At 44.8% G+C, this 69,479-nt stretch overlaps 4 protein-coding genes across 13 annotated transcripts; 1 reads left to right on the top strand and 3 right to left on the bottom strand.

The window, feature by feature from the left end:
- Positions 1-1,339: 1,339 nt before the first annotated feature.
- CCKBR (cholecystokinin B receptor) lies at positions 1,340-17,343 on the bottom strand. The gene is made up of 5 exons (XM_074305031.1): positions 17,183-17,343; positions 5,541-5,792; positions 5,065-5,314; positions 4,335-4,522; positions 1,340-3,634 (listed from the first exon to the last, which is right to left on the bottom strand). Exons 1-5 carry the CDS (start codon positions 17,331-17,333, stop codon positions 3,069-3,071), a joined length of 1,407 nt encoding a protein of 468 aa, XP_074161132.1. The 5' UTR covers positions 17,334-17,343; the 3' UTR covers positions 1,340-3,068.
- Positions 17,344-28,012: 10,669 nt separating this feature from the next.
- Positions 28,013-39,867, bottom strand: CNGA4 (cyclic nucleotide gated channel subunit alpha 4). 5 transcript variants are annotated; one of them, XM_074305024.1, is made up of 7 exons: positions 39,764-39,867; positions 36,067-36,159; positions 35,727-35,828; positions 35,444-35,550; positions 32,142-32,787; positions 29,374-29,723; positions 28,013-28,912 (listed from the first exon to the last, which is right to left on the bottom strand). In XM_074305024.1, exons 2-7 carry the CDS (start codon positions 36,126-36,128, stop codon positions 28,494-28,496), a joined length of 1,686 nt encoding a protein of 561 aa, XP_074161125.1. In that variant the 5' UTR covers positions 36,129-36,159; positions 39,764-39,867; the 3' UTR covers positions 28,013-28,493. The 5 variants fall into 5 exon arrangements, with proteins under 5 accessions (XP_074161125.1, XP_074161127.1, XP_074161126.1 ...); XM_074305026.1 differs by lacking the exon at positions 39,764-39,867 and adding an exon at positions 39,584-39,688; XM_074305025.1 differs by lacking the exon at positions 39,764-39,867 and adding an exon at positions 38,883-39,639.
- On the top strand, positions 39,775-60,790 carry FHIP1B (FHF complex subunit HOOK interacting protein 1B). 6 transcript variants are annotated; one of them, XM_074305021.1, is made up of 12 exons: positions 39,775-39,922; positions 44,721-45,005; positions 45,370-46,004; positions 46,238-46,396; positions 46,768-46,854; positions 47,125-47,292; positions 51,731-51,810; positions 52,136-52,302; positions 52,775-53,590; positions 57,529-57,707; positions 58,098-58,260; positions 60,238-60,790. In XM_074305021.1, exons 3-12 carry the CDS (start codon positions 45,444-45,446, stop codon positions 60,606-60,608), a joined length of 2,751 nt encoding a protein of 916 aa, XP_074161122.1. In that variant the 5' UTR covers positions 39,775-39,922; positions 44,721-45,005; positions 45,370-45,443; the 3' UTR covers positions 60,609-60,790. The 6 variants fall into 6 exon arrangements, with proteins under 6 accessions (XP_074161122.1, XP_074161119.1, XP_074161118.1 ...); XM_074305018.1 differs by having other exon boundaries at positions 39,781-39,922; positions 45,366-46,004; XM_074305017.1 differs by having other exon boundaries at positions 39,798-39,927; positions 45,366-46,004.
- Positions 60,791-61,011: 221 nt separating this feature from the next.
- Positions 61,012-63,453, bottom strand: C3H11orf42 (chromosome 3 C11orf42 homolog). Its single transcript, XM_074305030.1, has 3 exons — positions 62,726-63,453; positions 61,775-62,636; positions 61,012-61,238 (listed from the first exon to the last, which is right to left on the bottom strand). Exons 1-3 carry the CDS (start codon positions 62,795-62,797, stop codon positions 61,108-61,110), a joined length of 1,065 nt encoding a protein of 354 aa, XP_074161131.1. The 5' UTR covers positions 62,798-63,453; the 3' UTR covers positions 61,012-61,107.
- Positions 63,454-69,479: the final 6,026 nt, after the last annotated feature.

The raw sequence follows: 69,479 nt of genomic DNA, 5'->3' as shown, positions 1-69,479 counted from the left end.
TACATAAAATGAAGAATTTTTCTAAGAATTCTTTCAACTATAAAATCTTTTGTTCCAGTGATATAGTTGCTTTCACTATTCCAAAGCACCAGGGTTACAGCAGCATCCAGAAGGTCCTTATGTGTGATTAATTATGCAATGATATTCTTGCTGTTGATCAGAATAAATAAATTCAAGACATTTACTGGAGACTAGCCTTGAAAACCTTCTCACCCCTGGAGCAAGACCTTCCCTGACCAAATGCCCAGTGAATGAAGATAGTCTTCTTTATATTCTTACTCTGATATCACTGTATTCTCTCCCATTTTCTTGCTTGTTACCTTTGTTTCTCCTCCTTACCCATCATTGCATAATGGTACTGGACTTGTAGGCAAGAAGACTTGGCTTCAAAACCTACCTTAGACAATTACTACCTGTGTGATCTGGGGGGAAATCACTTGCCCTTTCTGGGCTTCTATCATTCTCCTCTGTAAAAGGAAAGAATAGGATCTGATGGCCTCATCAGACATTGATAGTTCAAAGTCTAAGATTTATATTTTTTTTATTTCTTCCACCCTCCAAAGTGCCACATTTTTATTTCCACCCCCTCTTCCTTTTTCCTAGTCTTCCTATCCTTTCTTACAGTTTTATCTCAACCCCTTCCTCAACCTCCCTAGCCTACCAATTTTATTTCCTTCATTCCTACTTCTATTTATCTTGTCATATCTTTTTTTCCCCCATTTTATCCTCTCTTACTTACCTTGATCAGCCACAATCTGTACCCTTTCCTTTATTATTCCTTCTTCTGTTTCCCCCCTCCCCTTGGTCTTTCTTCCTTTTCCTGTGTGCCTCCTGAGAAAATACCATCCATGAGCATGATTCATAATACAACAATAGGTTGTCAAAGCTATAAAGTGTTAGCTGGTGAGCAGCTAGTCCAACCCCCTCATTTTAGACAGGAAAACTTGAATTCCAGAGAGGAAGAGATCTAAGATTATACAAGGAACTGAAGGATAAGATAGAACCTAAACTCAGATCCCTTGTCTCACAAGTTCAGAAGCCTTTCCCCTTGCACCAAGCTGTCTCCACGAGACTGACAACAGGACAAATCTAGTTCCCAGAAACCAGAGGACCAGCATCCTCTCCCTTTTCTCCACTAATGTAGATCCCTGTAGGAAGCTTTCTTCACTTCTCAGCAGCTGGACACTGACCAGCCTTGGAAACTGGGCTCCAAGAGAAGCCCTCCCCTTTCCCTATCCAGGCCCTACCTGTCCCTTGATCCCAAGGACAGAAAGTCCAGATTTGGAGTCAGACAAGTTTCTAACAGCAAGGCAAATCAGTCTGAGCATAGAAGCTGGTACATAGTAAACACTTAATAAAGGGTCTTTAATTCATTCTGAACCTGAGACCTGTAGCACACACTTCACACAGACTTCCTAAACATGTTGGAAATGCTAAATTATGATATGGTCATGAGCTCAGACCCCTTTGTCTGATATTTGAGTTTCTTCATAATCTGGTCAGAGCATGCCTTTCCAAACTGATTTTCTTCTGTTTTCCTCCATGCCCTGTTACTGGAGGTATCCCTCTGTTTTTGGTTCTGCAAGGTGCAAAGGTAAGGATACTTTCTCATGGAGAGAGTGGCCGTGAGCCCAGATGAGCTTGCCCTGGAACACCATGAACTCTGCTCAGAGTATACAGTAAATTTTATCCTAGTGCCTAGTCTCCTGGCAACTCAAACCACTGCCACCCTCTGCTATGCCATGGAAGTTTTTAAGCAATAACAATTTATTGGGGAAAGAGGAATGCTGGTCATGTTTGTAAGAGACAGCCAAGAAAAGCTAACATCTTCTTAATGGGCAAAAGTCCAAAGCAAGGAAGATTACAGTTCCATTGTTGGACTCTGCCTCTCTCAGACCCTCTCTCTGGGGTATTATAGTGCCTTGTAGGGGCAGTTTTTAAGGGCACTGGCAAACTGGACAATGTTCACAAGAAGGCAATCAGTGTGTGGGGGACTAAAGACCATACGATTCAGAATAGATGAAGGAATGAAGGGAACAGATGCACTTTGTAAATCTTAAAAGTGCTACACAAATGACAGCTCAATTTAAATATTGAAGGACTGGGGATGTTTAGTCTGCAAAGGACTTAAGAGAGAGAGTGGGCACAGGCTTACTATATCCAAGTGCTTGAAAGGCTGTCATGTGGATAAGGAATGTGTATAGTGGGAGAGCTAGCAGGTGTGCACTGGGGAAGGTGAGGAGAGTGCATGGAGAAGACATTTGGAATTATAGAGATGGGGAGCAGGCAAGGGGTCTGGGGGCAGATCCCTGCCTAGAGCCCCTTTCCACAAGGACTCGTTTGGGGCTGTTCTCTTCATACTCTAGTCTTGAGCCTGCCTGTAGCTTCTGACCCCACAAGGACACAGGAACAGAGGCTAAACTAATTCCTATAGCTTCCTTGACATTCACATGTCTTATTTATCCTCTTGGATTCTGCGGTATATATGAGCAGGGTGGTAGTGAATTGTGGTCTACCAGAAACAGGGTTAAATTCAGGGCCAGGATGCTCAGTGCAGACTGGGGGCCCATTCCCAGGGGGAGTGCGGGGTCTGTCCTGCACATCCAGGATTCAGTGCTGATTGGGAATTTCAGTGCAGGGGTAGGTGAGGTTCATTTCCCTGGCCAGAGGAGCTCCTAGTAGGTCAGGGGTCACCTGTGCTACCTTTAGGACCTCCTCAGGTAGGACTTTGCCATGGCGTCTGTCATCTCTCTTTGTCAGGGAAGTCTTTCTGCTCTGGGGGTATGCGATTTCTAGGAGTGTTTTCATGCCAAGACTGTTGGTCCTGGGTATCCAGTGGCAGTTTACTGTCTGGGTTCAGTGTCAGATTAGGCTTTCCTATGGTCCCTGGGGGGTGCCTGGGCACCCTGGGGCAGGAGTTGGGGGAGGGGAATCAGGCTTCCTATAGTAAGATACCCATTTTCCCTAAGGCAGAAAGAACTCATTCCCTAGGGCAGAAGAGGCAGTGTATCTCTGCATTGGTTCCACATCTTCCAAAACAAGACGTGGACGCCTGTCTTGGGACGCCCTCAGCCAGGACCCAGTGTGCTGACAGTTGTATAGCTGAGACGAGACAGAGAGGTAGTGGGATGGTCAAGTTCGTGGTCATCCCCCAACCGGGGCCCAGCCCGGGCAACTCGGGCCCGGGGTGGGCGGGGCCGGCATCTCGCACAGGTGGCCACGCAGGCCTGCCGGAAGCGCCGATGCATGAAGCAGTAGACCAGAGGATTGACACAGGCGGAGGCATAGCTGAGCAGATGGATGAAGGAGATAGGGGCTCCCGAGAGGGCGCGATGGGCGGTTTCCTTGTCAAAGGCCCGCCACGTGTTGGCGCTGTACAGTGGCAGCCAGCACAGGAAAAACAGCCCCACGATCACCAGCAGCATCCGCACTACCCGCTTCTTGGCCTGCAGCTGAGCCTGAGCCTGAGGCGGCCACGAGCTCACGCCAGGTCCGGGGCCGCGGGTGTCCTTTCTAGAGGTAGCGGAGGTCAGTGCTGAGAGCTCCATCCCCGACTGTTCTGAGAGGAGATTCACGTAGCAGCCATCCCCCTCCTGGCCAGCCGATGCCCGGGGACTTGGCCCATTGGAAAGTGCTAAGCGGAGGGGGAAGGAATAAAATCAAGGTGGATCTGGGAATTCAGAACCCCGTCCAGCCGCCTAGTCTCCAGCTCCGGATAGTTAGCTGCCCCTGACACCGAGACCTCCCCATCCTAACTATGACTTCTGAGCCCTCTGAGCTGCCCTGGAGTTAGAGGACCCGGTGACTCTGGCTCTGAAACTTACTCCCTGTAGGCTCTTGGGGACTCATTTAGTCTCCGTTTCTTTATATGGGTGATTTCTAAGGGTTGGAGCTCATGTCCCAGTTCTGCGACACTGAGTGACCTGGGCACCTATCTCTCTGAGCTTCTTTCCCCATCTGTAAATGTCACTCAGTGTCCCCTAAAGTCCCTTTCTGAGTCACCTGTGCACCTGCCTCTCTGACCTTCTTATCTCCTATGTAAAATGTCACTCAGTGTCCCCTAAAGTCCTTTCTTGAGTGACCTGGCACTTGCTTCTTTAAGACTCAGTTTCCCCATCTGTAAATGTCACTCAGTGTCCCCTAAAGTCCCTTCCTGAGTGACCTGGGCATCTGCCTCTTTGACACACTTTTACCATCTGTAAAATGTCACTCAATGACCCCTAGTCTCTTCCAACTCTAGATCTGTGATCCAGTGACAGCTCTGACACCTGCCCCAAAGCTACTTGTGTTCCTCCCCGAGTCCCGCCCCCTGCCCAGCGGCACCTCCCACTAACCTGGGCTTGGCCCACCAGGTAATCCACTGTGTCTGTGGTCGCCATTGTGGCCCTGCTGCCCATGCCCGTGGCTCTGGCTCTGGCTCTGGAAGCGGATCCCCAAGTAGAGCTCTCGGGAGATGAGGCCGTAAGCCACAGCCATGACGACGCCAGGTACAAAGAACAGGAACAGCAGGAGAAACACAGACCTGCGGAGTGGGAGGGGCCAGGCCATCCAGATCATCCTATGAAAGAGCGGTTGACCTCGCCCAGAGCCCCTCCCGCTCATCCTCTCCAGGCCAAGCTGCGTGCAGGGGTACCCGTCTACGGTAGCATCCTTGCCCACTCTCCATCCTAACCAATCACGCAGCAGCTGGGGACAACTGCCTCCAGCATCTGGGACCCACCCACACGCAGGGAATTACTACGAGTTAGGAAACGGTCAGGGGATTGAAACTTGAGGGGCGGAACATCCCTGACCACGCCCTCAGCGAGGTCCGCTGCTTGAATTTATTTACCTAAGGCGATCCGACTCCAAGTATCCGAAGCGGGAGTGCAATCTGGAGTGGGGGAGGGGGGTTCAAAGTTGCCTCTGCCGTGGCAGCTGAGTTTTTTGGGCCAGGTAATGAGACAGCCTCGGGACAGTCACAGGGGTCCGGGTAAACTAGAGGTCTTATGGGATGTTGCAAGGACCAGGGAAGGGGCACTCATGGATGAAGGGTGCTGTGGGAGCCAGAGACTTGAAGCTTACCAGGCCTGGCGCGCTCGAGTGCTGGGCCAGTTGTGCGTGCACTGCTGGATGCGGGGGTTCAATGGCTTTACCACGGAGTACACGGGATAGGGCAGCATGAGCAGCCCGGACAGCAGCCATGTGGCCACGATGACCCGCACCGCGTGCGAGCGAGTCTGCCAAACGCGCGCCTGCAAAGGCCGGCAGATGGCACTGTAGCGTTCCAGGGCGATGGCCACTAGGCTTAGGGTGGACACACTCACAGAGACTCCTGGGGAAGAGATGTAGGCAGGACACACGTGATCACCATGCCAACTGACTCCAGAGGCAACTTCGTATGGCCTCAAACTCTCCCTGCACCCCGATCCCCAACCTGGGATCCCAGACAGGATGCTGACACTGACCCACCCTCAGAACCCAGAAGTTACTCCATCACCTCCTACACATCCCTCTGCTCCCCGTGGGATCCAGGATGCAGGAAAAGCCTGGGAGCTCACCCATGATGTAGGTGACAGCCTTGCAGACCACAGTGCCGAAGACGAAGGTGCCCATGAGGTTGGGCAGGAGGGTGAAGGGCATGCAGGCCACAGCCAGGAGGAGGTCACTGACGGCCAGCGAGAGCAGGAAGGCATTGGTGACCGTGCGCAGGCGGCGGCTCAGCCCCAGCACGGTGATTATCAGCATGTTTCCACCCACGCTCAGCAGGAAAATCACCACGTAGAGTGTCACCCTCACTGCCAACTCCAGCTCTAGGACCGGGAGAGAGGGCAACAGAGGTGGGTCAGGACCTGCTGGATGGGAGGTCCCTCCAGCCGGGGAGCCCTTCTCTCCAGCTCTAGGGCCCCGCTCTAACCCTCTTCGTTTTGAGAAAATTCCCCTTTATTTCGCCTGAAGTCTCATTCTAGTCAGCTGAAGATTAAAGTATTCTGGAAGAAAATTCTAGTCAGCTGAGGTGGCGCAGTGGATAGAGCACTAGCCCTGAAGTCAAATCTGGTCTCTGGCACTTCCTAGCTGTGGGACCCTGGGCAAGTCACTTAACCCCAGCCTCATAAAAAGAAGAAGAAGAAGAAGAAGAAGAAGAAGAAGAAGAAGAAGAAGAAGAAGAAGAAGAAGAAGAAGAAGAAGAAGAAGAAGAAGAAGAAGAAGAAGAAGAAGAAGAAGAAGAAGAAGAAGAAGAAGAAGAAGAAGAAGAAGAAGAAGAAGAAGAAGAAGAAGAAGAAGAAGAAGAAGAAGAAGAAGAAGAAAGAAGAAGAAGCAGCATTTGTGGCTGTGGGTGAAACTTAGCCAAGAGACACCTTTCTTGGGAAATTAGTCACTAATAATAATAATACCATTCCTATAGAGCTTAAAGTCTGCCAAGGACTTTACATGTGTCATTTCATTTGACCCTTACCACTTTTCTTTTTTATTTTTATGAATCCCATTTTATTTTTGTTATAAGTCCCATTTTATTTTTTCATACATAAAGCTTTTTGTTTTCGAAACACAGGCATAGTTTTCAACATTCACCTTTGCAAAACCTTATGTTCCAAATTTTTTTCTCATTCCGCCCACCCCTTTCTTTAGATGGCAAGTAATCCAATATGTTAAGCATGTGTAATTCTTCCATACACATTTCCACAATGATCATGCTGCACAAGAAAAATCAGATCAAAAAGGAAAAAGAATGAGAAAGAAAACAAAATATAAGCAAACAACCACAAAAAAGTGAAAATACTATGTTGTGGTTCACACTCAGTCTCCACAGTCCTCTCTTTGGGTCCAGATGGGTTTCTCCATCACAAAACCATTGGAACTGGCCAGAATCACCTCATTGTTGAAAAGTGCCACACCCAACAGAATTGATCATCAGAAAATCTTGTTGCTGTGTACAATGTTCTCTTAGTTCCATCAGTTCATGTCTTACCAACTTTCTAAGTGGCAGAACCTATAATTATTCCAGTTTTACAGTGGGGGAAAAAAGGTTAAATGAATTGCTCAGAGCCATGCAGCTAGATAACTGAAGCAGGATTTGAATCGAGTTCTTCCCAGATTCCAGTTCTAGTACTCTATCCAGTGTACTACCTCATTACTTCACAGATAAGGTCTTATTTGAGAGACTCAAAAGCCTAACTATGAAAGAACTTTCAGGACTGGCAAGGAGTAGTGACTCCATTACATTTTTCTCTTTTACATCTGTCATTTGTGGAACCTCAAGCGAGAAGGGAATGTTCTGAAACCAAGTCCTCCAGGAGAGTGAAACACAGATAAAAAAGCATTTTTCCCTTGGGAAGAAATGTGCAGAGAGGCACAGCTCTTTCTTTCAGAGCTAAAGAGCAGAGGTGAGAAGGAAAATTATCCCCCTAGTGAATTTTAAGTAGATAGTTAATAGCTGGAAGAACTAGAAATAAGGCTTTTCTCCACCAGAGGCGCTAAAGATGATGTGTGATCTGTTTACCTTACCTCATAATAAATACTTCATGTTCTCTTATATGCTCATTTTCTACACATAGAGAACAAGACCAAAAATTGAAAGGAAGCTTTGACATCACCTATTTAAATGTTATCCTTGAGTAAATTGAAGCTGAGGGACAAGAATTAACTTCCCATCATCACAAAGGTAGAAAGTAGCATGAAGAGGGGATTCTCATAAGCTTCTCTAGCCAAAGTTATTTATACTCTTTCCACTCAATAATTTATATTGTAATTAATCATTTTTACTTTGTTTCCCCAATTAATGACATGGAAGGCACTGACTACCTCTACTTGACCATATCTCCTCCAGTATCTATCCTACATAAAAGCAGATACCTATTTTAAAAAATGTTTGTTAAATGAAGAGAATTTGTTTATCTCTGAGCTTTGAGAAGAAAAGGATACTAAAGACTTCATCTAAGTATCAGAACTTCCTTGGTTTTGCTTTAAATTTTAGCCATTAGAGATTAGCAAATTATTTATCCTATAAACTTAAGTATTTGTTATTGTTGTTCAGTTATGTCTGAACCTGACCACATTTGGAATTTTCTTGGCAAAGATAGTAGAGTGGTTTGTCATTTCCTTCTTCAGCTCTTTTTACAGTTGGGAAATTGAGGTAAACAGGGTTGAGACTTGCCCATGGTCACACAGCTAGTAAGTGTCTGAGGCTGAATTTTAACTCTTCTCGATTCCAAGCCCAGTGCTCTATCTATTGTGCCACCTAGCTGCCCCCCAAATTTAAGTAAAGAATTTTCTAAATAGGAAAAACATACAGATTATGTATTATACCTTGCTCTCCTTCAGGTTACTTTTCACAGAGTATGGGGTAAGCCAAGATGACTGACCTAATGCTGGGAAGCATGAGAAACCCACTTCAAAATGGTAACAGCAGCTTGGGTAGATTGCAGACATGGGTTCATTCTAAAGGAATGCCCATACAAATACTATACTTTCCTTAGAGCTCTTTCATGGATCTGAGTCAGGGCTTTGGATCTGCATGCTTTAAAGTGCAAGCCTGGGCAATCTTTCTGTTTATACACTTTCCCTAAGCCACATACTATCCCAATTAAATAGTTTTAACTAAGTGCAGATCTCTTTGGGGATTCTTTATGGACTATCCAAAGACAGGTCCATATTTCACTCCTCAGACAACAAGGGAGCTAATAGTATTTCTGGAGGACTTTGCTGTTGGATTGAGTACGTATGCTGATACTCATCCACATTGTAGGGACGGAGAGAAGTAAGAAGTCAGCATATATGGCAGAAAATGAAGAAAGAATAATACTTGACTGAAAGAATAGCCAGAAGAGACAAAACAAAGAAAAAAATCATCAAAGTGGGGATACTCAGGAAAGCTTGGAGTGAGGAAGCTAAAGCATGAAAAGACTCACAATTAGAAATAGCTCCCAGTGACATGCTGTAGAGAGGCTTAGGAAGACTAATAAATCTAGGCAAGGAAGCAGTATCTAGATGCTGGAAGTAAAGTATGAGATAGTGTTCTTTCTTTTCCTCATTCCTCACCTTCCATTCTCAATCCCACAAATCATGTGGGGTGGATGCTCTGGAGAATGAGAAAGATGTGAGAATGAGAAAAGGAAGAAGAAGAATGAGGTGGACAGATCTTTGCCTGGACCACACCAAGAAGGGGCTTAGGTGAACATTTCAGCAAATCCTGAAGCAGCAGTTCTACCCCAGAGTGGTGACAGACTACTGCATTCATTCATTCAGCCAGCCAGAAAAGCTAAAGAGCAAATAGGGTAGTAGGACTGTCATTAAGAAGAATATAGGACTTTAACATGTTTAACACGTGTGAGACTGCCTGCCATCTAGGGGAGGGGGTGAAGGGAGGGAAGGGAAATTTGGAACAGAAGTGAGTGGAAGGGACAATGTTGAAAAACTACCCATGCATATGTTCTGTCAATAAAAAGCTATAATTATTTAAAAAAAAAAAAAAGAAGAAGAAGAAGAATATAGGGCCCACTGAAAGGTCAGAGAGAGAGAGGGTTTTCCAGCTTCAGAATCACAACTGATTTTAGGTTTCTTGGGAGCAAGGGCTGTGTAGTCTCTCTCACTATATCCATAGCAATGAATCCATAGTAAGCATTTAATAAATGCTTGTTGAATTAAAATAACAGACCTGAAAAAGGTCTTGGAGGAGTAAGTTCTTGACCTTTCTCTCCTCTGGGAGTTTAGTGAGCATATTATGAAAGTCTTGATTTCTCTGAATGTTTTTAAGTGCATTAAAATACAATTACAAAGGAAACTAATTACATCAAAATACTAAAAGTTCCAAGTTCTCAGAATCCCTGAAATCTATCCATGGATCTCTTGGTTAAGGTTAAGAACCCCTGCATTGGAGAATATCTAAATCAGTGTTTTTGAAATTGTTCCTCAGGAACCCATTGGTTTTGTGAAAAATGAATGAGATACTGTTAAAAAAATGTGAATTGGTATTTTCCCCTCTACAATATGAATATGAAATGATATGTCAAAATGATAATAGCTCCCATATTTTTAGTACTTTAAAAGGGTTTATAAAGCATTTTTTTTCACAACACTCTTGGTAGATTTGGATTTATGGACTACAGCTGAAAACACAGGAATGGTAGGCTCTTGGCTGGGGATAAAGTACACCTAATGAGGACTGCTCAAAGTATATTTGCCTGGAGTCTTGTAAATCTAATCAAGATGGTTTTAAATTGAAAAAGGAAAGGGAGAGAGAAAATGGCATGCTTGCTTGAGCATGGGCTTGTGCGCGCTCGAGCACACACACACACACACACACACACACACACACACACACACACCTGCCTTGATCCAAAAACACTCCAAAGAGGGAGGTCTAGCGCAAAATAGCAAGAAACATATCAATAGAAAGGACCAGTAATTCACAAAAAAACAATATTCAAGAAGAGAATAAAAAAAATTCATGACCTCAGATGTTTATACACAAATTCACAAAGTATGGGAAATAAACTGAGAGTGAATGAAACATTCTAATGCAAGGAGGCAAGTCTGATGTCATAGTTATCACTAAGAATTGATGAGGATGGAACTCTTGGCTGAATTAGAGCTATGGCAAGGTATATTTATCTAATACAAAATGAATAGGATGAATCAAACAGGATTATATATTAAGAGGATACATTTAGGTGAAGAAATCCAGGACTCGAGAGAAAAAAGTCAACAACGTGAAAAGGAGAGCATTTGGGTAAGAATCAGTGAAAGAAAAGACAGAAATCACATTATCGTGAGCGTTGTATAGACCATCTGGACAGAAAGAAGAGAGAAAATGTTTGGAAAATACATAACAAACCTGGGATGACAGCGTAGTATTGTAGTGATAGGAAGACTTTAATTATTCTAACATTCACTGAAGCGCTTTCTCTACCATGACAGAATGGTTGATAAATGGTTGATTTGCCTTAATGAGAAAAATCATTCCACAACTGGCTAAGGAAATGATAAGGGAAGCCATTGTTTTGAGGCTAATACGGACCAACAAGGAGAAAGTAGTTGCTTGAAGTAGGAATGATAGTACTCTTTGGAGCAAGTGCCCCCTCTACCTATTGTCTGAGTTGCAGCTGAGATTATGGAAGAACAAAGTCTTATTAAGAGCAAGATCTACCACACTAAAAGCATTTTCTTTCTTTCTTTTTTTTTAATAGAATTCCTAGGATATCAAGAGATTGTTGGGGACACAATATATCTAGATTTAAGCAAAACATTTGACAAAGTTTCTTAAATTATATTTTTGAACAAGAGGGAATTGTATCATTTTAAATGTTTATTTATGTTATGATTTATATATATTAATAATAGCTTTTTATTTTCAAAATACATACAAAGATGGTTTTCAGCATTCACCCTTTGCAAAACCTGTGTTCCAAATTTTTCTTCCTCTCTTCCCTTGATCCCCTTCCTATACAGCATAAATGACAATTTAGTTAGGTGAATTCAGGAAATTTGTTGAACAATGAGACCTGTAAAGTATTATTATTATTGATGGCTTTATGTTAGGGTGAGAAGAAGGTCATTAAAAAGAAAAATAAGTGTTTATTAAATGCCTACTATGTGCCAGGGAGTGTATTAAATGCTTTACAAATATTATATCATTTTATTCTCAGAACAACAATTTTGGGAGGTAGGCACTATTATTATCTCCATTTTATAATTGAGGAAACTGAGGCAAAGTTAACTAACCTGCCCAGGTCAAACAGCTTGTAAGTGTCTGAGATTGGATTTGAACTCCTGTATTTTTTACTAGACCGAGAACTCTATCCATCGTACTATATTATATTCTTGTCTCTATGCTATTTAACATTTTTATCAATAAAACACAGATGAAGGTTAGAATGATTATCAGATTTACAAATGACAAAAACATATTAGATAACAGAGTAAGGACTTAAAAAGATCTCAACAGGTTAGAATGATGAGTCAACTCTTAAGAAGGGGAAATCTTATAGGCACAAATATAATGCCCTGTTTTTGAGTTTAAAAAAAAATCAACTTAATGGGTACAGGATTAGAAAAGGTATGGCTAGATATTGGTTTGTCTGAAAATGATTCTGGAGATTTTGGTGGATTCCAAGGTCGATATCAGTCAACAGAGGGACATGGCGGCCAAAAAAATCTAAAGTGAGCTGAGACTGAATTCAGAGGAATATAATGCCCAGGACAAGGGACATATTGTTCTGCAAGGATAGATCCATGTCTACAGTATTGTACTCAGTTTTGTGTGCCACATTTTAGGAAGAATATTGATAAGTTAAAACAGTTGAGAAACACAAGGCCTGCAGATCTATAATACTTATGAGTGTTATCTGAGTAATATTAAAATGTAAATGGGAAAAATTTAATTAAATACATAAAAATACAATAAAACATAGATAATGTTTATATGTGATTTTCTAAGTCAGTATGTGCCCACAGAGATTCTTATGTATGGTTTAGTGATTCTCATTTCTAATTGAGCTTGACACTACTGAGTCAGTGTCCTAAAGAAATTAAATAGAATGGTATGGTCATTGGAAATCATTCTATTACATAATTGGTTGAATCAATTGGGGATGTTCAGCTTAATTCAGAGAAAACTCAGGAGAGACATGCTAGCTAAGTGCTTGAAGGGCTGTCACTTGGAAAAGAAATTAGACTTGTTTTGCTTAGCTCCAGAGATTAGCATTATGATCAGTGGGTGGAAACTGCTGAGAAGAAAATTTCAATTTGATGTAAGAAAAATTCTCTAACCATTAAAGCTTTTAAAAGTAGAATGGGATGCTTTGGGAGGTAATGACTTCCTTTTCACTGGAGGTCTTCAAGTGGAAAGACTGGTTTTCTACTTGATAGAGATATTGTAGAAGGATTTCCTGTTCATGTACAGGTTGGACTAACTGGCTTGGGAGATCTCCTTTCAGCTCTAAAATTCTGTGAGATCTGGAGGACAAGTATTATTAGCCACATATGTCAGATGAGGAAACTGAGGTTCACAACAGTAAAGTGACTTGCCCATAGTCCCATGACCAGTAAGTATCAGGACTGAGAGCATCTATAGATTATGGATGAAGTGCTAGAAAAGATCTCAAAAGCCATCTAGTCCAACAAATCTCATTTAGCCTAAAAGGAAATGAAGGCCCAGAACTGTTAACTAATGTTAGGATACAGAGCATTAGCAGTAAGTTCCGAATCCAGACGCTGGGATTCCTGAGCCTTGGCTTTTTCCTGCTAAGCTGCTTTCCCATGGGCCCAGTCAAAACTTCAACTTCAAGTGTAGAGCTTCTTCCATTACATTTCAATGACACTTTGCTGTGGGAGGCAATTTTTCAATGTGAAAACATGTTTATTCCTTTGTATTTTCCTCTAAAATAGAGTTAAGCATCCTTGGTCCCATCAATACGTTAACAGCCAGTGTGGCTTAGATGACAAATTACAGGACTTGGGGGGGAAAAAAAGGTCTCAGTTTGCAGTTTTTCTCTAAATGTTTCTAGTTCTAGGATCCATGACAAGATGCTTCCGTTCTCCAAGCCTTAATTTTCTCATCAATCAATCCATTGATTAAGAATGCTTTACTACAGGACAGATCCTCTGGTAAATACTAGCATTACACAGATGAAGTAAAAACAATTCTTTCCTACGAGGAGTTTATTTTCTGTCATCTGTCCTGCCCACTTTTAGAATGGCAGCAATGATATTTACACATTTACATTTACATACTTGTTATGAGAAAGTGCTTTGTAAATCTTAAGAACTATAAAAATGTGATTATAATTTTTATAATGATGTATTTCATTTTTTTTTAAGCACAGATTTCTCTTTGGAACTCACCTCATTATACAGATCAGAAAATGAAGGCCTACAGGATACAGTGACTTGTCCCAAAGTCACAGAGCAAACTAAGGACAGTGCAGCTGTAAAGAATTTAAAAACCTGTCTCTAAGGCATACTTCTTGTGGGACCTTGAGCAAATCATTTGCACTTGTTAGACCTCAATTTTCCTATCCAAAAATGGGGGTGGACAAAGGTCCCTCCCAGATTTGGATCCATGATGCTAGCATCTTTGCAGGACATCAGTGCAGCACTCTCCAGCAGCCAGAGGGGTGGATATGGGGACCAGGAGGGAAAGAACTTTCCTCTGAAGGTGAGAAGGGGATTAGGGAAAGTTAGAATGCTAAAGCCAGAGGGAAGAAGGAGATGGGATTGAAGATTGAAGAACCTGCTACACTTGGTGACCTTTGGGGACCATGCGACAGGGCTCAGCTTGGCAAGGAAGAAGCTAGCTCGACTATCCCAACTCTTTTCATAAGGGATGGTGACCACAGCAAGTTTAAATACCAGGCTAAACTGAGTATATAAGCACAGGGCAGGGAACCTCCCCCTTTTTTCATTAGCTGAGTCCAGCTACTGGGTCTAATGTCTAAGTCTGCCTATCTTCCGGTCATCCACCTCACTTTCTCACTCTCCTGACTTAACCTCATTCCACCTCCCAAGCTCCATAGGCTTACTTAAATGTATACTCACCCATCCCTGAGAACCCCCCCCCGCCTTCCTCTCATACACAAACACACACATATTCCCCTAGCTTAGTCTTCCTTTCCCTTCTCTCACACACTCCTCCACCTAAGAAACCCTCCCATATACTCTTGTACACAACAGTTTCCTAGCTCAGTTTTCTCTCTCCCTCCCTTCTCTTCCTCTTCCCTCCCTCCCTTCCCCCCCCCTCTCTCTCTCTCTCTCTCCCTCTCCTCTCTCTCTCCTCTCCCTCTCCCTCTCCCCCCCCCTCTCTCTCTCTTCCCCTCTCTCTCTCTCTGTCTCTGTCTCTCTCTCCCTCTCCCTCTCATCTCCCCTCTCCCTCTCCCCCCCCTCTCTCTCTCTCCCTCTCTCTCTCTCTGTCTCTGTCTCTCTCTCTCTCTCTTCTCTGTCTCTCTCTCTTCCTCTCTCTCTCTCTCTCTCTCTCTCTTCTCTCTCTCTCTCTCTCTCTCTCTCCCTGTCTTCTCTCTCTGTCTCTCTCTGTCTCTGTCTCTCTCTTTCTCTCTCTCTCTCTCTCTGTCTCTCTCTCTCTCATCTCTCTCTCTCTCTCTCTCTCTCTCTCTGTCTCTCTGTCTCTGTCTCTGTCTCTGTCTCTGTCTCTGTCTCTCCCTCTCTCTCTCCCTCTCTCTCTCTTACACACACACACACACACACACACACACACACACACACACACACACACACTCCTATCACTCTCACATATATTTCTGCCTCTATATTATTTCACAGGTGATCCTATCAATACTCTAAGAGGGAATTAGTACTTTACTCCTGATATTGCATAAAAATCAAACATCTCCTGAGGTTTTATAAGCACTGCTTCTCTTCTCCAGGGATATATACATATCTATAATCTGAGGAATTCCTACATGTGGAAACTCCTTGGTTTATAACTTGTAGTGGGGAGAATTGCCTGGGTGACTAAGAAGTCAAGTGACTTACTTGCCCCTAGTTTTCTGGGATCCAAGGCTGACCTCTCCACTAGCCCAGGCTAATATTTATCATTGAAAACACCTTCAAGATTGGCAAAGTGCTGTGATGCAACGTCTCATTCAACCTGCATGACAATCCTGTAAAATGGACACTCCAGGCACTGTTTTCCCTATTGTAGGTTAGTCAGTGATTCAGACCTAGAAGGGACTTCCAGGGCATCTAGTTCAATCCTTATCATGTAGCATCTGAAGTATCCGAGGCCTAGAATGGCTAAATCAATTGGCAAAGATCAGTTATTAGAAGGTGTCTTAAGTGGAATTCAAATCAGAGCTCCTCTAATTCCAAATCTACATATTATGTTTGTTGGGGGTTAGCAGGGACATGCCATGGGAAGAAGGAGAAATCCCTTGGAGATCTCCGATCAAAGTGGTTCTTGGACTAAAAAAACATCGAAAGCTTCTCCTCTGCCTCCATTCATCTCTGTATCTTTCCTCTGTCTTGATCTCTCTAGGTAACTAGTTTGTTATTTTTATTCATTTCACATGATATATGTAGCACTTTATGATTTTCAAAGTTTTTACTATTCATTTATTCCAACATCCTTTCCGTGAGAGATATACCTGCCTGAGAATGTATATATTCTAAATAGAGAGATATGAAAACAAAGCACAAGTGCAAATTAATTGTTCAATTTCTATATGCCCTGAAGAATTCCCAGATGAAGAGCATGAATAAAGTGGAGTCAAATGGGGAAGGCACCTTGGAAAAGGTGACTCGGGTCTTCCAGGAAATGAAGGATGGTGATTGAAGTGAAGGTGAAAGCACCAGGAGTAGCAAAGAGGCCAGGGTCCTATGGAAGGCAAGAGGATACTGAAGGGCAGAGGAAGAGAAACCAAGAGCACAAGGAGGGTCAGTGGGGGCAGAAAGACCAGAATCCAGAGTGGATGAAGGGGTGTGGCCGGGACACCAGTGTTCTGTGGAGAGGACAGAATGACAGTGGCCAGGGAGGCCAGGAAGCCAGGGGAGCTAAGGAGGAGGAGGAGGTTTTGAATGAGGAATTTAAGGGGACGGAGCTCTGAGTACCAGGAGTGTGTGTAAGGGGAACCAACAATCTTGGAAATGGGATGGGATGGAAAATAGAGCCGCTTTTATGTGCTGGGGGAAGGGAGAGGCCAGGCCATGGGACAGGGAGGGCAGGAGGAACGTGTTGAGGAAAACCCTGGGGAGAAAGGCGCCAGATCCTGGGAGGAGGAGGTCTGAAGCACCGGGAATTCAGTAAACTGAGGTGTTTAATCCTCTGCGCCTCTTCGGCTCCGGCAGCTTCTCGGGCTCAGTATCAGGTTTAACATATACCCCGCTTGGGCCCTACACACAGAGACTGCTAAGTCTCTGCAGATTAAGAGTTTTTCTGAAGGGCTTTCTTACGGCAGCCCTAGAGAACAGCAGAGAATCTCCCGTTGTGCTCACCAATGCCCCCATGCTCAGTCAGTCTCGCTGCCCTAGCCTTGCTGCTCCCCCCACCCCATTCGCTGCTCTCGGGCATTTCATTGTGGCGCTTGTGCTGGGGCCCCTGGGGCCGCAGGGGTGAGGGTCAGGCAGAGGCAGCCGGAGAAGGGGGAGGCAGGGGAATAGGGATTGGGCTCCAGAGGTGCAAGGTCCTGGATGGGAGACGCATGGGAATGAGAGAGAGGCGGGGCAAGGGACCCTGAGGAAGGGGAATCCTTACCTCGGGGCGTCCTGCTGGCTCCAGAGCCTCCTCGGGGAGGTTCGCAGCTACTATTGGCACTGCTGTTAGCACTGCTGTTGGGGGACAGGGAAGCCGGGCCGCACTGGGGCTCCGGCTCCGGCGCGCTCCGATTCAGCCCCAGCAGCTCCATGTCCCCGGGATAGAAGCGGGCCTGGGACGAGACCCCCCGCTGCCCGAGAGCTGACGGGGCCGCTTCCCAGCGCTTCCACCTGCTCCCGCGCCTGCCCCTTGTGTGCCCCCGTAGTGGCCCCTCTGCTCTTGTCCGCTCCGCCCTCTGCCTCCGGCCGGCACCTTGCGCTCCCACGCGGATCTCTCCTCTCCCTCCTCCCGTCCCTTCGTCCCTCCCTTTGCGCGTGCCTCTCCTCCCGTTTCTCTACCCCTCGGTCTCTCCCAGACTCTCCGCAAATCTTTTCCTTGGCTTTCTGCCGTGCCCTCCAGTGCCCTGCGTCTTTTCGCCTCCGCCCCCCCGAGCCCCTAAAACCTCCCTCCCGTTCCCGGGGACTCCCAGCCTCGTTCCCCCCGCGGCGGGATCTGCTGCTGCTGGGGCTGGGGGGGCCGGGGGAGCCCCGCCTCTCTCCTCCCGAGCTGAGCGGAGCTGGGGTCCCGCCCCCCTCTCTGCAGCGGGGTGGCTGCCCTGGGGGGGTGGGAGTACGGGGACGGGGGGGTTCTCTCTGCTGCTGCTCCAGCCCCAGAGTCAGGCGCGGGGCTGCGGCTGCCACTGCGGCTGGGGAGCGGGGGCGGGGGAGCCAGGAGTAGGAGGCTGGATCCAACGTTTTAATTGTACTCCACTTAAGCCATGCCACCGTATTGACCTAGGGGCGCCAAAATGTAGAGCAGGGCACCAGTGAGTCTTGTTCCATCTGGGGGCAGCGAGACGGGCCCTCCGTCCCAGCGCACCCCTCCTGTAACCTTGGCGACCCCCAGCAGTGCCCCCGGATTCCCAGTAATACTTTGTCTTCCAAGACATCTGATTCAATAACCTCCCCCCCTTCAGTGACACCTCCGGACTCAGTGACACCCACTGCCATGACCGGTCATAGCTCTGGTCCCACAGCCCGGTGACAGAGCAGGCCCCAATGACAGACCAGGTGATAGTGACACTCCCCAATAGTCCTTGACGGTCATGGGGCCGGACTTCAGGGAGCTGAGATGTCGGAAGGATGTGACCTTAGAAAGGACTCTGCCTGGGGGGGGGGGCTCCCAGGGGCAGAGGACCAGTAAGAGCTCCCTTTTGGTACCTGGTAGCAGCGGCACTGCCACTGTCACCTCCCCACTCCCTCTGTTTGTTCTTGGGAGCAGGTGGAGATGTAGATAACCAGCTTAGACTTCCCACGGGGAGGAGGGTAGGGCAGAGAGGACAGAAGGATAAAGATGAAGCCAAAGTGGGGTGGGGGCACAGGTGTTAGATGGAGTCCTCATCTCCCCTCCTCTAGCATCACAGGATCCACTCTGGGCTTGTTCGAGCTCCTCAAAGGTAAGAAAAAAGAGACATCAAGAAAATAGGAGGGGATGCTTTCCAGGTTGGCCTCCAGCTATACCTGTGAGGGCATCTTCCCACTCCCCCTATAGTCTCATCTATCAGCTATGGCTCCAGAGGCTCCAATGCCCCCTCCCCACATCTGGGGGGGGGAAGTTTCATTAATGTCCCTTCTCTCATGACTGATAGTGCCCAAAGGCTGGGGATTGATGGAACTGAAGGTATGGTTAGGGTAGGAGAGAGGAAGGGCAGGGATGGGAGGCCCGGAGCAGTTTAGAGTATTCCAGTTCAGGAGAAGGAAACTTGTTCCCTAGGTATATTACAGGAGGGAAAAGCAGGAAGTGAAGAAAGAGCTGGGATTGACTGGAGGGCACATGCTGTGTGGGAAGGGTGCCCACCTCCCCCCCCCACCTTTGTCCTATTCAGTCTCCTGACACTGCTACCTCACCCAGCTCTGCTGACTCTCAGATCCCAGGGCCTGCAGCCCTATTTGCTCTAGCTAAGGAGTCCCAGGTGGAAACACTGATAACCAGACGGTATTTTCCCACTGAGAAGGGGGAGGGGTGAATGAAGTTGGAGGAAGACAGATTACCAGCCTGGGAATATGGGGCAGAGCTCCAGGGACTAGGAAGGATCAGAAATGAAGAGACTAGGGTGGGAGTGGGGTGAAGAAAATGAGACAGAATGATGGGGGGGGGGTGACATGAAGATTGAGAGGAGAAAGAGAACACAAGAGTTAGAAATTCAGCAATTAGGGACAAGAAATGATGAAAATCCTAAATTATAGCATAGTAAGAGGGTCAATCCAATTCAGCCCAACAATGTGTTGTGAATCCTAAGAAAAGCAGAGTGCCCAAGGCACTAGAGGTATAGATAGGTAAATATAACGTAGTATGAGGAATGATTGAACCAGATTAAGGAATACTTCAATAACAAGGAAGCACCTGAACTGAGACCTGGAAGAAAAGATAAGATAGCTTAAAGACACAAGTGAGATGGAGAGCATTCTGAGCATCAGGTACACTGTTATAATATACAGCTATAGATGGGGTATATAGGATGTTTCTGTGGGAAGCCCTTTTTAGAGGTATTCATCCACATTTGGTGTTCTCTTAGCACTCAACTCTCACCTGTGGCTCCAAGAAGCTGTACCATGCATAGTGACCAAAACCTAGTAAAGCAGTTTCAGCAGAAAAGCTACACTGGGTTTTGAGACTAACCAACAGACCTCAGACCCGATGGAATGGACATATGAGAATAATTTGTTCCTATGACCATGAAGATAAGCTGAAGCAGGTATGGTGGAAAGCTTCAACCTTGGTCAGACATGGAATATTCCAAGATCATCCACTGCATTCTGGGCCATCATCAGTTGTCTTGCCACTTGTCTTGCTATTGGACTTCTTCAACCTTGGAAGAAAGAATACTACTGACAACTTTGTAAATTCTTTCATTTAAATTCAATTCTTGCACAAGTCAAGATATCATCTCATGATGTCATAGGAACTCTTCAAGGCCATCATACACCTAATACATATTAGAGAAAAACCTCTCAGATATCTCTTCTCCAAAAAGATTTATCAAATCATGAGTCTGAGATATTCATAGCTTTTCTCTGAAGAAAGAAAGTCTTTATTTCTAGAGCCCAAGCTCTTTTCAGACACAGAATAGCCAGACAGCCAAGTTACACCTATAGGTAATTGAAAATTCTTTATCTGGAGCCAAATTGCAGATCTTTGATTCAGGAAATTATTTGACTTAGGGTTAGAAATTTTTTGTAACTCCTGCTTTACTCCTGGAGTATTTGGATGGAATACCATTTTTGGATGGAAGAATCTTGCCAAGAAATTTCACTACAGTTGGTAGATTATTGGGACTGTAATTTTTCTCAATCACATAATCTTTTTGGTTTCCCTTGCAAATGAAAAGAAGAAGGTTTTGGGAAAAGACAAAAATTCTAGGTAGAACAGTATCATGAAGAAGTATTGTCTTCCATTTCAATCTTGTGTGTATATCCAGAAACAAACCTAGCCTTTGAGCTTTCCTATAGAATGCTGAGTCTGAGGAACTAACAATCTAATTTGTATGTATCAGGACGGGTATTAAACACTTTACAAATAATTGCATTTTTGGGGCAGCCAGGTGGTGCAGTGGATAAAGTGGATAAAATCAGTAGAATTTGGGTTCAAATTTGGTCTCAGACACTTAATGCTTCCTAGATGTGTGACCCTTAACTTAACCCCAATTACCTCAGCCAAAAAAAAAATCTCATTTGGATGGAATAAAAAATTATTAAGGAGAGCAAAATGAGATATACTTGGAATGGAGGCAAGTAAGATGAAATACAGATGGAAATGTAGTTTGGAACCAGATTTGGCCTGCTGAAATTATAACATGTCCTGATGCAGGCTCTTGAGGCAGAATCATTCTCTTGCTTCTAAGGTTTCTCTCATTCTTGTGATCATTAGGATAGACAGATTATATCAGATGATTCTCTCAGGCTTTGGGTGGAGTCATTAATATGTCTTATAGATATGAATGCCTATATGAAGACCTGGTATTGCAAACCCTAAAATAGGGAGGGAGGAAATCAGGAAAAAAATTTTTTTTAAGTGCCAGGCACTATGTTAAGTACTTTATTAATGTCTCATTGCATCCTTACCATAACCCTTGGAGGAAGTCACTATTAATATCCTTATTTTGCAATTGAGGAAATTGCAGTTAAGAGATTTGCCTAGTAAGTGCCTGAGGAAGGGTATAAACTTAACTTCTCAAGCCCAGTACTCCATTTACTATTCCACCAAGCCAACTCAGCTATCTCCCAGTTAGGAACTGGACCTTTGATTTCATTGATATAGATACTCCTTAAGGGAAAGGGAGGAGAAACTTTTTCTATAAATTCACATGGGAATTTTCTCTGCAATCTTAGACTTTTGGTCCTAGAGAACTGAGATGTTACATGATTTGGCCAGGGCCACTGTAAGGGGCCTTTAAATGGGTGTCACAGCGCATCCGGAGATTGAGGCCGGGAAGTAATTTCTGTGGATATTAGGACTGCCCTTGGGCGGGATCCTGTCCATTTTGAGATAGCTTCGTAATGGGTGACTCTCTCGCTGATTGGCTGTGTGTGTGACCTCACAGGCCCTATGTAAGCCCACTGCAGGCAGCAGGCGGTCCTCTTTAACCTGGTGCTCTTCACCCTGGCTCCCTAGCCTGGGTGGCCAAGCCAAGATGGATAGCCAAAAGAGGTAAGGATTTTGGTAGTGAACACGTGGGTCTTCTGACCAGGTGTTCACTCGGGAACCAACAAGTCAGGGCATCAGTTAGGGCATTATGTGAGTAGGTATAATAAAGGCTTTTAAGATTACACGTGGTTGTTCTTGAGTGCGCTACCGGTTATTAAGCTATAGATTCAAGAGATTGTGGCCAGAGACCTTTGAAGGCCTCAGAGGACGCGAGCCGGGTAGAGTTCACACTGCAAAGGACAGTGGTCAAAGGTACTCTGGTGGGTCTAGGACAGACTAGTAATTGTAACTGCCGGGAGAGCACGCTACAGGCCACAAAGCCAGGGAATGTCAGGGCCAGCCTCAAACCCAGATCTTCTTGACCTCAAGGATGTTTCTCCATCCACTCTGCTGCCTCTCAGAGATGAGGTTACACAGACAAAAATGGAACTAATAGTCTCCTTGCAACAGCTAATAAGATGATGTTAAGTTTCCCAGGGGACCCTAGAGCTGATAACAAGTAGGAGGAACCGTGAATTCCCGTACAATATAAACAGAATGATTGTTACCTTTCTCCTCTGGGTCCTCTCACCTGAACTGATGAGAAAAGGTAATTCAAGGTTTTTTTTTTTTGTTTTTTTTTTTTGTCATGTCCTGGGCATGTTTTCTAGAGCCATCTAGATGTTACAACTCTTGGCAATTAAGTTGTATGAAAGTGCAATAGATTGCCTTGAAAGGTTCCCTGTTCCTGGAGGTGCTCAAGCAAAGTCTATCCTTAGCTTAGGGAATTTCACATTCAAACTTAGGGTCCAGAATTCTGAAATTCTAACTTCTAATCTCTCTTCTTCTCTTTCCTGGAGGTTTATTCACACTAAACTAACATTCAAGGCATATAACCTTAGCTGGGCCCTTAACATTGATTAGTTAACATTAAAGGCCCAGTTTTCAGGGGGAAAATGTGTGTAGGACATAGTTTAATCTGCATTTTTAACATTTTCAAGCTCTGATTTGTTGTTTATGGATTGCTAAAAATTCACACTAAAAATTCAACAGGAAAGTTTGGAGCTGGATATAAAACTCTGATAGGTGAACTTTTAGCCCACTTTGTCAGGATTCATGCCCTCAAGCCAACTCCCTGGTACCTCCACACTACTCCAAGGCTGGTATAGCCTTCTCCTGTGCCAATTCCTCTTCATATTTTATCTTTTCCATTATGATATAAGCTTTGTGAAGGCAAGTACTGACTGGCTTGCTTGTATCCCTAATGCTTAGGTTTATAGCCTGGCACATTTTAAGTGCTAAATAAACACTTTATCCATTTATTTATCTTCTTGTCTATCCATTAACCATGTGTCCATCCAAATCTATTCTCACCATCAACCTTATCAGAGTACCCCTCCAATTACATGAAACCTAGCCTCTTGATGGTGGTGGCAGTGGTGGCAGTGGCAGTAACAGTAGTAATGGTGGTAGTAGTAATATATAAGAGCCAGTATTGAATATCAGATGAAGAGCTGACTTTGGGATTGGAAAGATCTGACATATACTGATCACATAGCTATAAGCAATCATGTAACCTCTCATAGTCTCCAGAAAACTCTGCTATAAGGCAAGTGTCTATTCGAATTGTCTTTGGAGTTCCCTTTATTAAATGGAATCATGGTCTGATCTAATCTGTTATTATTCCTTTCTCCCCCAATACTTTGATGACATAAGAGATACCTTTTTCTCCTTGTTATTAAGGCTAAATGGTCTCCTTGAGCTCTTACTTTTTCATATCTTCTAAGACTTTGCTTCAGAAGTCATTCTCATTTTCTCATATTCATTTTTTCCTGTAGCTCCTGGCTTTTTCTTCTCTGCTTATGAAGAATGAGTATAATCAAAACTAAAAGTTTTTTTTAAGCATTCTGTTGATCTTTCCAATTTACCTAACTACCCTGCCATCCCTCTGCTTCCTTTCACTGCTAAATGTCTTAGTTGCTTATACCTGCAAAATTTTTCCACTTTCTGACTACCTGATTTCTCCTTAACCCCACCCCATTCAGACTTCTGAAACTGCTTTCTCTAAAGTCACCAACAACATCTACTTTGCCAAACCCAGTGTTTTTTTCCCTGTTTCTAGTACTCTATCTTTGTCTCTAGATTTTGGCAGTGTTGACTATAATCTCCAGAGCTGTGACCTTAGCTTTACAGAGATCTCACTTTTCTAGAGCTCCTCCTTTTTTAGATATTCCTTCTGTGTCTCCTTTTTTCTACCCCTTAAGGTGAGCATTCTCCAAAGATCTGCCCTCAGCATTTACTTCTCTACCTCTCTTCTTTGACAATTTCATTCATCTCCATGCTCTTGATTATATCCCTTTGCAGACAATTATACAAATCTACAGCTTTAGTCATGATCTCTCTTATAAGCTACCTATTACCTCATTAGATATCTCACTAGCACTTCAAAATAATACCTTCTAAACTGAACTTATCATTCACTCTATATCTACTTTTCTTCTGATTTCACCAGATCTTCTACGTTCAAAATTTTGCAGCTGTCTTTGGTTCTTTCTACTCCCTCACTATTCATATTCAATCAGTCAAATTACCAGGTACTATCTAAACCGTGTTAAATACATTCAATCCAATCTCTATTTCCATTGCACTAACAAGTTCAGGCCTTCGTTATTACCCATCTGAATTATTGCAGTAGTAGTTTTCTCATCTCTACATCCTATCCTCTCCAATCCATTCTTCATTTTATTGCCAAAATAATGTATAGATCTAGTCACTTCACTCCTATACTCAAAAATCTTCTGTGGGTACCTATTGTCTCCTGAATAAAGTTTATGTTCTCAGCATTATTCTGAGATGAGGTGTGTGTTCCCTATGTAAGGTGTAAAACTTCTCTTTTTCCCTATTGGCACTATTGAAACCTCTTTAATGAGGTTTTATTTTTCCTTGACAAGGAAATTTCTTCGAGAAAGTATGGATTTCTTGCCTTGTCCTAAATTGTCCCATTAACATCATGCTGAGCATGATTGAATGATTCACAGTCGATTCATACACCTAGATTACACTTGGGAACTGTGATTTTAAAGGGCAAGCTGGAAAGGTGTAAGAGAGGAAAATCAGAGTTGGAAGGTAAGACAGACAGAAGCTAAACATATATGGGCTGCATTTCTGGAAGGAAATCTGCACAGCTGGTGGTTCTAACAGGGAGCCAAGAACTGCTGGGAACCGTGGAGCTTCAGGTAGTAGTGTTTAACAGAGGACTCTCAGGAACAGAGGAAGGAGTTCCTAGAACAAATTTCCTGGATTTGGGGAGGATTTTCCGGTATAAACAAGGTTAGCAGCCAAGAAACAGCAAGGGACAGAGTGTTAATGTAGAAGAACAAGCTTCAGGCCTGGTCTTTTGCTATGATCTATGTAGACTTTGAAGGTCCATGGAAGGAGATCAACATTCTAGTGAATGCAATTAGTTTCTTTCACTTTGTTGTTTTTTGTTTTGTAGGAAAGTGTCATACCCAGAATGGTATTCCAATTTTGGAAGACTTTATAGGTCTCTCTAGGGAAGCAGTGATTCACTAGAGACAGAGAATTGTCTGGATTGTAGGCTCAGGTATTCTTTCAATTTTAAAAATCAGGGCAAATAAAACCTACCCTATACTACATGTTTTCTTGGACTAGGTATTTAAATGGTAGCTGAGAGATTCTTCTTTTTCTCATAGAGATCTAGAAATGATTAGGCAATTCTTGTTATTCCTAGAGAAAACCTGAGTGGGGTTAGAGGCAAAAAAAAAAAAAAAAAAGAGGATTATGAAAAGTTTTTCAAGTTTATGGTTGGTACATATAAACTCAGGGTTTGGGGTCATTCCTACACTCTACTCTGATGTGTTAACTGAATTCCTAGTCTCATCCCCTATAGAAAAACTAGATAATTCTTTCCTCCTCAGATATGCACCATTTACTGAGGCTGTAATCTATGCCTAGAATTTTTCTCTCACTATATTTGTTTATTGAACCGATCCTTTAAAGATCAACATAAAATCACTTCCAGGAAGCCTTCTACTTTTTTCCTCTATTGATAATAGCATCCAACAATTCAGTTCAGCAAATATTACTTTTATTATTTGTTATATTATATATTATAATACTATATGTTATTTATTAGGTTTTGTTTGCCAAATGCTCGTGATTTAAAGACAAATTAATTCTTGTCTTTAAAGAATTTTTATCTCTAATAGGCCTTTCATCACCATTTTATTTTGTAACTCTTTAATAGATACTTTTAGTTACTGGACTTTTATCTGGAGGCAGCATGGCATAAAGAATGAGAGTTGGCCTGGGGGTCAGGAAGATGTATATTATGTCAAGTTTTTAATTGGTGCTGGTTGGAAGACGCAGAGCAAAATTCCTCATTTTCAGTACCCTAGACAACTCTAAAGCCTTAGTTGCAGAGCAAATGATTGCTCTGTATTGGCAGATAGATTAAAACCATAAATTTGATCTTGAAAAAAACGCATTTCTCATGTAATATTCCATTGTTCTATTTTGGTCTTAATCTCCCTTGCTAGGTTGCAAGTTCCTTGACAAGGGGGCGGCTTTGTTCTCTCCCAAGTCTCCTAATACACTGTTCTATTCTGTTTGTTGATCATTGAATTTGCTTCTCATGTTGATTGTCCGGTATGGGTTCCCTTCCAAATCTGATATCCTGTGAGCTCAGATGATGAAGGATGACTGACTTTGAGTCCTGACTTTGCCATTAAGCTGTATTTTAATCTTGAGCAAATGACTCCTTTATGCTTTAGGGTTGTTTTTTTTTTTTTACTTATTTACAAAATAATTTCTAAGATTCCTTCTAAATCACATACTTATGATTCTAAAAGTTCAGCGCCTATTCTCAGGGAAAGGAGAAAAGGACAGGAAATAAATAGGATTTTCTGACACCAGAAACTGGAAGGGAATTCAGTAAAGGTCAAAGAAGTTCTTAATGGCCAGCCCATGAGAATATGTTCTTGGGGATCAGAGAGAAAAATACTTTTCTTCTGCTAGAAGCCAGAAGAAACCTCAAGGAAAATATTGGTAGAGCAGAAACAAGATGTGCTAGGAAGTAAAAGGGAAGAGATGAGGCCCCAAAGGGAGAGAACCTCTAGAAGAGATCAGACAAGGGAATGGAGCTAACACAGGGTGGGTTAAATGAGAGAAATTAAGATATAAGAACATTTGAAGTCAAAAGACTATTCTCTAAAACATGGGGACAACTGGCAAATGGCTGATTTCCCAAATAGATCTAGGCTCCATGAGAACTGTAATATAGTGTTATCATAAACACTGGTCTCAAAAACACTTCAATATTTTTAAACAAAATATCCTCCACACCCTGTTTGCTGTAAAATTCCAACAAACTTCTAAGTATTCAGCAGTAGTCTTATAGATGAGGTTGAGAGTCAGAACTAATGACAGCACAAATCATACCTCTAAAGTGGCAGTTCTTTGTGCTGGGTTTGAGATATGAAATATCAAGACATAGAATAATTTTGGGCAGAAGAGTCAGAAGTGAAGGGATGCAGATGGGACAGCTAACTTTGACACCAATGTTTCATCTACAGCTTTTACTATGCTATTGCATTCTGTGCAATCTTTAGCTATTGGATTAGATTATCTGGAGAAATTGTTATACCCTCTGGCTTCCATGCCTCAGTTTCCCCACTTTCTAGACTTTAGAGTGGGAGAGTCCTCCTCTAGGCATACTATCCCTCATCTCTACATCTTCCCTCTAGGAAAGCCTTTTTTTTTGCCCCAGAGTCACTAAAGACACTAGAAAAGTTTGAAATACTTTATTGGAATGCAACATAGCCATTATGCATTCAAGGCCATTTCTGTTACCTTTACAAAAGCTTGGGGTTTCCTAGGAGGCAAGTTTAGTGATGGTCTCAGGTTGAGCAGTGTTGGAGTTCTCTGACTGAGAGAAACATATGCATGAGACTTACTTAGAAGGGTATACGTGGCCTTTTCATGGAAGCACTTTCTCTTTCTTCATGGTAGAAACCTATTTGTGGAAGACTGCAGGTCTTCATATATGGGGAGGCTGAGAATGATTTACTACTTGTCTTTCCCTTGTAATTTATTTTGCTATTCTCTTCTAAATACTTTGCTCTTTGGGGGAAAAAGCATATGCAAATGTGTTCATGGGGGCATGTGACTGTGATAATCTCTGTAAGAGACTGAGAAGATTGGCATGAATGTGTGTGAGAGCTTCAGTGTGTATCCCTGGGTTAGCACACAGCCATTTCTATCAGAATTGTCAGTGGCTCACTGGGTGCTACTGAGTGTGAACTGGAAACTAAGTGTGGGGCAATGCATAGAATAGTTGAGTGTGTATTTTTTTTTTTTTTTTCATTTCTCTCCTCTTTTGGGGCAAAGAAGAGTAACTCTAACTGCCTGTGTAGTTTAATTGTTATGACATGAGGATATTTATAGATACATTTTCCTATATCTTTGGGGCTCCTCTGAGGTTTGTGTCATCCAAAGGCGAGGGTGATAGGGGTCATCCTAAAGCTGAAGTCAAGAAGGAATGTGTGTGTGTGTGTGTGTGACCTTGAGCCTAAGAGGCCTTTTCCTCTCCACCATCCCCCTCATCATCAGCACCTGCCTCAACCTCCTCAGGAGCTGGCCATTCACGAGTCTGCCACTCTAGTCGCTCAATACGATAAGCTATCTTAAGGGCACTGGACTCCAGTTCAGCCAAGAGGCGGGCAAACTTGGTCTGCAGGTCGTCTAGTTGCTGATCAAGACCACGCAGGCGGTTGTCCGTAGCTTCCTGCAGTGCGATCTCAGCTGCCTCTGCATTGACATCCAGCTTGTTCATCTTGAGCAGGATCTCCCGGCCCTTCTCCTCCATGACAGTCTGAGCTTGTGGGTACTCACTCAGCACTTCTCGAAGGTCTTCCTTACTCAGGCAGAATAGGTCAGAATAGCCCAGACTCTTGATGTTTGCAGTCCTACGGTTACCAGACATATTCCCTGTGGGGGAATGGCAAGTAGGATACAGTGGTATAGTGTGATCCTAGGAATGATCTGTGAGTAGGTGTATGGGAGATAAAATCCTTTCCCCACAACTAAGCCTCTTCAATTCCGCTAATCCTTTCCTCAGGGTTCAGCCTCCCCCATATCCATTAAAAATTCTTATCTGGTCCTGTTCCCAAGGAAAGACTCTTCTGCACCTTATTTTCCAAAATAGCTGGGGGACAGACCAGTCTCTTCTGCCTTCCCTCCCAAGGTCACCACTGGGTCCTCCCACTTTTCAGATTACTGAAGCAAAAGCCCCTTCCTTAGATCTCTTCACCAATCCCCACCCAATACACCCTACATCTTTAAGCCAGGAATGTCTTTCCCAGGGGTCTTTCTAGACTCAGGATCTATCCCCAGATGGAGCCAGGAGTTCCTTTCCTAGGCTATCATTTGAGCCAATCCCCTTTTCCCACCTTTGATATTTATGATGCTGATCTCCCCGAAGTAAAGTCCGGCACCCAGCACTGCATATTGAGTAACACCGTCATCAGCCACCACGGCCAACTGGCCCTCTCGGATGATGTACATTTCACGGCCGATATCGCCCTTACGACACACGTATTCTCCTGGTGAATAGGTCTGGGGCTGTAGTTTTAGTACAAGCTCCTCTAGGAGACTGGCCTCACAGTTCTGGAAGATTTGCACCCGACTGAGGGTGGGCAGGTGCACAGATACAGCCACCTCAGCCCTCAGGCGCTCAGGCAGATGCTGCAGAATGGCCACCTCATTTGTCATTTTCTTGTTAATCTGTAGATGTTGGTACCTGGAGTGGTAACAGAAATGGTGGTGGGCTATGGGCAGATGGACTCTCCTCCCTGCCACGGACTCACACCTTGTTAACCCCTGCTTCATCCCAGATGCTCTGCCAGGCCCAATATTATTTTTCCTTCATGGGCACCAGATCAGATCCTAGCTCCTTCAATAATCATAGAATCTCAGACTATGGAAGCTAATAGTCTGACCTCAGCTGGCCTAACAAATACCTCAATAAGAATCCCTTCTACAGATGGGGTAATGTGACCAACGCCACCTGGAAGTCCTCCAGCAATAATAACTGACACCTTCCAAGTAGCTCATTTCTCTTTTGAGTTAGCTCTAACTTTTTCAAAATGTGTGTGTGTGTGTGTGTGTGTTTTACCTAGAACTTAAATCTGCCTCTTTGCAGCCTCTATCCACTGCTCCTAAGGCTGTCAAACAGAACAAATCTGATTTGTTTTTTATAACATAGCTGCTCTTCAGATACTTGAAGATACTGATCATAGGTCCCCTAAGTCTTTTCTTTAAACACTCCTAGATCCTTCAAACAATCCCTCTTTTCTGTGAAGCCTTACTGTTTATGCAGGTCAACAATTAATTAATTTTCTTCAACCCAATGAGATAATTTATGCAGACCAGTTTCAAAACTTTAAAGAAGCAAATCAACATTAGCTATTATTACTATTAATCCATGTGCAGGTCTTTCGACATCTCCCAGGAGCAAAGCCTAGTCTTGCCTTTAATCAGGAAGCTCTCAGTTTACATGAGAAATGGAGATTCACATGTATTTGGGCATGTGTGGTTTTTCACATGGCAAAGCCTGGGAATCTAACAGTCCCAGGACTCTGTGCAGGACAGGCTCAGTATGGTGGAAGGAGAAATGGATTTAGAATCAGAAGTTCCATTTTTGGCTTTATTAATTTATCTGTAGGAACTTCTTGGGCCAGAGGCTCTTCATCTATAAAATGCAACAAATATTAATCAAGAATTTGCCCTATGCTAGGGACTACGCTAAGCACTTAGAATACAAGAAAAAAGTGAAAAAGGTTCTGGCCCTCAGGAAGCTCAAATGTTAACTGGGTATATATGATTTCTACATTCCTTTAAGTTCTTTAAGTTCAAAGTCCTACTATGTGGAGGTAATAGGGAGCCAAGAGAGTTTCTTGAGCAGGGCAGTAGAAGGGAGAACTAATCAGATGTTATGTTTTAGAAAAATCAGCTTGGGTCACCTTTCTTACCTGGCTCCTCTCTACTTTTTCAACTTTCTTACATCTTCCTTCCTTCCATGAACTATCAACCAGCTACACTGACCTACCCGTAGCTTCTTGAAAAAGAAACTTCATCTCTAATCATCATGATTATGCAAGATGTGTCCCACATCCCTGGAAGGCTTGTCTCCTCGCCTTGGTTTTTACTTACTTTGGCTTCCTTCAATACCTTTCCCAGTTTTCCCAGCTGTTAATGTCCCCCTTCATCTAGTGTGTGTGTCTCTCTCTCTCTCTCTCTCTCTCTCTCTCTCTCTCTCTCTCTCTCTCTCTCTCTCTCTTTCTCTCTCTCTCTCTCTCTCTTTCTCTCTCTCTCTCTCTCTCTCTCTCTCTCTCTATATATATATATATATATATATATATATATATATCACATGTATCTGATTATTTTTTTCTCATTAGAATATGAGTTCTCTAAAGATAAAGATTGGTTTTTGTGTGTCTTTATATCCCTAGTGCTTAGTCTAACACATATACATGCTTAATTAGTGCTTTTTGATTGACTCACAGAATCCCAAAATCGTTAAGTAGTCTAGGTCATTCCTAAATAAAAATCTCTTCATTAACATCATAGGATTATAGCATTTAGATTTAGAAAAGACTTGAATCCAACTTGTTTTTACAGATGGAGAAATAGAGGTCCATAATTATTCAGTTCCATCTTTACCCTTGTTTCTAAGATCTTAGAAGTAATTAGTAAGACTCAGGCATCTCTAATTCCAAATCCAGTGAATTTTCCACTATAGGACATTGTTTCTCTTTCTCTGACAAATGGTTATCCAGGTTGATAACTTTCTTCAATTTCATAAGAAGTCCTATCACTGTCTTCCTCTGCATCCTCTTCTGCTTTCCTAGTCTCCCATTTTCCCCTTATACTTCTATATTCCTACCACCATGTTTCCAATAATCAATGGCGTACCCTTTGCTCCCTGTCCCTGAGTACCTCCTCCTTGCTATTGCTGTCTTCCTAACCTCCTTCTTCCTATGGCTGAATTCTTAGCAGTAAAAGATACTTCATATCTTTCAAAGCCTTCCTCCTTTCCAAGGAACATGTTCTGGCAAGCAAGTACTCTTCATATAACAATAGTCATTGAATCCTCATGGCCAATATCCTCCCCTTGCCCCAACACTTTCTACTCTCTCAGCAGCTAGGCCCTCACCAGTCAATGACTCGACGCTCCAGTCGGCGGTTGACATGCTGCAACTTCATGTATTTCTTGACAAGCGCATGATCAGGGTAGAAGGCTGCATCAGCTGTGTTCATATTGTAGATGACTGAGCTCATGCTACCCATTATGGTGGCAAAGCCCATGACAGCCAGCAAGAAGTCACCCACCATAAAAAGGTACTCTTCTTCACGGGCTGGCAGGGGGGTGTCACCTACAGTGGTGAGGATGAGTGTAGAGAAGTAGAAGCTGTAGAGGTATTGGCGACGAAGACGTTCAAAACCTGGTTGTGCTGGGTCAGGGTATACCCAGGCATCTCGCCCAAAGCCCAGGTATCGTGACAATGCAAAATATAGACAGCTATTCCAGTGGATGACAACAAAGATATAGAGCATAAGTTTGGCAATTCTGAAGGCATTGGGATATGCTGTACGGGTCTCTGTTCGGTCAAAGGCCTCAAAAAGGCGTGGAACTCGAAGGAAACGATTGAGCCTCAGGGTAGGTGTATGAGGGCCCAAGTGCAAGTATGCCAAATCTGTGGGCACCAGGGACAATATATCCAACAAGAAATTTGATGTCCGCACATAGCGCTGTGAGATCTGACCCTTGTCCAGTACCAAGATGCCCTGTTCCAGGAACCCTGAGGTTAGAAAGGAGTAGCAAGGTTAGTTCCAGTATTGGAAATGCAACAAAGAGAAAGTGGCGGAGTGAAGGCAAGAAGCTGTTCCAGTCTCCCTGGAATACCACCTGAAACCAAGCCTCTGACCAGAGACTGATGGAATGAAAGCACTCTCCAGCTCAAGACAGATTAGAAGGACTTCAAGAAAGGCCAGTCTCTCTGGGGTGAAAGGGGTGCTCAGCCCAGCTCAGACAGACTGTGGGAAAGCCAATGAGAGGGTCTTAGTCACAGCCAGTCAGCAAATGAGACCCTCAGTCCTGGCTCAGTGGTGAAGCAGACCAGAGGGTGACCTCCAGTCAATTAAAGTCAAATTCTGAGAAATCAGGGTGCTTCCTGGGTTAATCAGGAAAAGCTTTCCCCTGCTCTGAGCAAAAGACAAAACACAAGGGGCCCCTGTGCTCAAAGCCAAGGCTCAGAACTGCACAGGAAGCTTGGGACAGTATCCCCTTTACCCAGGAGCAAAGCTTGACTATAACACTCACAAAAGAGGAAATACAAAAAGGCAAGGAAAGAAAATGAGCAACAAACAGAAAAGAACCTTAACCATAGAAAACTACTAAAGTGACAGGGAAGAGCAAAACACCAATTCAGATGAAGACAAAATGTCCACAGAGGTCTCAAGCCCAAAGAGGCTTTTTGGAAGTGTTCATAAAAGATTTTAAAAAGCAAATAAGAGAGGTAGAAGAAAAAATGAGAAAAGAAATAAGAGGTATATAAGAGAGAGTCAACAGCTTGGAAAAGAAAGGCACGTCCTTAAAAAACACAATAAGCCAATGCACAAAAAAAAAATCCAATGAAGAGAATAACAACTTGAAAAGTAGAATTAATCAATTAGAAAAAGAGATGCAAAAGCTAACTGAAGAACATCACACATTAAAAACTAGAATAGGGCAAATGGAAACTAATGACTTTATGAGAAATCAAAAATCAGTCAAACAAACTAAAAAGAATGAAAAACTAGAAGAAAAATATCCCATTGGAAAGAGCCAACCTAGAAAATAGATCCAGGAGAGACAATTTAAAAATTATTGGTCTACCTGAAGGCCATGACCAAAAAGAGAACCTGGATAGTATCCTTCAAGAGATCAAGGAAAACTGGCCTCATATACTAAAACCAGAGGGGAAATAGTCATTGAAAGACTCCATCAATCATCTCCACATTATTGCAAAACTCCAAGACAATAATCTTAAGGGAAAAAATACTCCAAGCTGCCAGACAAAAACAATTCAGATACCAAGGAAAAACAGTCAGGATTATCCAGGATCTGGCAGTTTCTACAATAAAGGATCAGAGGGTTTGGAATATCATATTCTGTAAGGCAAAAGACTTGGGGTTATAACCAAAATTAACTACCTAGCAAAATTGAACATCATCTTTCAGGGGAAAGATGGATCTTCAATGAAGTAAGAGATTTTTAATCATTTCTATTGAAAAAAAAAAAAATATATATATATATAATTTAATGGTTAAATTGTTTACAATGCTAGATGGGAAAATGATATCTATAATTCTTGAGAACTCTGTTACTGGGGCAGTTAGAGGGTGAATACATGGACAGGGTTGTGTGGTTGTGAATGGACTCTGATGGAAAGAAGAAATTAATGGGTAGAAAATTATTTGTACTTGGAGAAGAGGAAAGGGGAGGTATAATGGGACAAATTAGATCACATGAAGAGGCACAAAAGACCTATTACAAAAGAGGGAAAGAAGGGAGGGGATGAGCATTGTCTGAAGCTTGATTTCATCAGCTTTGACTCAAAGAAGGAATAATTTAATCCATTCAGTTGGGTATAGAAATGTATACCCTATAAAAATTAGGAAGAGAAAGGGAAATAAAATGAAGGATAGAAACATTAGGAGAAAGGGATAAAAGAAAGGAGGAAGGGTGATACAAGGTAGGGGAGGTAGAGGGCTAAGAAGAGACAGAGTGGAAAGAGAGAACAAAAGTATACATAGGGGAGAAAATAGGATGCAGGAAAATACAAAGCTGGTAATCATAACTATCAACTGGAACCTTCCCATAAAACAGAAGCAAATATCAGAATGGATTAAAAAAATAGAATTCTGTCATAAAAATAATAAAGGAAATGCAACAAAGAGCCAGAGTGGGGCTCATACAAATTTTCAAGGTTGATAGAGGAGTTAGCAGGCTTCAGTGAGATTAATGGGGAAATTATCTAGGTCTTTTTAGCCTTTTACAATATTTAATAATTGATCCCAGTTCCGTGCCTTTGTAGGGGTTATCTCTTACAGTTAGAATGCACTCTCTCTATAGCTCTGCCTCGTTACATCCTTACTTTCCCACAGATCTTAGCTGAGGTGCTGCTTCCTACCTGAAGCCATCCTCAAGCCACCTAATTATGTGTTATCTCCCTGCTCAAATTGGCTTATGTTTAATTATCTGTCCACAAGTTATTATCAGGTTAATGTCTCCCCCCAAAAGAACGTATATTCTTTGGGGTCTGAGCCTGGTTTTGTATCCCAATGACTTATACATAGTAGGTACATGATAACTATTTGTTGAATTGAGTCACAGGAGTAGAGGGTGTGGTGAGGATAGATCAACTGGAATGAAAGGGTTGGGAGTGGAAGAATCTAGGTTGGGATATCACTGACCAGTATGGAAGCGCACGACAATGTCCATTAAGTAGAGCAGGTCACTTATATAGTCCAGGACCAGCCAGACCACCAAGTATCCATGCTGGAGGTCTGGGAAGCAGGCTCTGGGGATAAAGGAGGGAATATTTTGAGCGGGACTTGGCTGCAGGACCTAGTAGTGAAAACCCCTCTATTCCTCCCAGAATCTCCCAGAAGCAGAACAAGAAAGCCCCCTTTCCCCTTCTTCCACACCCTTAGATTTTTCCAAGTGCCCTTCTGTGCCCTTATTTTCTCTTCTTACCTGCAGACAAGAATTATGAGGTTGTACATGACTGGGAACACCATAGTGTTGAGCCACCAATAATACTTGTCCCCTGATGGATCCAAAACAGGCACTGACTTCCTGAAGGTAATAAAACAGGAGTTTTAGCGTATGACCATTCTAGAAGGCTCCCAGAAAGAGAGAATTATGGGACTCTTAGTCCCCATGTTGTTTGTGGAAACAAATCCCTTTCCTCTCCCTCCTCCTTCCCATTATGCTTTTAATACTTTTCTCTTAATTAGTACTTTAATACTCTTCTAGAGTATTTTTAATTTACCTCTCCAACACGCACACATCTTAGAGTCCCCTCCCCTCTCACCTGGGTTTGGAAGGTGCTTGAGGAGATGATTCTTTGGTGTTCACTTTGGACTCTTGACTCATGGTCTTGGAGTCTAGGTCGAGCTACAGATATCTGTGGGAGGAGGAGGAAGATTCTAGAATAAGAAAGATTCTACCAGGTCTATGGGAATAGAATAATTTTGTGGAATAATGGTTAAGGAGGATTGTGTTGGTTCAGTGGAGATAGGTAATCTGAGAGGATAAGGAGCTCAAGTTTCTAAGAGAATAGAAAATTCTGAGGGAAACTCAGTTTTGGGGAGGTGGATTCTACATTGTTAGTGGAAGGTCTGTGGAGTTGAAGAAGTTGAGAGGAAAATCAAGAAAGAAAAGAAAATTTTGGGATAAAGTATATAGATATATAGGAGGAAGATTAATGGAAAAGATTTGGGGGAACATTTGGGGAAGAAAGGCTGATTTTGAGGATTTATGGAGAGAGGAGTGCATCTCTGAGGGAAAAAGGAAAATACTAAAGGCCAGTAAAAGGTTAAGAAGAAAAATTGGGGGAAACAGTGAGAAGAGGAATTCTAGGGAAACAGCATAGGAGGAAGAATTTTGAGGCATCTATGAGAGTAAATAATTCTCATTTTCTTTTCTTTTAATAATGTTTTTGAGAAAATAATTCTTAGTGATGGAGGTCTTGTGGGAAAAAAAAAAGATTGTGGGCAATTTATAGGGGTGTGTGTAGTATAAGGGCTGAGGAGAAATTAGATCCCGAGGGGCTTGTAAGAAGAAAAAATGTATGTATGTGTGTGTGAGAGAGAAGAAGAGAGAGAGAGGAGAAGGAAGAGGAGAGGAACAGGGAAAGAAAGAAAGAAAGAGAGGGAGGGGGAGAGAGAGAGATTTTCTATGGGAGGATAGAGGAAAACAATATCCTGTACATTGTTGGGAGAGGGAAGGGAGAGAGGTGTGTGAAAATTCCCAAGTTAGCAGGATATAAATGACTTAGAAGATGATTTTGGGAGTTTCTACATGGGAAAGATTTCTAGGAAGTTTATGGTGGTTATGGGAGGGAAGAAGTTGATTCTGGAAAATGGCCTATGAGAAGTAGGAAATTCTGAATAGGTTTTATGGGAAGAAGATTGTTGGGAGAGGCAAAAGAAGGGATAAAGGAAGACTGTAGGTATTTGAAGGGAAGAAAGATTCAGGAGGTGTTTGATGTGAGGATTCTGGGATGGATCTAGGAAAGAAAAGGAAGATTCTCAAGTCTGGAAGGTTGGAGAGAGAAGATATGGGATTTAGAAGGGATGCATCAGTGTGGCACAGCAGAAAGAGCATGGAATTAAATTCCGCTTTATTTTCTACCGTGTGACCTTGGATAAACCCTTAGTCTCTTTGGTCCTCAGATTCCTCCCCTGTAAAATGAAAGAGTTGGACTATCAAAGTCATGGTCTGTAAAATTCCTGAGTACAGCCTGGACCAGATTAATATGTAATTGAAAAACATGGAACAAAATAAGTAAAAAAACAACATAGATAATGTTCATTTGTGATTTTCTAAGGCAATATGAGAGCTGTGGGGATCTGTTTCTATTTGAGTTTAATTGCACTGGGCTAAATGACTAAAGTCCTTTCCAGTTCTAAATTCTGTTATTTTATCATTTTAGCAGGGTTGCATATAGGAGGACTAGGGTGGGGAGAAATTTGGGGGTTTTGGTGGGGGAAGACAAAGAAAATCCTGATGGAGTTTGGAGGAAGATTCTTGGAAGGTGAGGGTTTGGGGAAGTAGTTTTCTCACATTAATAGGCATAAAAATATAGTCTCTTAGCTTCAGTTTCCTCCTGTATAAGTGGTGGGCACCTGTATCACATCTTATTGTAAAACTTAAAAAAGAAAAATGTCCCCAGGAGAATGTTATTAGCTCTTTGAAGTTAGGGATATCTAGGTGGGTAGCAGAGTGGGTAGAGTTTTAGATAGGGGCCTGGAAGACCTGAGTGCAAATCCAGCCTCCAGACACAGCCTAGTTGTGTACCCCTGGGCAAGTCATTTCACCTCTGTCCTATAAAGTGGGGATAATGATAGCACCTGTTTCCCAGAACTATTGTGCTTAGCACAGTACTTAGCGCGTATCATCTAAAAAAGGGCTGTTCCCTTCCCAGAGTCCTAGTCCTTAGCATCGACTTTTGTTGAATTGTTTCTAGGGCAGAAGAAAGTTCTCTACACGGAAAGAAAGGAGTCTGGGTGGGAGATTTCGAGATAGGTCCTTGGGGAAGAAGATTCTAGGTGGTTGTTGAGAAAACAGGATTCTGAGAGAGGGAGAGGACAGGAAGATGCCACCAGAGGAGGACTCAGGCAGCCTTGTGGAGGGAATGTTTATCTGTGAGCGAGGGGAAGAACGAAGTGAGGCAAAGGATCTGTGAAAAGATGTTGTGGGTCGAGGGCAGAAAAAACAGACGGTGGAGGAATCAAGAAAACTGGGGAGGGAAGTTCTATTAATTGGAGTTGGTTGGGAAGAAGATGCTGAAGTCGTAAAGGGGATTTGGGGATTTCTGGAGGGAAAAGATGTTGGGGAAGAGGATGTTGGAGATTGTGAAGTAAGATTCTGGGATTTCGGGAGGGAAGATGCATAAAGAGAAGTTATGGACTGGAAAAATGGAAGATTCTGGGGTTCTGCAGGGTGGGGAAGCAGGGGACTGGGAAAGATGCAGGATGCTGGGAGTCTGATTCTGCGGGTGGGAAGCAGAGGGTTCCAAGGGTTCGGTGGGAGAGGGTTCTAGGGGCGGGTGTAGGAGGGGGGGGGTTCTCCAGCTGCTAGCTAGGGGTGGGTGGGCAGGGCAGGGGGAGGCCCCCGGGGTCTCACTGGGCGCGGCTCTTCAGGTGATCCGTGTCTGACTCCGGCGTCTCTCCTTCTTGGCTACAGAGACGCAGGAGCCTGAGCCCAAGTAGAGCCCGAGCCCCAGAGGCTGAAACCCCAAGGGGCACCTCGAGTTTCTACCCATACACATCACTGGCCCAGAGGACTCAGGACCTCTGGCTTGCCCCTCCCTCACCTGTGTTATGGTACTCTGCCGCCCCTCCCACTCAGCTAAGGTCCCGCCCCCTGTCATGCCCCTCCAGTTCTAGCACGAAGGAGGCCCCGCCCTCTCCAACTCCTGAGCTGAACAGGGAAAAAAAACAGAGAAGGCCCCTCCCATTACCCAATCCCTGGCCCAGCCACATTAGGACCGCCCCTCGTAAGCCCCACCCATTTACTCTCCGCCTTCAATTTGCTTTTCCAGTTTTGGAGCCTCCGCCTCTTTCAAGTTCTTGCGTAAGAAGTTCCCGCCCCACCGGGCTCCGCCCTTTTACGGCTCATTCCAGGCCCCGCCCAGTATCCCGCAAGCCCCGCCCTTAACCAGGCCCACCCCATTCCATTCCCTAGTCCCCAGGGCAGGCTGTCCCAGTCTTCTAAGGCCCGCCTCTCTTCTTAATCCTCGGGCTGCGGTGTGAACCCGGAGGGCTGGGCCGGAAGTGCAGCTAGGGTGTCTCTAGTCGGGACTCAATTCCTTTCCCAAACAAAACCTTTCCCTTCCTTCCTGTTCAGCTCAGCCTTCGCCACCCGTACATATCCCGCCCCCATGCGCCGGCCGTTGCCAGGGGATGCCCGTCGTCTCCCGGGGCGCTCGCTCGCGCTCGGGATCCGACCAATGGGAAAGCCAGCTGTTCCTGATGATGTAAAGAGCGTGAGACGCAAGGCGGTACCTGAGCGAGGTGACGTCGGGGGGCGGTGTCCCTCCGCCCCGAGGGGCGGGGCGCGGGCGGAGGCGACCGGGCAGCTATGGCGGCGGCCTGAGAGCGCGGGCGGCGGTGGCTGCTGCTACGGAGTCCGCACGGGGTCAGCGGCGGCGCGAGAGTGGAGCGGTGAGGTCCAACCTGTGGGATGGGGCGACTGGTGACGGCTGGGGGCTGGGAGGCCCCTCGAGGGGCATGAGTGTGTCAAGCACTGCCGGAGCGGGGGGCTGAGTGTGTTAGATTCCGGTGGGGGGGGGGTGTCTGTGTGTGAAAGGCCCAGAGGGAAGGGCTTACACACACACACACACACCTGCATCTCGGTGAGGAGCACGTGACAGGTGGGGGGCTATTTGGGACTGGGGACACATGACAGGTGGGGGGAACAGAGGGACATACATGACAGGTGACAGGGCGTGTGCAGAGAGGGACTGGACCTTGAGGACCGAGTGTTTACAATGTGGACCCAGGATGGGATGAAATCGTCATATAGACTGTGAAGAAATAGGATCCTGGGCAGAAGAGTGTGGCCCCTGGGAGGGGGGAGGGCGTCTGCCATTGGCTTCCCTTCTCATCCTCGTCAGTCACCTCCTGTGAGCCTCCTAATGCAGGACCCCAAATCCATTCGGTCACGTGTTCCAGAAGTGTCTAGCTCCTTGGTGATCCATACACCTTCTCCTGGCCTCCCGACCAGACTAAGGAGAGCTTTTCTCCCTCCTCAGGAAAAGATCCTCACTTCCCCAAATTCGTCATTGTAAACAGCGCGTGCGAAGTCTCTTCTTCCATAGCCCCAGACCGGCCCTAACCGCCTTGCCCATTGGTTAGAGCTTGGTTAAGTTTTTTTAATCTCAGGGATCTTTATTGTTACAAGTTTCATTCACGATCCAGTTAGAGAAAAGACATTCCTAGAACTCAAGAGCTAGGAAGGACCTCAGAGGATCCTCACCCCTATAGATGGGGAGACCGAGGCCAGGAGTTTACATAGTAGTAGCAAATCAGGGAGACTGTTCTAACCTGGCACTTTCACCCCAGAATAATTAGGAAACGACTTATGGGAAAGTCAACTATCTTCTCAACCTAATACTTACATTAGGTCATTACTCTAGGGACAGTCAGAGAACATTTCTTGGAGGAGGATGCTCCCGAGGTGGCCGTTGGATGGTCTTCTTTCTAGAGCTGGATAGAGAGAGGACTCCTGCTTTAGGCAAAACGTGGCCTGGATGACCTCCGTGAGGCCCTTGGGCAGAGTCCGGGAAAGAAGCGAACTCTGAGCCAGGACTTGAGGAGGACCCGCAGGGAGTTTGTTGAGGGGATCCCAGACGCGGCGTGTTCTCTCTCTAGATTGTGAAAGCTGGCGTCTCAGTTGGAAGAATATTAGTGATTGGGGCACAAGCTCTGCTCTTTTCAAGTATTTGAAGACTTGTCTTGTGAAAAAGAGACCAGACTTACTCAGCTTGACCCCAGAGAACAGAACTAGAAGCCATAGGGAGAAGCAGAAAGAAGGTGACCTCAGTTCTTTTAAGAAAAGCCTTAATAATTAGAACGCCCAAGAGTGGAATGGGCTGCCTAAGGGAGCAGATAGCCTAATTGGGGCACGTATACACCTACTCAAAAATAATTAACAGTATTAGGTGGGACAGCTAGGGGGCGCAGTGGATAGAGCACCAGCCTGAAGTTAGGAGGACCCGAGTTCAAATCTGGTCTCAGACACCTAACACTTCCTGGCTGTGTGACCCCGGGCAAGTCACTTACCCCCAAATGCCCCAGCAAACAAAACAAAACAAAAAACGGTACTAGGTGGCAGGTATCTCCTGTGGTTCCATAGGAATGGAGCTGCAATTTGGAGATGTCAAGAGGAAGAAGGCTAATGGGTGAATGGAGTGAACTGAGGTTCTAAAGAAGGGAGGGCCAAAGTATATTTGGGGGACAGCAAGACTAGAACAAAGGTTGTATTGAGGGTATAGGGGGCAGTAAGATTGAATACCTGAGATGGGGTCAGATGTGGAAGGCTTTGGATGTCTGGCCATGGAATTTGTACTTTCCTCAGGAAAGAATGAAATACACGGGATAAACAAGAATTGCAAAGTGAAATAGGTGAGAAGGAGCAGTGACCAATTTCCGTTTTAAATTATAAAGGAATAACTTATACAGGCTCACTTGAGGTTTGGCTTTGTGTTCATCACTACGACTGGATCATTGAAATGAATGGTCACTTGTTAGCTATAGTCTGTTATATTCCAGACTGAACTTCTTGAAGCAGTACTACCTTTCTCTTAGGCTTCTAATCTCAAAACCTCAGAATTATCTTTGATCCTTTCTCCACAATCTCAGTTTTGTTTTTTTTTTTAATTAGATCTATCTTATTCAAGCAGTTACTTAAATTGAATGCAATTAATTGCATTCTGACATTGCATAACTGACAAATATCAGTTTCTGCATTTAGGATGAAAAATCACCCGCAGAAGTATAGTATAAGGGAGTCAGTCAATACACATTATTAATCACCTGTTATATGCCAAGCACTGTACCAAGTGCTGGGGATACAAAGAAAAGTCTAAGGTAGTCCCTGCGTTCTTGGAAGGTAGGAATTTAGCTGGGACTTGAAAAATGTCAGGGAAAGAGACTAAGAAGTAGAGATGCATGAGTGGCCGACAGTGAAAATGTTTGGAGTCAGGAGATGTGACAGGCAGCAGTACCTTGGGAAGTAGCAGGCGTCCTCTTAACTGAAGTTTTAAAGTAGGGAAGAAGCATTTATTATGTATTATGATGAAGGGACTACAAATATATGTTATTTGATCCTCAAAGGGAGGGGCTATTATTATCCCTATTTTATAGTCAGTAAAATTGAGGTAGGTAGGGCTAATTTACTTGTCTAGAATTACACAGCTAATAAATGTCCATAGCCAGATTTGAATTCAGTTCTTGACTCTAGGCCCAGTGCTTTATCTGCTGTGCCAGATATAGAGGCACAGCAGAGGACTACATATTTGGGGTGTTCTAAGCAGGGTTCTTTACCAGATTGGCCATAAGACAGCTTTTGAAATGTCTTCCAATTGGTAGATTCTCTGATTCTTTAAATTACTTTGGGATTTCATGTATTCTCTGTCATGAGTGCTGTGAAGGAGATTACTTTTCAGGTTTGAATTATAATAGATGATCTCTAAAGTCCTTCCACCTCAGAGATGTTGTGATATAATCTGATTTAAATAATATTGGGATGAGGGGTAATAGATAAGGGGGAGGAGACTAAGAAGGGACAGTGTGGTTTACATCGAAAAAGTTTTATGCACTCACTAAGTCTGTTGTTATAGATAGTCATTCTGGTGTGTGAATTGTGGATAGGCTGGTGTTGTGTAGGAGGCATGATGTTTGAATTTTTTAATATGAGATCATTCAGGGGCTCTTCTAGGGCTAGGTGAGTGCATTTCTGTCCTTGTATTTTTTTGCAAAGAGGACTTCATCTCATTTCTGCCATGGAGAATTTTGTTTGGAGTTGTGGTAGAATGTGTATGGCAGATTCACAAGCAGATGCAGGTTGATGAGCTTTCCTGACAAATGCTGTGGGAGGAATGGTAGTTAGTTCAGTTGAAGACCTCCCATCTAGGTGGGGTGAGATCCACACCCAGAGCAAAGGTTGGTGGCTGAGACTGGGCCACTCCCTGCTGCTCCAGTACTAAGGGGTAGAATGTAAATGGACAGGTAGACATCTCAGCTACTCAGTGCCCCTGTGATTTTTGCTGGCACTTCCTGCCTTAAGTATCTGGTTTCAGGTCAGTGGCCATCTCTTATACCTTCTCTCCTGGCTTTTTGGGCCCAAGTTCCTGTGATACTGGACTTTGTCTTTTACTCTTAACACCTTTCTCTGAGGATCTGTATCTATGGCATTGAAGTAGTCTAGTATATTTGGGAGGCAGCACTGCTCTCTTGTGCTTAAACAATGATCACTGAGAGGAGAGAAGGTTAGGAATTTCAGGTATTGTTCTCCCTTGATCATGCACTTGTCTCCTGCCTCCGAAATCCACACTCTCTGTAAATTAACTGGGGAGTGGGATACCTAGTGAGCACTAAACAGTAAGTTGTGAATATCTGTAAGATGTTTCGCTGGTCCTAGACTAGCCTAGATAGAGAGCTTTGAAGATTTTTCTCCAAACTCTTCTCCAGGAAGAATAGGAGAGACTTGTTTACCAAGTGGACTATGTAGAGCCTACTCTTAGTTCCTGGTTGCTGTGGAGTTCCCCAGGGAGGAGGAATGGGAGGGTGGTGATGGAGGCTTACAGGAGAGGCCTGTCCTTCCTAGGATGGCAGGCGCCTCCCTGAGTTCCTCTTGCCTCTAATCTATGCCCCTCATTCCTCCTTATACTTTGTGTGGCTGGATGTTGTGGGTAACTGATGGTGACTTTCAAGTGATTGTGTGTGTGTGTGTGTGTGTGTGTGTGTGTGTGTGTGTGTGTGTCTGTCTGTCTGCATGCACATGCACATGTGCATGCTTAGAAGCCCAGTACTACTTTTACCTTTTAAATATGACTTTTAAGCTTTTGGTGAGAGGAGGGGTACATATTTTCCTTTTTCCTATCAGCCATCCAGAGCCTCTTCTGAATGTTATGTATTTTCGAAGAGAGAATATATTAGTGTATGTTTATTCTGTTTTTTGTCTGTAATACGTGTGCCTCCATTCAGGCAGCAGACATAAAGAAAATCAGTAGGGCAAGTAGTCTCTCTGGGAGAGACTGGGATGGGGACAGAGGTAGGTACCAAGAGACTTTGTTCTTGGAAGATGTGGAATTATTGATGCTTATCCCTATGCCATTTTGCTAAGGTATCCCCCTTCAATTGGAATGTAAATTCTCTCTAAACTTTGCATCAGGTTCTTAAATCTGATTGAACCTATGTTGTACTTGGCTAAGCTTTTTCTTCCATTTTATCCCTATAGTCTGATGTATGTCTCTGTCACCATGGAGGATTGTGGATCCCTCCAAACTGGATGAAGCAAGTGGGAGCCACAAGTGGAGGGAGCCCTCAGTTGGCAAACCCCAGGAGTGTGGTCCCTGGGACCCCAGCCAGCCCACCCTTCCACCCCATGGAGAAGATGAGTTGGCTGAGCAAACTGGCCCCTCGGGGCCCTGGACACCGTGCTCCTCGAACTACCAGTCTTCAAGCTCCTGTTACTGCTGATCCAGAGACTTGCCTCATGGTCTTCAAAAACCATTGGTCTCAGGTAGGACCCTACTTGATCACCTGCATCTGTGCAAAGTCCTTCTGGCTTGCTCCTGACTTTTCTTAGTAAGTGCCCTCTATCACTTTTCCCTAGTTTTCTCCTTAAGCCACTCCCATTAACTGTATTGTGCCCTTCCTTAGTAAGGCCCTCCCTAAATGTGGACTTAGGGAGCCAAGGAGGATCTGAGTGTGGTATTTGTGGTAGTAATGGGGAAAAAAGGAGGCTGGTTTTGGTTTCTAAGATTGTGCCTTGTTCTTATGTAGGTGAAGAGGATATCATGAAGTAGTGCCTGCAGGATGCATTCTGAGAAGGTCCTACGAATTGTACTTATAGTTCTCTAATTTGCTCTCTGGTTTGCAGGTAGTTAGGATCCTGGAGCGAAGAGCCCCACAAGCAGCCCCTGGAGTGTCTGATGACCTCAGTGCTGTGCACAATCACATGTACCAGATGTTGACACTGCTCGTGGAGGACCGTGCAACCTCTTCAGCTCCCACCTCCCCAGGCCCCCTTCTGGAGTTTGCCCTTCATGAGGACCTTCTAGCAAGGGTGCTGGCCTGGCAGTTGCAGTGGGATGGGCCTGGGGATGGGGTAGGGGCCGAGGAAAGGAGGGCTGAACAGCTGAAGCTGTTCGAAATGCTGGTGAGTGAGGCTCGGCAGCCACTACTGCATCACCAGCCAGTTCGAGAAGCTTTGCTGACCTTGCTGGAAGCTTGTGGTCCTCCCACTAGTCCTGCACTGGATGCTGGCCTTGTGCTCCTGCTCAGCCAGCTGTGTGTGTGTGTGGCTCGGGAGCCTGCACTACTTGAGCTCTTCTTACAGCCTCCTCCTGAGCCAGGAGCTGCACCTCGCCTGCTGCTCTTCTCCCGTCTTGTCCCTTTTGTGCACCGTGAAGGGACATTGGGTCAGCAAGCCCGAGATGCTCTGCTGCTACTCATGGCACTGTCGGCTGGCAGCCCCACTGTGGGCCAGTACATCGCTGACCACTCCTACTTCTGTCCGGTCAGACCCCTCTTCCCCCACAGTGGGTTAAGGGAGGGATTTAATATGTTATGGCCCAGTCCCAAGGATAGCAGAAAAAGCAAGGGTGAGCCCTGGGACCCCATTTTTCCTTTCTCCATTATCTTCTATTTTAGATATCTTCCAGGGAGCCAGTCACTTAGGGTGGGGAAGGCTTTGGTAGGGTACGAACCATTTGGTAACGAGCTTGTTTCTTCCATTTGCTATGGCTCCAGGTGCTGGCTACAGGACTGAGTGCTCTGTACTCATCTTTACCCCGAAAGATAGAGGTTCGGGGGGATGATTGGCACTGCCTGAGGCGGGAAGACTGGCTGAGTGTACCAGCCCTTGCACTCTTTATGAGCTCTCTGGAGTTCTGCAATGCTGTGATCCAGGTAAGGAGAGTCAGAAGTAGCAGGGGCATGGGGGGCAGTAGGAAACTTGCCTGAAGTTGTATATCTTAGTTATCCAAATATAAGGGGATATTATCAGGAACCTTTGTATTTGACTGTGTACCTTAAAATGTAGGGAGGACTTAGAATGCTTCCTGGCAGCTCTATGTGAGAGAGAGAGAGAGAGAGAGAGAGAGAGAGAGAGAGAGAGAGAGAGAGAGAGAGAGAGAGAGAGAGAGAGAGAGAGAGAGAGAAAAGTGTGTGTGTGTGCATGTGTGAAGGTGGGAGGTATCCCTGGAAATTCCTATAATTGCTTTACTTCTCAAGGGTTTGGGGGTCAGATTACCTTCTCCCTCACCATTATTTTCCTGCAGGTGGCTCATCCAATGGTTCAGAAGCAACTGGTTGATTACATTCACAATGGGTTCCTGGTACCTGTCATGGGCCCTGCCTTGCACAAGGTGTGAAGCAGGACAGGAGGTGGGGATTGGTTGGGAGTAGGATTGGGTATATCTTTTGAATTTTATCCTGATTCCTCTGGCCTGGGGATGGTGGTGGTGGAAGATTACCCTCTTTCCTCCTCCCTTTTTTCCTCCCTCCCCTAATACACACACTCTCCTCCCATCTTCCCCTAGTTCTTATTTTGGGGAATAGTTACCAATTTGGGATATGTGTGTGTAGGGGGGGGTCCTGATTCCCATCCCCTTCCCCTCACCCTACCCCACCCCCAGAGTTCTGTGGAGGAGATGATTGCCAGCACAGCGTACCTGGAGCTATTCCTTCGCAGCGTATCCGAACCTGCCCTACTCCGAACCTTCCTGCGCTTCCTGCTGCTCCACCGGCATGATGCTCACACCATCCTTGACACCCTCGTCTCACGAATCAGCAGTAACTCACGGGTATAATTCCTGTCCTTGGTCATGGCTACTGCCCCTAGGTCAGGGTGCTTCTTGAGTTTTGTCTGCTTCCATATCCTGATTGCTGTCCTTTGACCTACCCTGCATCATCTCATCTCTGAACAAGGCTCTTATCTTCCTTGGATCTTAAGATTTTTTACTTTGGCTTCATGCCTGCACTGATTTTCCAAATAAATGCCTGCTGGTTACTGTTCTCAGGAGATAATTATTCTTTCCACTTTTTTCTTTATCATGATAGGACCCTATAATCCCCAAGGTATCTACTGAATCTTCTGTCCCCATTTGTCTTATGCATGCTTAATACTCACTTCTAATAGCAATGACTTAGATGAATTCAGGTTTTCTTATATAAGTTGGTAACTCATTTAGGCTCAGTCACCTATGTGCCCTTTTGATCCAAGGAATAGTTATAGGTCTATTTTTAGTTTTCTCCATTCATTAACAAACATCTTTTGAATATCTACTGTGTTAGCAGGCTTTGTATGGGATATAAAGTTGATTAAGTTACTGGTCATGCTTTTATAGGAGTTATAATTTATATAGTACCGGGAAATAGGATACAGTAACACTAGGAAGGAAGGGGCTAACACTCAAACCAGAAGCTGGGTCCATTTTCTTTTCTTTAAGGAGCTATACCCATACAGTTTATGAGGGTGAGGTTGAATTCTTTTCTTGTGGCTAACAGTTTATATTTGACTTCTGTGATACCAAGATACCTTTATACTGTCTTTGCCTGATTATGGACGCAAATCTTTGTCTTAGATCACTTGAATTTAGATTTTGGGGATAAACATGCAACAGTTAGGCCTCTTGTGGAGGAAGTGTCTCAAGAGCAGTCCTAATACCACTTTACTTCCTTCTTTGAAGCAGATAAGATAGTTTTTAAAAAACCTATTAATTTGTTAAATCAAAGATTTTGTCAGTGATGAGTACTTCCATGAACATATCATAAGCTTTCTTTACTTCAGTAGGTAGCTTTTACCAATTATGGCCGAAAAATTTCCTCATATTTTGGTCAGCCTCGTGATTAGCTTTTCTAAACTTTGTTATGTTGATTCTAGTATGAAAGATGTAGGGTTTCGCATCAGGCCCCTTTTGTAATAACTCCCATTCCATACATTAGAAAGGTAGGAAATAATATACTCCCATTTATAGATGGGTAACCTGAGATTAAACTTTCTCAGAGTCACATAGCTACTAATAGCTGCTCTTGGTTTTAATAATAGTTGTTATTTATATAGCATTGTAAAAGCTTTAACAGCTTTCATGTGAACCTCACAGCACACTGAGGTTTTGGTTCTGAATTTCTCATAGGTAAGGAAACGGAGGTTCAAAAAAGATGATAATTTTTGATGCTGTTAGGAAGTAATAGAACCAGGCCTTGACCTCCCATCCTCAAATCCAGTGATCTTACTAGGTTGCTTGTCCTTAAGCTGGTCAACTTTTAAGAACATCTTAGAATTTTCTCTTCAAGATCAACTTCACAATGTGTGTTCTCAAGTTTTTTTTTTTTTTTTTTTTCCCCCTTCTTTAACTTTTTTCCCTTAGATCTAGAAGGCATCATAGAGTTCTTCCAATCCAAGTATCTCATTTTTACAAACAAGGAAATCTACACCCACGCTGGTCAAGTAGTTTGCCTTAGGTCTCATAGTAGTAAGTAGCCCTCAAAAGCTGAGATTTGAAGCTAGGTCTTCTGATCTCAGAGCTAATGATCTTTCCCACTTTGGAAAATCTGTAATCTCTGCTGTTGACCTAAAGGGAAAGACAACAGCTGGAGTTCAATTCCAGGTACTACATTTTAGGAAAGGCATTGCAAATTGTGAGAAGGTCCTAGAGGAAAACAGCAAGGATAATGAAGGACCTCAGTTTCATGTCATGTGAAGATTGGTGGAAGAAGTTGAGGATTGTCTGGAGAAGTAGAGATTTAGGATTGACAGTACTTTTGTTCACATGTGCAGGCCTTTCGTTTGAAAGGGAGATTGGCCTTCTCCTTATAAGAAAAATGAGGGGAAGTTACAGAGCGAGGTTTCATTTGGAAAGTTTTGCTTTACACCAAACAATTAAAATTTTCCTAAAGTGGAATGGCCTGCCTTTAAAGGTCTTTCAGGTGAAGGCTGGCTGACCACTTATTGGGAATAAGGGAATCCTGCACAGGAGTCTATTAGATCAATTGACTTCAGAGGTCTCATGTAACTCTGAGATTCTGTGTCCATACATAGACAGAATTTGGGGGGATTGGGGAACCCCAGAAGCCAAAGAGAAATTGACTGCTCTAATTATAGAGGCTCTTTTGCATCCACAGATCTTGGGAAGGGGGCACTTTAGGAGTAAAGAAAATAATTAGTCAGTGCTCATCTGTAAAGGTACTATGTCTCCCTCCTCCCCTTAGTCAGTACTTCTTAGGAACATCTGTACAGACAATTATACTTCATGGCATAGCCTTTTCATTGCTGCCCTACCCCTTCTCCCCATTCAAAACTCTGTTTCCCAGCTTCTTTTTCCCATCTGTCCCCTTTGTACTTTACATGACTGACGTGCCTAGAAGGGGGTTCTTAACCTGTGGTTCAGAGATTGTTCTCCCTTACCCTCTTCTACCACAGAGGGTCCATGTATAGATGTTAAGGAGTACGTGAACTTGGAAAGGGGAAAAAAAAAATTACATCTTAATTTTCCCTAATTTTGAATGGAAATTTAGCATTTCCTTCAACTATGAATTGAAAAGCACAGATATTATGATGAAGAAGGGTCCATCAGCTTTACTGGATCACCAAAGGGACCTGTGACACAAAAGGTTAAGCAGCTGTGCTGTAGAGCAAACAAGATGACTCAGACTCTCCTAGTCTGAAGCTCCTCCTCCTTCCTAGGGCAAACCTTTCTGGTTACCTAATCTCTCCATAGATAGATATTCCGCTACATTGTCACTGAATAGTTTGACATACTTAGTTACAGGGTTTTAAAATAGTCTGCAGATATTTGGGAACATGTTCAGCGTTCTACAGACTGCCATGTGTGCAGCACTGTGTTAGATACTTTGACTCTTCAAAATTTAGATAAGGATCAAGATCTGTATTTGGAAGGAAGCTTAGAGGTCATGGAGGCCATGACTCTCATAGATGAAGAAACCGGGTCCCAGAGAGATTAATTAATTAATTAATCATGATCACTCAGGTAGTAAATAGCAGAGCCAAGATTTGAACTTAGGTATCACAAGGAACACTAAGTTCTTTCTTCTAAGCTTTCTACCTTTCTTATGAGAGTGTATAGTCCAGTAAGAGTCCAAGATACTACCAGATAACTAGATTATCCAATTTTACCAAGAAAGTGCTGTGGGAGAGGGAAGGTCATTGCCAACTTTGAGTGAGGGAGGGCTGTGGGGAAGAGTGCCCCTCTAAATTGGATTTAAAAGGATTCATCTGAACTCACCAGAATAAGAAGAAGAAAGGGAGAAGATTGCAGGTATAGGGAGTAATTGAACAAAAGTACTCAAAGGAGGCTAGGGAGTGGTCTATTTTATGCTGGAGTTTAAAATATGTAGAGGGGACTGTGGATGAGAAAGTGGTAGTACAGAATTGTACAATTTTGGTAGTGGGTAAAAAATTGTGGGTACAAAATTGTGAGAACCTTGAAGCTAATGAAAGAGTAATTTCAACTTTGCTTAGTGGGCAATAGGGAGCCACTAATTATTTTTGAGGAAAGAACTAAGCAGATAGATTATCTGGCAGTTGTGAAAGATTTATTGATGTGGGAAGACCTGTTAAGATGCTATTCCAATAGTCCAGATAAATGATAATGGAGGTGTGTGTTGGGTTAAAGATTAGAACTAAAGAGGACTAAAAAGCATTTTTTGCAGACACCCAATTTGTTATAACAAAGCTAATGAGACAAAAAAATCAAACTGATAAGCAGATTGCCCTTAGAAGGAAAGAATAGGTCTTGCACCATTGATCCTATAGTCTCTCCTGCCTTTCTCTTCCCAGATCTGCATAGACTGTCTCCTTGTGCACTGCTGAGTATGAGACTCCATGCAAATTATCCCATGAAAGACTGCAGGACTTATAGTTAGAACACTGAGTTCAAATCTTGGCTATAGTATTTACAAGCTGTGTGACCTTGGATAGTTAACTTCATCAGTAAAATAAGAATGACAATATTTACTAGTATCATGGGACTGTTTTGGGGAAGGCATTTGTAAGTCCTAAAGTGCTACAGAAATGTGAATTGTTATTTTTAGCGGGAGAGTTGTAGGTGATTATGCCTTTTCCTATATGAACATGATCTCTGCCTAAAAGGCAGTGGAGAATAGCAGGAAATGAAAACTCTGCAGATACACTCTTCCTCCTAGCTCTCTGCTGCTGCCTTGAGCCTGGGGAGTGGTGGGGGTGAGAACCGTAAGGTAAGTAACTCCTTCCTTCCCCTTTAGCTCTGCATGGTCTCCTTGAGCCTCTTCAGAACTCTTCTGAACCTCAACTGTGAGGATGTGGTGCTGCAGCTGGTGCTTAGGTATTGTGAGTGGGAGAATCCCCTTGGGAGTGCCCCCAATGTACCTCCAAGAGGGCTTGGTGAAGGGAGGGCACTGTTTGGGAGACCTCAGTGGTACATTTTCCCTAGCTAGGTGTGAAAGGGTTATGAGAGTTCCAACATAGTCTTCCCTTTGCCATCAATTCCCTACCCACCCTCTCAGCTTTCCTTTGCCTTCCCTGATCCCCATGTTTTTTGATTCCCTGGGCCCCAATCCCTTAAGCTCCCCAAATCATAGTTTCTGTGCCTTTAGATGCCTTGTCCTTCAAGTATCTGACCCATGCTGCTGCTCCTCCCTTTTCGGCAGGTATCTGGTCCCGTGTAACCATGTCATGTTGAGCCAGAAGAGAGCTGTACGTGATGTAGACCTGTATGGGCGGGCTGCTGACAAGTTCTTGTCCTTGATCCCTCGCTGCTGCCGGCATCATCGTGCTCCAAGTCCACCCCATTTGGAGCAAGCTTCTTGGGCTCGAGGTGGGACTAGCCACTAGCAAAAATGGGTTGGCTTCCTTGGAACAAGCTTGTAATGGAATATTTTTAATCCCACATAAAGTCTAAGGTGGAAAGGATTTGGGCTAGCCCTTGCCTCTGAATAGAGCTCTTCCCAGCTCCTAATCCCATTTTAGTTTCCATCTTCTTCCTGTCTCTCCCAAACTCCCTCTTTGTTTTTGACCTGTACCACTCCATCAGCTCCTCCATTCTTTTTCCATTTGGAACCCAGGGAATGAGAGGTAGGCTGGGATGATAATTTGAAAGGTAAAGGGAGATGAAAGTAGATTTACTTATTCTGATCTGTTCTGATATTCTCATTTGTCTTTTTATCTCCTATATTCCCTCATCCTGACTCTTCCTCCCCTGTCTTGCCTTGACCTTTCCCATAATCAGCTTTCCCCCATTCCACAGTAATTCCTTCCATGACCCTTATTTTCCTCATTTGCATTTACAGGGCCTGGCAGCCCCAATTTAGATTCCTCTTCAGTGGTGACAGTAACCCGGCCCTCTACGCCATCTCGGCTTGCTCTTTTCCTTCGGCAACAGAGCCTGGGTGGCACTGAGCCTCCCAGCCCTGCTCCTCGATCTCCCAGTCTGGCCCCATCTCCAGCCTCCAGCCCTGCCCACCGACCTGGCTCTGTGGAGGAGCCAGGTGAGCTGGAAGACAACTACCTAGAGTATCTTCGGGAAGCTCGGCGCTGTGTGGACCATTGTGTTCATGCCTGTCGTTCCTGGTCTGCCCCCTATGATGGGGAGCAGCCCCCTGCTGACCCTAGCCCTGTGGACCCTGGCCCTGGCCCCATTGGCCCTCGGACTAAGAAGCGGAGCTTGCAGCCAGAGGAAGAGGATGGGGAGGATGAGGGGGAGGAGGAAGAGCTAGGAAGTGGGGCCCATGTTGGGGCACGGATGTTGTCTCTGGGGGAAGGAGAGAGCTCTGGCTTGCTGACCTCCTTCCAGATCAATGGAGCACTAGGACCTTGGCCTGAGGGGGCCAAGAAAGTGCGTCGGGGGCCAGGTGAGGAAGTTGGGGAACAGAAGGAGGGGACTGGAGGGTTGGTTGGGCTGGAGGGCTTTGGGAAGGAGCTAAGAGAATTGGAGGTGGCACTGAGTAATGGGGGTGCTGGACCAGATGCTCGACATGAATCCCCATTACCTCCTGAAGAAGAGGAGGCCGTCTATGAGAGCTTCAGCTTTCCACCTGAACCCCTCGGCCCCCTCCTCAGCAGCCCCCTTCGGATTCCCAGTCAGGTGCCCAGTCAACCCTTCACAGGTAAGTCCCTTATTCTAGTGTTTTCCCTCATGTTCACTGGGCTGTGTGCCTTTGAACAGTGTCCCATGTGTGCTCTTATTGGTATTGCCTATTTCTCCCGTTCTCTCCCTTCCATTTTGAGAGGTTCCTTGGCTTCTGTGCACCTTGGCTGGACCATATTAATCATAAGACTTCACACTTATCTCGGGTTTTAAGGTTTACTAAGTACATTACATGCATTCTTTCATTTGTTCCTCATTACAATCCTAGAAAGTAGATGCTATTCTTAGTCTCACTTTATTGGTGATGGAACTGAGACTCCCAAGAAGTGAAGGGATTTGCTGCATGGGGTCCTATAGAGAGCAGGGTCTGGAGGCAGGATTCCTACCAGACTAGTCTTGATTCCTACTTCAGAGCTATGTTCATGCTGAGCCTCTCATGTGTCTCTTGGCTCACGTTCTGTGTGTATCATTTCGTGTCTGTTTTCCCTCGCTTAAGTTCTCATGCTTTCCTTATACTGTGCTGTTTTCTTGACCCATGTCTTGCATTTATGTCCTGCCATATCATGTCACTCATGTTTGAAGACCCATACTCTGGTCATGAGTCTTCCCTTTGCAAATGATCTCTTGGTCTTATGTGATCTATACTTTTGTCTTCCTAGATCTGATCTTATCCCCTAATTTATGTCTCTATTCCTAGTGAATCTAGGATGGTCTGTGTGGTTTCAAGTTTTTCTTGATAGTCTTTCTCTGAAAGAAGGCATGTAGATGCTTCATTTATGTAAGCCATTTCTGTGTTCTGTTACCTTTGGGAATCATGTGCCATGTCTTGTGTAGGAGGCCTGTGTATGTGCAGCTCAGGTTACATGTGGGAGGCATATATGTGAAGTGTCCTAGATTAGATCTGTTGTTGAAGCAGTTCCTCCGTCCTTTAGCTCCAGGACCAAAGCAAAGGGTCTGTCACCCTGCCCTCCTCATTAGCTGCCACCTTCAGGAAGTTCCACCAGGGGGCACCCTAGCTACTGTATGCTTTCACAACTTCAACAAATTAATCACTCTCTCACCCCAAATCTGAGGTTTTCTAAGTGCTTTCTGCTCCTGAAGTGAAGAACATGGGACAAACAACGAAAAATATATTCTGAAAAAGGCTACCTTAGCTAGTAGAGTTGGGAGTCCATTCTGGGTATAAAGGAGAGAGGCCTATGCTTTTCAGATTTCATCCCTCCCTTCTCTGCTCGGCTGCTTTAGTTACCGTTCTGGTTTTTACTGGATTTGGCTTTATTTTCCTTATTGTTTGAATTATGGTTGGTTTTAGATTTTTAGTTCTGGACAGAGGTGGCTCAAACCAGCAGATCTTTTCCTCTTCCTTGTCTTATGTGAGCCAGGAATTTGTTTTCCTTTGGCTTCAGGACTATTCATCTTATTTAGAAGCTTCCACTATGCCTTTTTGGAGTCTTCAGGACAAAAACAAAGGTACTTTTCTATCCATGATCCTGAAAATTCTTCCCTTGGCCTGAGAGTCTCCCCTGATCTTACTTTGTAGTCTTCTCCTTCAGCTGCAAATTTTTCTTGATTCTTGGCCACAGGAAATGCTATTCTCTTCTGATATTTCCTTGGGCTGAGTCTGGATCTTGTAATTTCCTTGACACATCCTGTATCTCCTGTCCTGATTGGTCTGGTGTAATCACACTTAATAGTCCAGTCTCATTTACTAATTCCTTGTCTAGTGTAATAGATTATGTTGGTGTCTTTATCTAGTTTCCATGCTGAAAACTATGGGTGGCCATGCTGCCTAGAGGGTAGATTTTTCTCACTTTATCCTACTTGCCACTGATTTGGTGGCAAGACTCAGCATTCTTAAACTGAAAGAGAACTTGAAAATGATTTAGCATCTCTCATTCTAATCAATGATCCTGAAATTGTCCAGATATGGCTCTTTCAGTCCTTTTCCAAATCTTATTCTTTGACTTTTCTTTCTTACTCCCTTGATTTTACAAATAAGTAAATTTACTTGGTTCTTAATGAGGCTCAGTGCCCAAGACCACAGAGCTAGTAAATGGCAGAGCCAGGACTTGAAGGTGGGTTTCATGAGTCCTTATATAATATTAATTCCTTTCCCAAAGGAAGTTACTTTCTTTTTTCCTGTTTTGAAACCAAGAGCTGTCCTTTGATCCTTTGACTTTCCTGTGTTCTCTTTGTTTTCCATTTTATGTCCTGATTAACATCTTGAGCTGAATTGAAGACTTGGTCCTTCTGGGTCTTCTGACTCTTCTCCATTGGGAAAACTGATTGACACATCTGAAGCTAAAGAATGATTCCCTCTGTGAAGATTTGGTAGCCAAGTCAGGAAGAAAACTGGCTGGCTAGATTCTATTTCATTTTATTTACTTCCTCACTTAACCTGTACAAGTCATCTCCTCATGGATGCTTGGGTAGAACCCCCTCCACTCAACTTCTGTCACCTGGATGCTTAGATTGCCAGAATTTTCTAATTCCTTTGCATTTGTCTCATTGTGGCTTGATACCTGTTTCCCCCTGAGAGTTAGAGATGTGGTTTCTCAAAATGATTTTACTAGAATTTCAGGAAAGATGATAGAATGCAGCAAACTCATAGAGCTCCAAATTGCTGAGTTAAAGAGCACCAAAATGTCCTCAATCTAGTTTTAGAGACTGCTACCATTTCTTAAGTCCCTGGTTGGTACAGTGGAAAAAAGATTTGACTTAGGAATTAAAAGTCCAGTTCTGCCACTTAATACTTATGTAATCTTGAGGAAATAATTTGGCATCTCTTGGCATGAATCCCTCACTAGATGACCTCTAAGATCCAGCTCTAATTCTCTGATAACTCACATGACAGAAATAGTTGGAAGGGATCATAGAATTGAGAGTTTATAGACATGTTATAAATAAGTCAAGTATTAAGTGCTTATTGTTTGTCAGACACTTCGAGAAATTGAGTATACAAATAAATGACTGAAGCAGTTCCTATTTTCAGGGACCTTGTGGCACAGTTCACCTACCTCTTTTGTATAGAAGACACAATTTGAGCTAAGAGAGTTTAAGCTCTAATTCTCACTAGGGTTCTTAAGACTACAAATAGAATGCTTTTTCCCATGCTGGGATGACTTCAAGTTATATATTTTTGTAATGGAATCCTCATTAGCATCTTTAATAAGTAGTGTCCACCCAAAGGGATGGGGGGGTCCTCAGGCTTCCCTGTAAATTTACAAGGCTCCTCATTTTATTTCTGGATTGTAAAGGGCTGAAACTCTCAATAGGTGAACTGCTATCAGAGAACTGAGCACTTAAGGCTAATTACCTCTATTAGCATATACTTGGAAATGGCCCTTCTCACTATTCTGTGCTGGCTCAATCTTTTGGTGTATACAGATAATTGTAGGAGGGATTAGGGGGTGGAATAATTCAAGCCAGAGTCACTTTGGAGGACTAGGAGGAGAAGGGAGGTTGGCAAGCCTCCTGGAGTTTCGTCCATCTCCTTTACTTCTTCCCCTAAAGACTTTGGCTGATCCTGAGGTCTACAGGGAGCTAATCCAGACTTCACACTGGATAGCTCTCCTTTTGGGGGAGTTTTTCTTTACATTGAGTGGAAGGCTGCCTCTACAACTTCTAGCTATTGCTCCTACTTTTACCTTGAGAAGCCAAACAGAACCAGTTTACCTCCTTTTCCAGATAACCTTTAAGATATACTTAAAGACAATTTTCATATTCCATTGATAGTAAGAGTTATTTCTTTCCCCTGTGGTATTCTGTTATCAGTCTTTCTCTCAGTAATACACAGTTCTACTAACTTACACAGAAAAAATAAGATATTAAGGAAAAGGAAAGATATGTAAAATCTGAGTTCTGTGATGCTTATGGGTATGATCTGTCTCATATGTTACAAATATGAGCCATATCATTTTGAGAGGTATATGTAAGTCTTGTGTATCATGTCTCCAGGCCCCTTCATGGCTGTGCTTTTTGCCAAACTGGAGAACATGCTGCAAAACTCACTTTATGTCAACTTCTTGCTGACGGGACTCGTGGCTCAGTTGGCCTGTTATCCCCAGCCCTTGCTTCGTTCATTCCTGCTCAACACCAACATGGTCTTCCAGCCCAGTGTCAAGTCTCTACTTCAGGTAAGAAAGGAGAGGCATTTTCTTTAGGAAGGGTAGAAGTATAGTATAATGACTAAAGAATCAGGAAGCTTTACGTTCAAATCTTGGCTCTACCATTTAATTATGTGCTGTTGAGCACTTTGCTGAGCATTGAGTTGCCTCATCAATGTGCTTGGGAGAGAGAAAATCTTGGGTGGTGAAATGGAATTGTTTAGGAGAAGGTTGTGTACATTGGATGAATGTTCATGTTTATTGTATAAAAGGAGGAAATGGGGTAAACAGTAAGGGTCTGGGGCCATTCAAAGAATCCAGAGTTAAGAACTCCCCCAGCAGGAACTGGGGATGAGTCTTGCCTTTGGGGTCTGGGAGCAGCCTGGAATGTGTAAAAGCTCATTAAGTTCTGCTCCATAGGTGCTGGGCTCAGTGAAGAACAAGATTGAGAGCTTTGCAGCTTCCCAGGATGACTTTCCAGCATTACTCTCCAAAGCCAAGAAGTACCTCATTGCCCGGGGCAAGCTGGACTGGGCTGAGGGTCCTGGGACTGCATCTGTCCCTCGGCGCCCAGATACCCTTGGTGAGAGCTTTTCTTTTTATTCTCTTTAAATTCTTTAAGACCTCTGATCAATCTCTCTGAACTCTTCTGAGAGAATTCTCACTCCTCTGTCCCCTTCTTTCCCTTGATGAAATTCAAACTATTCTGACAGCTGAGGTAAACCCTTTCTCCCTCAAGTCCTCAGTCCATCTGATTTATTTTCCTCAAAGACCCAGTCCGTAACTCTTAATGAGGTAATATACCCTAGAGACTATTCCCTATGGAATTCTTACTTCTGCTGAATCCTTCATTTGATACCCTGTTCCTCTGATCCTTCTTAGTCTCAGTGAAGTCCTAGAATCTGTTATCTCAGTGACTCTGGGTTAGTTCAGCTTTCTAGAACTTGTATCTCCTTTGGTGGGATCTTGAGTCCTTAGTACCTCCAATACTCATGTTGAGGGCTACAAATTCTAAATGATAATGAAAATAGCCTTTATAGAGCACCTATTATGTGTTGGGCACCGTGCTAAGTTATTTACAGTAATCTCATCTGATCCTCACCATAACTCATAAGAGAGAAAGATATTATCCCCTTTTTATAGATGATTCTGAAACAGCAAAGATTGTGAGCCCAGAGTCACATCAATCATTCCACATTTGTTAAGGCTTGCTGAGCATGCTCTGTACTATGTTCTGAGGATCCATAGAATTAGAAAATGTAGTTGCCCTCATTGAGTTAATATTCATATAGATAAAAATAGCATCAGATAGTGTCTGATCATTTTGTAATAAGTGCTACAGAAAGCTTGTGCTATTTGAATTAGAAGAGGTTTCTTCTGGCTCTGGACAGACTAGAGAGAGGTGAGATTAAAGCTGGACAAAGCATAGAGTAGCATAGGATAAGATTAAAGGTAGAGCATTTCTAGGCAGGGGAAACCACTTCAGTAGAATTTTGAAAAGACTGGGGAGTTTTTAGGAGACAGATCAGCTGGATAGAAAGTGAAGAATTTGGGAAAGTGGGCATGAGACTGGAAAGTTTTGGAGAATTTCTATGAGTAGGCAGATGAACTAAGCCTGAAATTGTAATTCCAAGTTAAGAAAATGAGGGTTTGTACTGGTGTTACAAAGATGAGCACAAGAGTAAGGATTTAGAAGTGGAAGGAATTGTTATAGGGGACAGAATCCAAACACTCCTTCCTGCTTTTTTTTTTTTTTTTTAAGATGAGGAAATGAGACCAGAGGTGTTAAGTGATTGGCCATGAATACATAGGTTGTATCAAAGCCAAGATTTGAACCCAAGACCTGACTCCAAACCAAGAATTTTTTACACTACCTCATGCTAAAGGAAGATGGAGAGAAGTGACAGGATTTGGCAGCCATGGGATTCAAAGATTCAGTGAAACTTTAACTGGTGTATGATGGTTTCTGAGAAAGCAGAGTCCTTGAAAGGAGTGGTCAGGTGATGGAGGGTAAGAGAGGGGGGGAATACAGGTGAGCCTTAGCAAATTAGAAGGCTTTTTGTTGAAAAGATTAAAAATGGGAAACTGAGGGATCTTATAGTAGTGGCGTAAGGATTGATGAAAGCAGATGGCAGCTTTGATTCAGGGACAGGAATGGATATTGGCTTAGTAGAAATAACTGCAGAAAAATGTGGGACAGTAAGACTGGAAGGTTAATGGGACAGGTAAGAGCTGTCATCTCTTAGCCTTGAGGATAACAGTACTTGTGAAAGATTGGGTTGAGGAAAGGAAAGTGGAGATTAGTTTGCTGAAACTGTGGGAAAATATGTGGAAAAGGTAGAGAGTAGACCAAGTCCTAGGAAAGCATTTCGCCTCTGCTAACTTTCCCCATACTCCCATCCCCCTTCCATCCTGGTTATGTTCTTAGAGAATAGATGGAACCCAGCTTCTGGATATGTCCTAAATATGTCTTTTCCTTAGAGTATCTAAGTGGGATTCTGACCCTCCAGCTCAACCTTGGCCCCTTCCATAATCTCCTCTCATTTCTCCTGCTTCCTAGTGAAGGCCCGGAAACCATCCTTGGGAGAGCTGCTCCTTCGTCATGCACACAGTCCAACACGATCCCGACAGGCAGTCCAAGTAGTTCCTCAGCTGGGTCGTGAAAGTCCTGGTCCAGCTCTGGGCTTTGGTGGGAGTTTGGGTTCCCATTCAGTTCTGGGGACGTCACCCTTGCCCCTCCGGAGTGGCCCTGCTGAGCGTCAGGGTGAGGCTTTGCGCATCAAGAATGCTGTCTATTGCGCAGTGGTCTTCCCCGAGTTCCTCAAGGAGCTGGCAGCCATTTCCCAGGCCCATGCAGTGACCTCACCCTTTCTGTTAGAGGCCTTTGAAGAAGGGCCCAGGACCCTTGCCAGGCCCAGCCCTGAACCCTAGTCCTTCCTTCTCTATCCCCCTTGCCCATTGGACAATCAGGAGCCCAGGGAGGGGGGGCTGGATATAAGGTGGGCTCCGTTTTTAGCTGCCAAGGAGGCAGAAAGATAACTTTTTAATTTATTTGAGATGAATGTTTTATGGAGAAATTGTTGCAATATGTATAAAAGGGAAATGTCTAAGCAGCTCTGATGCCTCCTTCTTTGTGTTTCCCAAAGATTATGAATGAGTGGGTGGGGGTTGCATGAGCATGAAGGCTTGCTTGGGAATAGGTGGCCTCATTTCTTCCCCCAGGTCCCTTGCCTGAGATTTCAGGCCAAGAAGGGTTAAAGCTAGACCTTGGGCGTCCTGGGGCTTTGGCCCACCCACTCAACACCCAGAAGGAAGAGGCAGTGTTGGTCTGGGATGGTTTTGGGGAGTTGCAGCTAATATTTATTGGGGACTAGGCTCCTTGCACCAAGCCCTTGGGTTGAGCCTCTCTCCTTCTGCCTCCCCCTTCCCCTTAGTCATCACTGTCGAATTCCGCTGATAGGCCCTGCAGCAGAGGCAGGGACATGGAGTGCCGGTCCGGGTCCCCTGGGCCCCCGCCCTGGTTCCCTGATGAGGGGTTTCGAGGGCTGAAGAGCCAGTTCTCTGTTGGGGGTGGGGGGGAAATACTGTCTCAGCTTACCTGACCTGTGATCCCTCAGGACCCACCTATACTGGGTCCTCTTGCCCAACCTCTCTACCCTATTCAAATGAGATAATATTTGTCAAGTGCTTAGCACAGTGCCTAGCACATAGTAGTTGCTTAATAAAATGCTTATTCCCTTATTTCCCTCCCCCAGATGACCTCATGCCTTGAACCTTACAATGTAGCTCTATCCATGGTGGACTTAATGCTCCTCTGGCCACCCACTCTACTTGTTCCCCCAAAGCTCTCTCCCTCCCATCCTTGGCTTCATACACTACCTGTTTCTCAAGGCTCCATTCACACTCTGACCCCTCCACCTTTGACCTGCCTACAAAGATTTGAGATACCATAACAGAGTCCCAGGATCTTATGCCCTCAATTCTTTGTCCTGTCCTCTAAGGACTCAGATCCCAGATCTCAGATCTAGTTAGTTGTTGCCCTGGGCCCGTGCCCCAGCCCTATCCCCTCAGACCTTGTGACCTGACTCCTCAGGTACCTTTTTTTTTCCCGGTACCCGACAGCGTGTTTGGCCCCCTTCGGAAGGGATTGCGACCCTTATAGGAGAACCTGGTCGTCCGTCCTTCTGGGGGACCCTGGCTGGGTGGTGTGGGTGGCTGTTGGGAGGGTGGGGCATCAGTATCAAGAAGGGTATTGGATAGGGTTGAGGACAGGGATGGGGTCAGTACTGAGTTCACTGTGGACTCAGGACCCGGTCGGACCCAGCTGGCTTCCCGAGGCAGTTTGTCCCCAGTCAGTGGCCTCTGTGGACCTAGCATGCCCTTGGGCTGAAGTGCAAACTTGAGGCAAGAAAAGGCCACTGGCAAGGGGTACTGAAGGCGCAGCTGGCGGGGCTCACAGGCTGTGGGTGCAAGGACCAGTTGCAGCCAGGAGCAGGAGAAGACCTGGTAGATGACATAAATGCTGTGGGTGCCACGGAGCCAGGGCAGAGCTGGCTGGAGGCTCACTTGACCTGGTGGGAGTAGCAGAAAGGCCACACGTTTGCGCAAGCCCCCCAGCTGCAGGCTGATGCGGCAGGGCTGCCCATCTACCAGTCTCGTTTCCTCATAGCCCACCTCGGCCCTGCCCTTGGGGGAGTACTCCCTCGTACAGTGGGCGAAGGCGCCTTCGGGCCCCGAACGCTCCAGCAACCTTGGCAGCGGTCCCACAGGTAATAGAGCCCTCCGGCTCCGGCGGGGCAGCCCTAGCCCGAGCGGCAAGGGTAGGCCGAGGCGGGCCCGGATGAGCCACGGGGGTGGCTTTGACTTTTGCTTCACCAGCACTCCCAGAAGGTCATAGCACGCCGCGTCTGCCAGGAAGGGAACAGCCACCACACTGGGTCCAAAGCGCTCCTCGATAACCTGTGGGGCAGGGGGCAAGGGTCAGAGTTGGGGGGCATCTTCCCTGCCCCTGCCCCTCCCAAAGCTGCCCCAGCACCAGCCCCTTTCACCTTGTCTTTGATGAGGGCCCAGGTGGAATCAGCCTCAAAGAGGGACAAGGGCTGGGAAGTGCCGGCTGCCATGGTCAGTGAGGACAGCCCCCGGAGGGCAGGGGAGCTGGGCCTGCAAGCCTCTGTTCTAGGCCCGGGGCCTGAGGTCACAGAGCTGTTGCCAGGCACCAGATCTTGGAGGCAGAACTCCTGGGTTCTGTTTCTGGAGCCCCCAGCAGAGGGAAGAACTAACGGGCCTTGGTGTCTGACTTGTGGTTCCAGGGGAGGCAAGACTTCTGGCTCTGAGCTCAGTGTAGGTTTCCCAGTGGGAGGAAAGCTGGTTTCTGCTCAGATCTGGAGCTCATCTTCTCGTGGTCTGAGAGAGCCCCTTCTCAAGCCCAGCCTCAGTTTACCCCCGTGTTCTCACGCCAGTGAGGTGCTAGAGAGGGGGCTGGAGGTGGGCCATGAGGACAGCGAGCTTCCGAGGGGGCGCCGGTGGAAATCGGGGGGCTGGCCCCGGTGGTCCCCTTGTTTTCCCCGACAGAGGCCAGGCCACCACAAGGGAAACCTCAGTGGTCTCGGCTCCGTGGGAAGGAACGGATGAGGTTGCTTGTTCTGCGAGGGAGCAAGGAACTGTGCCCGGCCCAGAAGTGCCCCGGAGAGCTCAGACGGGCGCTGGCTCCATGGAGAGAACTCGGGGGAAGGAGACACACTGTCCTGGCATGACCAGCAAGGGGAATAAAGCCCCAGACTTGGGCTCCCGGGTTGCCATGGAAACCGGAGCCGCAGGGCCCCGGGAGTCGCGGAGGCGGGGGCGGGAAACCGAAGCGAGGCTGGAGAAGGGGGTGTCGTGTCCATGGTAACGGAGCGCGGAGAACGTGTGCCGGGCTCGCGCCACTGTTGGCAGGGTAACAGCGGTTTGAAGTGGCTCTGACTGCCTCCTCTCCGCATTTCGCCTCGGCCTTCGCGCCCCCTTATTCGGCTCTGCTGACCCCGCCCCTAGGCCGGCCGGGCCCGAAGAGTCCCCTGTCCAGATTTGTGGGAGAACACCTCCCGTCCCCCGCTCCCTGCGCGGAAGGAAAGATTTAGGGGGATTAGAGAGAGCCGTCCTGAAGTGGTCGAACGAGATGCGCTGGTCCCCCCCCCCCCCCCAGGCCCCTTTTCGCCAAGTATGTGATGGCTGTCACAGGAGTAATTGTGACCTGGTCTAGAGCGCCTCAGTTCCACTGAGGGGAGCAGCTGGGACAGCCGCTCTGGGGGGCCTCCCGCTCACCTCAGGAGAAAGCCCACCCATCAAACCCCAGCCCTGCCCGGAGCAGCTGGGCGCGCCTGGAGGTAACGAGTCCTCGGGGACTGACCACTCTCGGGGTCTGACCTCCTGGCCTTTCTGGCGGAGGCGGCAATAAACGGCCGCGGAGACCTGGTCCAGGCCTCGGGCTGCAGGAAGGGAGACCTGGCTCCAAGCCTTAGCTGGCCGTCTTCCAGGAGGATCCTAGTATTTATAAAAGACTCTGAAGTCTGCAAAACATCGCAAATGCATTAACCCCTTTAAGCTTCAAAGTGACCCGGGAGGTGATTGCGATGCCCATTTTGTAGATGAGGAAACTGAGGCGGACATTGGCCCAGGGTCACCCAGCCAACTGTCGGGGGCAGGACTCCAGCGCTCCACGCACTTAACTCTTGGCAAATAACCCTGAGCCCCGGTTTTTTACTTTGCTGGGAGGGCTCCAGGAGAGCGAAAGAAGCCCCTTTCCCTCATGGAAAGCTCCCACAATTGGTCTCCTACTACAGATGGGAGTGACAGATGCTTCCTCCCTTACTGACCTAGCCCGCTCTGGGGAAGGTGAGAACCACCCCCGTCCCCGCAGTCTGTGCTTGAGCTAACACCCCAGGGAGAATCCACTCCCAGGCTAAACCCCTAAGCCCTTACCCTTGCCCGGCACATTTCTCTGGGTGGGCAAGTGAGCCCGCTTCCCTCCTGGCCCTTCCATCATCCACCTTCTCTCTCAGCTCAGTCCTGGCTGTCCCCCTCCCGCCCACCACACGCGCGCCTCTCCATCCAAACACTCATCCCGCGGGCTCCTGTCCTGCATCACACCGCCTCCTTTTAAGGCTAAAGCTCCGGAGAAGTTTAAACTGTAATGGATGCTTCCGCTTCCTTTCCTCTTTCAGCTCTCTATAATTTGGCTACCAACCTCATCCATTAAAACTTCTCTTTCCAAAGTTACTAATGATCTCTAATCGCCAATTCTAATGGCCCCTTTCACTCTTCATCCTTTGATCTCTGCTGCCTTTGTTGCTGTCAATCATTGTCTTCTTGAAAATCTATCTTGGGATTCCTCTCCTATCTATCCAGCCGCCTCGATTTATTTTGTTGAATAGAAATCATATGTATTAATCGCTTCCCTCCTGGCTCTGTCCTGGGTTTTCTTCTCTCCATATACTCTTTATTTAGTACTGTATCTCTGGACAATCTCATCATCTCCCATCGATGATCACGTCTTGGTCAATGATTTTCAAATCTACTTAACCGGCTCTTACCCTGTTCCTGAATTTTTAGATAGCCTCTAGAAACACATCCTTAGCTGCCTATCTGACATCCTGGGTATCCCCACTGACATCTCAAATGCCTGTCCCAAATTGATTTCATTATTTTTCTTCCCAAACCTTCAAAGTTCTTGCTCACTACCCTTTAATGTAGAAAGCAGCACCATCTTTCCAGTCATCCAGGATAATAATCTATTCTTAAATATCCACTCTGTTGCCAAATCTGGTTGATTTTATCATTTTATATATAAGATAACTACTGTTGTAGTAGCCTTTTGGTGAGTCTTCTTGCTTCTCCCTATTCCAGCCCGTCCTCCACTCAGATGCCAAATTGATTTTCCCAAAGCATAGGTCTGGTCATGGCACCCCTCCAAATTCAATAAACTCTTTGACCTGCCTATCATCTCCAGAATTACAGATGTTCTGTTTGTCTATCAAATCCCTCTTTCCCACTGAATACTCCATGATCTAGTCATACTGATTTCCTTGCTGTTCTTCAAGTATAGCATTCCACCTTCCAACTTGGTGCATTTTCACTGGCTGTTGCCCAAGTTTGGAAATCTTATCTCAACCTTCTGTTTTCTCTGCCTCCCTTCAAATTTCAATGAAATTCCACCTTCTAAAACAGGGGTGGGGAAGCTTTTTTTCCTGCCAAGAGTCCTTTGGATATTTATAGCATCATTTGCAGACCATACACCTTTATCAACTTAAGAACTAAAGCTGGGGGCAAGTTGGAAGGGCCAGATCAAAAGATTTCATAGGCCATATGTAACCCGTGGGCGGGACATTCCCCACGCCTTTTCTGGAGGAAATCCTTCCTAGTCCTTAATTTTAGTGCCTTCTCTCGGAGAGGATTTCCAGTTTATCTTTTATACATAGTTATTTGAATGTTATCTATCCCATTAGACACTGAGCTCCCCCAGAACAAGGACCATCTTTTGCCTTTCTGGCATCCTCAATACTTTGCTGTGCCTTTCACATGGTGGGTGTTTTATAAATGGCTTGTTGACAACCTGAAAGTATAAAGCAAAACCATTTATAATTGCTTACTAGGGGCCTAATTGTGCTAAATGCAAAGGATTTGAATAGATAAAGGAGTCAACAGCTATTTCAAGGAGCTCCCATTAGAATTAGGGGAAGCATCACATAGAGAGAGGGGTCCATTTCTAGACTAATAAGGTTCAGGAGTCAAGAGGTCAGATAAGTCAATGGCAAGAAGTTGACTCCTGACTAATGAATATTGGGTCCAAAAGTTGGAGTGTATTAGAGTTCTGTGTTATTTTAGGGATGGGAAAGGATAGAGGATTCAGCATCTGAGAGGGGACTTCCAGTGACTGGAGGGAGAGAACAACTTCTCGAAGCCTATTCTTGCTTTATTTATATTATGTATAGCCTGTTTTGTTTATATTTTGTTTGCATGTTATATTCCCTCATTGGATTGTAAACTTCTTGAGGGCAGGGACTGTCCTTTGCCTTTTTTTGTTTCCCCAACATTTAGCACAGTGCCTGACACACAGGTGTTTAATAAACATTTATTGATCAATTAATGTGATGCTTATCATGTGCCAGGCTTTTGACTTTTGTCTGACCACTGGACTTTGATGACTAGAAGACTGATGATTATGAAACTCTGCCTCATTTAATCCAATTTACTCAGATATCACCTTGTGATGTCACTGGTCCTCTCTGAAAACAAAGTTGGAGTAACAGCAAAACATTCTTCTAAGCACTTTACAAATATCTCATTTGATCCTCAGCAACTGTTATCCTCATTTTACAGATTAGTAAACTGAGGCAGCAGAGGTTAAGTGACTTGCCCAGGATCACGCTTTTGATGAGTTTAGTTCCTAGGGAGAATGTGAGAAACCTTAAGGCTACCTTGCCTTAGGAGTGACACAAACAATGCTGGCTGTCAGAGGACAATCTGTAGGTCAGTAAGCCATAGAATTCAATGATGGGAGCTGTTCCACCCTCTCAATGATGGGATCACTCCACCTCCCCAAGATGGAACCTGCTTCTCCTATATTCAGTATATGTTCAAGAAGCTATAAAATTCAGTAATGGGTGCAACCCCACCTCTACTACTCAAAACTAGCATATCAAAGACTTGAACCTGATCTTTGTTTATCCCATAAAATTATCTTCTTGCTTTAGGCTCTTTGCTAAATGTCCTTGAAACTTCAAATGTCCTTACAATAATATAATAAACTTTGCCCCTTCATTTAGAGATGGACTAGTCTGCAAATTCTTTTGAGACACTGGTCTGGAACCCCAACATTTTGGGGAGTCTCCGTGGAACCCCAACACAATGATATCATGGGATGATAGCATGTTAGATTGAAACCAGGGAGTGTTAGACAAAGTCATGGCCTGTGATACAGTGATATCATACCTTGGTACCTTTGATGATTAGCTTTGAGGGCCTTTGGAACAAATTATTCTCAACCATGTATTCAGAAGTCTCTACATGCTTGGGATAGACACCCTCAAACTCACTGATATATTTGAGACCTATCCCTTATCTTCAAACTTGGCTTATACATCTACCCAGTCAGTTTTACTAGAATGTCATTGTGCATGCTACTGTTTCTTGGAGCCAAAGGTAAGAGTTGGAGGAATCTGGTGGACCCCCAAAATAGATGAATAGCCCTGAAAAGAGCTCTGCAGTTCTTATATCAGAGATGTATAGTCCTCCGGAACCTCACCTCCTCCTCTCCCTACCTCCCCACCCCACCACCACCACCACCTCTCCAATTATGTTAAGCTCCAGATATAAAAATGTAAACCTCATCCCTGCCCTCAAGGAGTTAACTCATAAGTAAATCAAATCCAATCCTTCATATATTATAGACCTTCATATGCTGGAAGATAGCTATTCTGTCCTCCCTAATTCTTTTGTCTATATTAAACTTGTCTCATTCCTTCAACCAACCCACAAATGACATGATCTGAAAGCCCCTCACCATAAAAGTCACCTCCAAGTTTTTTAAGTGTTCCCTAAAATATGGTACCCAGAACACAATATTCTAAAGCCCCATCAGAGCAGAGGACAACAAATGACCTCCTTTGACCTGGATATGATGTCTTCTCAATGCAATTTATTAACTGCATTAGTTTTTTGAGGGTTGCCATGTTTCACTTTTGACTCATAAAGGTACTCCTCCTCCTCCCTCTTCTCCATCTCCTACCCCATTTCAGGAGATAGAATTGGAGTCTTTCATTTAGAAAGGCAGGATGGGGGTGTCTCGGATTATAAAGGAGAAATTCATACTCCTAATACAAGCCTGAGAGGTTTAAGGTCCCACCCTTAAACAAAATCACACAGTCCCAGAGACATTATGGAGAAGGGGAGGGAAGATCTCAACTATTCAGTCTAGGGAAGGGGTCTCTACTAATGTTACTGAATGAGATGAGGTGAGATCTTTCAAGACAGTTGTGAAAATCGAGTAAGGCTTCATCTACTTCAGAGTTCGAGTAGGCCTGAAGGACTCTGAAGGGCATTGCCTTGCCCTCCTATGACATCTCCCTATTTCATCCAAATATGGGCAACTATGTACTTATTGGTCAAGTTCAATTTCATGGGTAGATCTCGCGATTAGAATGTAAGACTCTCAGCCAATAAGGATGAGGGTCAGTGGTGGGAGGGGGCGTTTTGCGTTAGGGATTAAAGGTGCTGTCCTGCCCACAGGAGGTGCTTCCTCTCTTCGATAGTCTACTCGAAGAGTGGGACGCCCTTCTCGCGAGAATGTACAATAAACTTTGCTTTTCTCTAGAGCTCTCTCCAGCTTTTTTTATTAAATGGTGACCCTTCACCATTTCCGTACCACACAGTTTGGGGGCTCGTCCGGGATCCTTTACTCGGTGAGTAAGTGAACTCCTGGGTGCTAGTGGGATGGCGCCCTGCCTTGATTTAGGCAGCCCGCCAGCTTCCAGGGGCTTCTCCTTGCTCCCTGACGTAGAGTGGACCCGAAGTGGAGAAACTCAGAGAAAAGCAACGGAAACTCCGCGGTGAAAATCCCAACCGGTTGGTGGAGGACAGATCAGTCAAGAAATTTGCTGCGCAGCAACCCAGTGGAGGTAAGCGTCCTGTGAAGCCCCTTGAGTCTAGTTATAGATTCTGGAGGGGGCTGTAGACGGTAGACAGGAAGAGAGCTAGGCCTTCCTGGGTGACTGGGTTAACTGGTGACAGTTAGCGTGTTTGGGCGTTTAGGAGTCTGTTAAACTCCTT

The sequence above is a fragment of the Sminthopsis crassicaudata genome, chromosome 3, assembly GCF_048593235.1.
Source record: "Sminthopsis crassicaudata isolate SCR6 chromosome 3, ASM4859323v1, whole genome shotgun sequence".
Classification (NCBI taxonomy): Eukaryota; Metazoa; Chordata; class Mammalia; order Dasyuromorphia; family Dasyuridae; genus Sminthopsis; species Sminthopsis crassicaudata.
This window is presented reverse-complemented; position numbering and strand designations above follow the sequence as displayed.

Coding starts and splice junctions, on each gene's coding strand:
- CNGA4 (XM_074305024.1), bottom strand. CDS start 36,128: ATGAGTCAAGAGTCCAAAGTGAACACCAAAGAATCATCTCCTCAAGCA. Junction 32,788..35,443: donor TGTCGTGCGCTTCCATACTG/GTCAGTGATATC, acceptor TTCTAACCTCAG/GGTTCCTGGAACAGGGCATC. Junction 28,913..29,373: donor CAGCATCATAAATATCAAAG/GTGGGAAAAGGG, acceptor ATTCCCCCACAG/GGAATATGTCTGGTAACCGT.
- C3H11orf42 (XM_074305030.1), bottom strand. CDS start 62,797: ATGGCAGCCGGCACTTCCCAGCCCTTGTCCCTCTTTGAGGCTGATTCC. Junction 62,637..62,725: donor GGGCCCTCATCAAAGACAAG/GTGAAAGGGGCT, acceptor CCTGCCCCACAG/GTTATCGAGGAGCGCTTTGG. Junction 61,239..61,774: donor GGGTACCGGGAAAAAAAAAG/GTACCTGAGGAG, acceptor CACCCCCAACAG/AGAACTGGCTCTTCAGCCCT.
- CCKBR (XM_074305031.1), bottom strand. CDS start 17,333: ATGGAGCTGCTGGGGCTGAATCGGAGCGCGCCGGAGCCGGAGCCCCAG. Junction 4,523..5,064: donor ACTCGAGCGCGCCAGGCCTG/GTAAGCTTCAAG, acceptor CCCACTCCGCAG/GTCTGTGTTTCTCCTGCTGT. Junction 3,635..4,334: donor ACCTGGTGGGCCAAGCCCAG/GTTAGTGGGAGG, acceptor CCCTCCGCTTAG/CACTTTCCAATGGGCCAAGT.
- FHIP1B (XM_074305018.1), top strand. CDS start 44,772: ATGAAGCAAGTGGGAGCCACAAGTGGAGGGAGCCCTCAGTTGGCAAAC. Junction 45,006..45,365: donor TCAAAAACCATTGGTCTCAG/GTAGGACCCTAC, acceptor TCTGGTTTGCAG/GTAGTTAGGATCCTGGAGCG. Junction 52,303..52,774: donor GCAAGCTTCTTGGGCTCGAG/GTGGGACTAGCC, acceptor TTGCATTTACAG/GGCCTGGCAGCCCCAATTTA.